Genomic DNA, 72,089 nt, shown 5'->3' with positions numbered 1-72,089 from the left:
CAATCATATAAAACTAGAAATAAATATATAAAAATTTAAAATATATAAAAATTTAGAAAAAATATAAATTATAAAAAAGTAAAATGAAAAAGGAATTATGTAAAAGTTGTAAAAAAATAGGGTAATTATGTAATTTTGAAAATTAAGGGTATTAATCGTAAAGTGAATTGAAACTGAAATATGTGCTAATGAATGGATAATTTTATATTTTAGATCAAGAGCCCATAAATAATCGTGAAAAGGGAAATTAACGAATGGTCCATGAACTACTACCAATCTTACAATTTAACCTAGGTAAGTTCATATGGTTAAAGTTTAATGATTATATTGAGTTGATGAATGATGTTATGTATTTAATATATTGTTGAAAAATGGAGTGTTGTTAAATTTATTATGTATTTAGCATATTGTTGAAAAATGAAATATTGTTAAATTATGAATTGAAATGAATATCCGGTTGAAGTGGAACACGGGATTGATTACCATTGTTGTGTGGTGAATAGCAAAGGATGAATTGACGAAAATTTACCCAAGTAAACCGAGGTTCAACATTTGTTGCAAAATTTCATGTTTACTTTTCATTTAGCTCACGCGAGCTTCTATTGACTCATAAGTTTCCATTCAACCCTAATGGGTTTCCATTCAGCTCCTATGAGCTTCCGTTCAGCTCTTATGAGCTTCCTTTCAACCCTTACGGGTTTCTATTTAGCACTTATGTGCTTTTGTACAGCCTTCAGGTTTTCGAATACGATATATTCATATTTGTAAGTCGTTCTCCTATTCGGTAAAGATTGGTAAGTGAAATTGTGAAATTGATATTGGAAGAATTATTGTTATTGTTGGTATTGATCTGAACTAAGTGTATTCATCGATTAAAGTTGTGATTGACAGGGAAAGTACATTGAATGAATTTATTTTAGTTGATGTGTTATAGTAGGTTAGGTAAGATTTATATTTAAAGCCATCAGACTTACTAAGCTTTCTTAAGCTTACTTCTGTTGTTTAATGTTCTTGTAGATTAACGTGAGGCCGAAAGATAAAATCAACACATCAAGCCACACTATCCAACTAAATCTGGTAGCTTTTGCAATGAATACTTTGGTTTATATGGCATGTATAGAGTTGGTTCGGAAATGAAGTACTTAGAAATATGGTTATGAATGATATATGCTTGTATGTATGTAAATAGTAGTAGATGTTGATAAATCAATGAGATGGATTAAATAGGTAAGTTTAAGTAATTGAGTATTTGTGATATGATATCATGATTAAAACATGATTTTGGCTTGTGTTGATTACTTGTTTGGGATGTATTGTTGTACTGAAATTTTGTGTATAGGTTGGTATCAAAATGGGTGAGAAAAGTGGCCTTAAAATGGCCTATTTTCGTCCACACGGGCAGAGACACGGACGTGTGTCTCAGCAGTATGTGACACATGGCCTGACACATGGCCGTATGGTCCGGCCGTGTGCCCTCTGTATCTTAAAATTTGGAAATAGAATGCCCAAGTTTTTGCACACTGCCTAGCACACGGATGTGTGGATTGGCCATGTGACCGAAGTTACAAAGTTACACAGGTATGGACACAAGCTGAGACACGGTCGTGTGCCTCACATCGAATGCCCACACGGCCTAAGACACGAGCGTGTGTCCCTTGCACCTAAGGAAAATTTTAAAATTTTGGGAAAAATTCTCTAAGTTTCCTGATTAGTCCCGATTTATTTCTAATGCATATTTTGGGCCTTGAGGGCTCATATAAGGGACAATATGAGTGATTTATGATTGGTTTCTGATATGTATATTAAATTATATGAAATGCTCGTATTTGTTCTAAAAGGTTTGGTAAAGCTCCGTAACCCTGTTTGTAACACCCCTAACCCTAAATCGCCAGAATAGGGTTACGAGGCATTACCAAACATATCAGATAATTTATGATTAAATTCAAAAATAAATAATATACATATTATAATTAAATGATTTAGTCCCTTTCATGGACCTTCGAAGCCCAGATTACATATTAAAAGTGGATTGGGACTTTTTCGAGTGTTTCGAAATTTTTAAAAAAAAAACTTCAATATAAACCTTTTATAATTATCTAACCTTCCCTGCAATTTCAAACCACAACCAATTTGCAACTAATAAAACAATTCATACAATTTCGTGTTCAAATAACCTAAACATATCTTTTTATAACTTAACGTTTCATTTATCATTTAAACATGAGAGACCAATTTTTTACAACCAAAACTTTCAAGACTCTTTAATAAGACCGATGTACATGCCACATTTACCAAAGGAAAAATACATCACTGAAGTTATGCTGAAGTTGGGATTGATCTGGATGCTGAACCGGGACCTTTAACTTCTATCAACCTACACACGGAAACAACTGTACGCTGAGTATTTCATACTCAGTGGTATTGCCATAATTCAAATTATAACAATAATAAACATATAATGCATAAATCATACATACAAATTTAAACTCAAATTTCATATTTCAACAATAACAATTCATCAATTAATATCATATATCCACAATTTGAATTTGGACACATCATGAACCTTAGGTTCATTCCTCAATCTCATATCACATTTCAATTCACAATTCAACTTTTTCATCTCATTTCAGTAGCTCTATTGATCAACTCATTTGGTTTATCATTTCATTATTTACCTCTATTAACAAAACTCGGACTTTGACAGATACACGGATCCAGCCAAACACTCTAGTATGGCACCCAGTGCCTCATCGGATAGTTCGAAGCAATAGTTGACACCCAGTGTCTCATCGGCAAAGCCGAAGAAAGTTAGTACCCAGTACCCTATCGAATCTATCCAAAGAAATATACTGACACCCAGTGTCTCATCGACTTAAGGTCGAAGTGTCCCTGAACTTTTCCAATCCTATGGCATGCCAATTATATCCGACTTAGCCTGACTAGTTAATAGGGTATCCAAATTCACATTTCAATTCAATTCCACTTTTTCACTTTCAATCACAATTCAATTCAAAATTTACTTTTCCATTTTCCAAGTAAATATTCAACTTAATTCCACACATATGTTCATCATTCGATTGAATTTCTTTCAACTTAATAATAATACTTACCTTATATTTCACTTACCATACATATAAATTTAAATATAGCATTTAATAATAAGTTATTTGAATTATAGTAATACAAACCGTAAATCTCCCGTTTTAGTCCTCGATAGGTTTCTCCTTTCTTTTCGATGTCGATGCCTAGGGTTTTTTGTTAGCTACTAAAATAATAATAATTTACATTATTAATTACAACACTAATTATAATAAATAATTGAATTTCTAATTGATTCCTACCTTATTCTCAATTTAATCCTAACTAAGTTTACTTACTTTTCTAATTCAATTCACACTCTATTTCTATTCAAATTTCATCCAAACTCAAATTTAACTATTAAATTTTCAGCATATTTTCCCAATTTCAAATTTTCCTCAATTTTAGTCCCTAAAACATAAAATTTATAGCTTACTTTACAATTTAATCCTTTTATCAATTCTAAATTGAAATTCATTCAATTAAATCCTAATTCATCTTTTTTGTTCAACATAAACTATACTTGAAAACCTATGAACTCTTATAATATCAACTTAATTTCAATAAAACCTTGTTTTAAAGCTTTTAAAACATCAAATTTAAGAGAAAAGGACGTAATTTAACTTACTAATTAAACTTGAAGCTTCCAAATCCCAATTCTCCTTTTTCTTTTCTTTCCCTTTCCTTTCTTTCTTTTTGGTCTGTTCTCTGTTTCTTCTTTCTCTTTTGTTTCCTTTTATTTTTATGCTTTATTTGTTTAATAATAATATAATAACTTAGTAAATATCTATTTAATAATCACTATATTTATTACAAGTATAACATTATTTATATTTATTCATGTACTATATCATCATCATACATTTGTCATGTTTTAATTTATTTATCACATAAAGATTTTATAATATAATTATTTAATTAATAAATATCTTTTACTTAATAAATAATAAATATCTATTTACTTAAATCATAAGTAATTTAAATCTATGAATTACAATTGTATGCTCATTTTATTACACATGTATATTTTATTGCCATATATTTGACTTTAATTTATATATATTTCATTAATTTAATAAGATAATATCAATTAAATAATAATTTATACTATTGTATTCTAAAATTAATTAATAATAACTTAAATCATTAAAATCTTTAGATTTTTCTCATTGTTTTGCCGCCTCAACTATGACTTAATGACATATTTGCCATTGGTCATTTATATTTTCTTTTAATCTATAATTTAACTTTTACCCCTTATTCAATCTAGTCCTTCTTCCTGTTTTCTCTTAATTAAGCTAAATTCACCTAATTAAAACTTAATTAAACACACTACTAGACTCATAAATATTTCTAGTAATTATTTACGAACTTGGTTTACTAAGATAGAGGCCCGATATTGTACTTTTTTGATGCCGTGAATTTTGGGTTATTACACTATTCCGACGACAGTTAAGGGTTAGGGGTGTTACACGTAAAAAGCTCAAAAAATTTTAAAAAAACAATTAAGCGTTTGTTTCTTTTTTCCACTTAATTGGATACTTAAATTGTCTAATTATTAAAACCAATAATAAATATTAAAAATATATAATAAATTTTGACAGTTCAAATATCCAATCGAATGTAAAAATAAAAATAGAGGCTTAATTGTTTTTTTTTTTAAGTTTGAGAGCTTTTTACACCCTTAAGCATTTTTTTAAGGTATGATAGGATAGATGATTAACAATAACATTAAGGTAGTGTTTGGAAAGCCAACAAAAAATTGGATTTGGATCTAATTGCTTGTAATAACACAATAATGACATGTTTGGATAACCATTGTAATTAGTGAGTCTCACTAAATTGGGTGTGATTGGAGCACTGCAATTACACTTTTCAATCCTTAAGAAGAGGGGAAGAAAGTAATTAGGTGGGTAATTACACCTAAATCCAATTACACTATGACTTTTCAAACACTCGTATATGATTTAACTCTAAGAAAGTATTTTTTATACAAGTTATAAAAGTTATATTATAAGCATGAACACATACAAGTACTTGGGATGATTATGGTAAAAAAAATGAAACACCCCTAACCCGTTTTCGTCGTCAGATTGGGGTCATAAAATATTATGATAACATTTCAAACATTTAATATTACTTTAAAAAAATATTCAATATAATGATAATAAATCAAATCACATACCAATCATAAGTGAACGCACGCAAACGGACCTTAAAACGAGTTTATGAGGCCCTAAAATAAATTGCAAACACTCTAGGGTCAATTCGAAACAAAATGGAAAATGTTGGGAAAATTAAAAATTTTGGAAATAGAGGACACACGACTATGTGGCCAGGCCGTGTGTCACGACCCAGACCGTGTGGATATTTGAAGTCCAGACACACAACCATGTCCCAGCCTGTGTGGGAATCGATGTTGGGTCACGCAGCCGTGTCGCTGGCTGTGTCTCAGACCATGTAACTCACTGTTTTAAGACACACGGTTGTGTGCTAGGTCATGTGAATCATGCTCCTAAAACTAATAAGACACACATCCGTGGGAATAGACTTTGTGAGTCATACGGTCGTGTGGTAACCTGTGTCCTAGGCCGTATGAACCTAAATGTACCTTAAAACTCAAGTTTACCAAATTGTGATTAATTGGACACTAAGCAACAAATTCATCAACCATTTAACCTATTCAAAACACAATTAAACATGTTCAAAACATGCCAAAACAACCATCTTAAGTGCCTAACTAATGTGCCATCATTGACACCACATTTAGATCATCAAACACAAACCAACAATTCAATCATTCATCACCTAACCAATATGCCTTTCAAGGCACCTCAAACAAATTTCAATCATTTCATAACCAAATTAAAAACATATGATATAACCCACTCATTAATACTCAATAAGTCATGCCATACATTTATCAAAACAACCAATTTCATTGAAATTTATAGCATTCAACAAATACACAAGCAATTTCAACCATTACAAAACATATTCCATAAACACATATCCACCTTATCTATATATGTATACTTACCTATAAACACATGTTTAAAAGACTCATCTTCTAGGCCATATTACACCCATTCATAACTATACACTAAAAATTTAAGACCCCAAAATATCATTCTAGATACATGCCAAAATGTAAAAGAGAGTATCATTAACACTGAGTCCGAGATTTGATCGTTGGATGCTGAATCGGCAAACACAAAAATAGTACCTAACCTACATATGAGGAAACAATCTTATATTAAATAATCTCATTATCTCAAGTACTTCAACTAAATTTGAGGATTCACATTTTCATAATCCATAGCATATAATTTAAATTTATGGAATTTACCACTCAATTCAACTACATCTTCTATAGCAGCTTTTATACACCAACCTTCTACGATGGATTAATAATACCTTGTCGATATAAAATGTTCAATGAGTGGCACTTAGTGAGCTAACGGTTAAATCGTAACTAAACTTTATGCCCAGCGTTAGTCGGATAAACCGACAAATATAAAGAGTGTGCCCAGCACTAGTCAGATAAACTGACCGAAGTTGCACCCAGTGCTAGTCGAATGAACTGACAATTATAGTAATGTACCTAGCACTAGTTGAATGAATCGACGATGTTTTGTGCCCAATGCTAGTCAGATGCACCAAAGAATACCATAATGTGCCCAGCACAAGTCAAATGAATTGATGATGTCAGTTACTTATTTGCAAGTCTATAATATTACTTTTCATAACTCAATATCACATTATATATATACATATACATCTATAAACCTCCATTCAATTGAATTAATAAATACATTAATGATATAATAAGACATTAAGTAGTATTTAGATTAATTAAAACAATTTATAAAGTTCGAGTTCAGGGAATACAAACTTACCAAATTGTGATGGCTATTAAGGTCGAGAATGATTACTCGACATGTAACAACCCGATTCTGGGTCTAGTCGGAATAGTAGTTTTGGGACCACAAATCCGAAGAGAGAAAATATGATTATTATTATATTTTCATGGTCTACAGTTTTACTGAAAAATTTCGTAAAAATTTCGTTCGAAAATTTCGACGTTTGGGCACTCAATTTGGTCAAAAGGACTAAATTGTAAAAAGTGCAAAAGTTGAGTTCTACATGTTAGAAGTGTCTAATTGTTATGAAATTATAAATTGGGGATCCTTATATGGTAATTAGATCATTAGTTAATTGATGGACAAAAATAGACATAAGAAATGGGTGAAATAGATTTTTTTAAATGGGGGCATTTTAGTCATTTAGTAATAAAAAGAATTAAAAAGGGAAAAAGATGGCAAAATGTGCTCATCTTCTTCATGGTGAACGAAATCAGCAAGGTGGAAGCCATAGTTAGGGTTTTTAAGCTTCCAAGCTCAATAGTAAGTGATTCCAAACCCCCGTTTTTAATGTTCTTTACGTTTTTTGAGTCCTGGTAACTTAATTTAGCTTATTCTATCAATAATTCGTGTTAGGGTTCATATTTGGAAAAATACCCATAGGCGAAATGTGTTTATTTTGCTGTTTTATGGTGAAATATGAAGCTAGAAATTATGTTAAACAACTTTTGCTAAGCGATTTTAAACGAAAACGGGTAAATTGACATAATCGTTAAAAATAGTTAATGTTCAAAAGTATGTGTTAGAGTGAGGATTTAATGTTGCCATAGAAGGGAAAAATGTTCAGCATGTCATAAAACCTAAGAATAAGTGATGAAGTTTAATTTCCGAGCTTAGGGACAAAAGTGTAAATATGTAAAAGTTTGGGGGCAAAATTGTAAATTTTCAAAAATTTGGGTGGAGGATTATTTTAATAAATGTGAACATTAAACGAGTTAAATTTGCTATTATAGATCAAGAGAGATGGGAAGATTATCTCAAACGAGGAAAAGAAAAGATAGTGGAGTGAATTGCAAAATTACGATATTTTGCACCGAGGTAAGTAAACATGTGACTTAATGTATTATTTTGATATTATTTGATTTGTGTTGAGATTTATTTGAATATAAAATAAATGTTTGGCAAGATTCCAAAAATGTTGTTAAATTGGGAAAGGTGGTAAGGGGTTGCAAAACACGGTTTTTGGTTGAACACTCGGAATAGGTCGAAGCATATTGCATATAAAGGGGTTGCTGTGTGCTGATTCCCCGATTCATTGGTGGTTGCTAAGTGCTGATTCCACCGTATTTTAAATATGAAAGGGGGTTGCTAAGTGCTGGTTCCCCGATTCATTGGTGGTTGCTAAGTGCTGATTCCACCGTATTTTAAATATGAAAGGGGGTTGCTAAGTGCTGATTCCCCCGAGGGGTTGCTAAGTGTTGATTCCCCGATTCATTGGTGGTTGCTAAGTGTTGATTCCACCACATCTGAAATGTGAAGGGGGTTGCTAAGTGCTGATTCCCCCCAAGGGGTTGCTGTGTGCTGATTCCCCGATTCATTGGTGTTTGCTAAGTGCGGAATCCACCGATAATGGTTAACATTCCGAGTGTTCAACGAGTAAATTGGGAAGGTGAATATTCATATATGTGGTGGACAAGTTTATGGGAGGGATATTGGGTTTGATACTTAATCAACCCATGTATAAGATGGGAGGAAAATAAAAAATACAAAAAGAGACAATTTGAATGCAAAACTGTTTTGAATGGCAGCAGTTGGGCAACTATGAAAAATCACCATAAATGGTGGAAAATGAATTAGAGGTTATATAATATATGAAATTGAAGGTGAATGAGTCTATTTTCATATGAAAGAAATAGAGCAAGCAAAATAGTTCTATTTTTGGAGATATTTGAATTTTACTGAGACAAGGCTGGATTGATTTCGAAATACACTGTTCCAACTTTGGAAAATCACCAAAAATTATAAAAAAATAATTATGGCTTGAAATATATATGCCTGGATTCCTTTTTGAGTCTATTTTTAATAGAAACAAACGATAACATTTTTTGAAACTTTTACAGAGAGTTATGTGAATTTTTGTAAGGGGAGGTCAGGACTGTCGGGTAGTGAAACAGGGGAAGATTTAAAGAATAAAATGTACTAATTGGCTCGACCAAAAATTCTTAAAATCTTATTACAGAAATATATATGGGTCTAGTTTCATGAAAAATTTACGGAATTCAATTTGGATCCCTGTAGCTCCAGATAAAAATAAATTAGTGGTCATGATGCAGAAAACCAGCTTGCTGGAAATTACACAAACAATGAAATTTATTTGTGAATAAATTTATACTATGGTGTAGTCATGTGAGAAATTTATTTATTTGTCATATGTTTACTTACTAAGCTATATGCTTACTCGTTTTTATTTTTCCCTGGATTATAGTGATTTTCATCAACTCGGAATTGGGACGGAGTCAGACAATCATCTACACTATCATCCACGTTTGGGTATTTTGCTACTAGTATTCCGGAAATTATGGCATGTATAGACGACTTATGTAATGGGGCGTCACCATGTAAATATATGTTATGGTTCGATTTAAAATGTAGTGTTTATTAATGGTTAAAGTGTGTATGTTTATACAACTGAACTTGGTTGGAATATTGAATTGTGTTTGAAAACTTGCAGGAGGTTTAAGCAAAAATAAGCAGAAATGCTGTCGAAATTTTTTAAAAATTTAGTAATACCTCATACTCTGTTCGGATCAGGAATGCGGGTAAGGGGTGTTACACGACAATCTTCTCTTTTCCATGATTACCAACCGATCCTTTTATTTCTCAATCTAAATTTATTCACATAATTAATTTAATTAATAATCACTAAGAAACATTTATTCAAACCATTAACCTTTTAACCAAATTTCACATTTTTGCACTCAACATTAACTTTCAATTCAATTTAATCCTTAATTCTAAAACATGTTATTTAATTAAAATCAAGAAGGTCCTTTGACAAATAATTTTCCATAATGTCCGAAACAACTCATACCTTCAATTAAATCACCATCTAATCCTTGAATTTATCATTCTCATAATTTAATCCATGAACCTTAATATCATCAAGAATCATTTAGCAATTACTTCTGTTAGTAGAAATCTCTAGTGAGGAAAATTTCGAACAAACGAATGGAACTCGAATAGAAAAAGAATAAATAGGACAAGGCTCCAAGGCGTGTATCAACCCACTATCTTTAAGGTTATATTCGCCCCCACCTATCTTCAGTGTGCAAATGAGTTCCAAGCAAATTAATCTTGAGGATACAATGAAGCCAATGACTATTTGCGTTTTGCACTGATGAGAATAGTCCACTATACACTGAGCAATGTATAATAAGAAACTCAATTTCTATACAAAGGATTTCTGCAGTAATACTTTATAGAATATTACAATAATATTAGAAAATGAAGGAAGGAAAGAAAGAATATTAGAATTTGTTGGTGTGATTTCCAAATGAAATCTCATTCCTATTTATAGGAATTTTCATGTCTCTTCATATAGACATCTTTCAATAGGTATCTTTGTGAATAATAATGTCTTTAAAATAAACATAATTATTTGTTTACTATTATAACTATTCAAATAATATTATTGAAATAGTTATAATTCTTTTCAAAAATTAAATAATATAACTTTTGATTAATTACACCCATTCATTTATAGTTATTGGAACACTATAAATATTTAAAATGTTCCAACAATTTCTATTTATCTACCAAATTTAATATCTAACATAATAACACCAAGAACTCAAATTCCATGCAATGGCAACTTCCGCAAACTTCACTAAATTTAAAATTTTCAACATGGATAAATTAGTTCAAGACCTTAAAGTTTTAAAAATACCAAATTTATGCTAAAACGAAAAGAATCAAAGAATACCAACCAATTGAGCTTCTAAAATGGAAAAGAGGCCGAAAGTCTCCCCTCAACCTTCAACAATTAGACATGCAAGAGAAGAAAGAGAAATGCTTTTTCTTTCTATTTTCCACTTTCCTTTTGTTTCTTTTATTTTTATTTCTTCATTTTATATTTACATTATTATTACATTTTCCTTTTCATTTTATTATTTCATTAATTAACTAACCTATTTATAATTATCATATTTCATCACTTATAACACTAATGGTATATTTATTTAATAAGCCCCTTACACTACTTTCACCATTTAATTTGATATTAACTACTACTTTTACCACATACTTAATTTAGTCCTTGTACTTAATTTAAACACTAATAATTAAAATTATTTAACTATCATTCAATTCCTAGGACAACTCTATGATTATTTAATAAAAACATTTATGCACCCGATTTACGAAAACGGAGTTCCGAAAGTACGTTCCCTAACACCCCTGACTTTCGGATCGTTACAATTTTTTTTAAATTATATTATAAATCTTTAAAAAATATTATAAAAATAATTTATGTGTATTTTATAAATTTATAACAAAAATTTATATTATTTAAATCTTAAAATTTTTTCTAAAGTTATGGTTAAAAATATATTATAAATTTTTTACGTGTTATAGTGTACTTATTTATAAAAAGTTCGACAAAAAGTATGGACAAAACTTATATACGTGTTTGTACCATATATTATATTTATTTATTAAAAATATTATAACTTTTACCTATTTATAAAAAAATAACTTTAAGGAGTTATAAAAAATTATAATTATTTATAAGAAGTGTTATGAAAGTTATTGGATACTTTATAAAACCTATTTTACAAAGGTTATATATATTATAAACTTTATTTTATTTTTATTTTATTTACGTATTATAAAAAGATTATAGTCTAGTATTTTTGTCTAAATTATGTTTATATAAAATTTTATAATTAAGGTTACATATTATTTGCGCTGTGAACCAAAATATTATGTGATAGATGCTAGTTTTGCTAATACAAAAGTTTTTTTGCACCATATCGTAGGATAGGATATCATTTGAAAGAATGAAGTTAGACATAAGCACCAGAAACGGCTAGTAAAATCTTTAATTTGGGACATTCAAGTCTTTGAGATGTAGTTGAATGGACCTTTGCTATTCTAAAAAAAAATGATTTGTTACAGAATTGAGTGTAATTGAAGCACCCCAATTATTATCATGTTGCATACTTCATAATTTCATCTATAGGTGGAATTTGAATTACCCATACTTTAAATAGTAAATCGAAGAACAATATTTTGATTGATGATAAAAACTTAGTTAAAGACCAGCAAATGATAATAAATATTATATGTTGAATGTTAAAGAGGAAATAACTTAACAAATACGGAATATTAGAGCAATTAGATAAATTTGCATATGATGTCAAATAAAAGGCAGATAATTACACAATTAATTAAGAAAAAATATTATTAATCATTTGAAAATGCCTTACACATTAAACTAATTGAAAAGCAAGTGAAAGCCTTTATAGTTAACAACCTTTATGAAAGGAAAAAATATAGATTAATAATATGTAACATATTTTTATAAAAATATAAAATATTTACTGATAATTAAAATAATCTCAGCTTTAAAGAAAACATTTAGAATCAATAGAGGAAGAAAAATTTTAGATTTTAGATTGTTTTTTGAATATTTTATATGTTTAATTTTTTCATATATATAAATATTAAGAGTTTATATTTTTATAATTTCTATTTATTTTTATATTTTAAATAAAACTGAAAATTTTCAAATAACTTTTACAAATTATTAAATATTATATATATATATATTTAAAATATTAATTATTTTTACAATTTTTTATATTTTACAATTTTTTACATTTTTCTATAATGATATTATTAATTTCAATTCAGTTCTTTTTATTTATAAATTTTTTGTAATTTTTATATATTATATTTTTCTAGATTATAATATGTTTTTCTAAATTTTATGTATTTTCTAATGTTTATATACATTTTCTAAAATAAAATACTTACTTAAAAAAAAAAGCCATGTGGAGCCGCCACTTTTTATTATTATTAAAATAAACTAAAATATATAACAAAGGCAAATTTTAAGTATCAAATTGGGAAGCAAGTGTATTTTAGGTACTAAATTGTGCGAAAAGATAATAGGTACCAAAAGTTGGTTGCATAGTCAATTGAGTCCTAGCTTTATTAACACCGATATTATTACTAATACAAGAAGACATGAATTTGAGCTTGAAGTGCGTTTATCCTGTAATTTAAGAATTAGGTAGAAGTTATGCTAGTTGTAGGCTTTGTATAAAAAAATTAGTTACCTTATATTTTTAATATAAAAAATAGGAGAGATCCACTTTCATGGTGAAAAATTTGATTGTCTTATATTTTTAATATAAAAGTAGTTTTACTCCTTCAGTATATTTTGTTGTGATTTATATTTTAACAATTTAACTGTTGAATTTACTTAATATAATTGTACTTATCATGCATGTAAAATTGTGAACTAATCGATATCACTAACATATTAATCTAAGATATTGTATATATTAATATTTATTGAACAGTTGAAAGTTTTTATATAAAAAAATAGTTAGAAGTTTTAAATTTATGTCAAATTTAACATGCATGATCTATATGAATGAAATATGACACTCATTCCTTCTTTTAATTGGTAACTTGTGCAATTCACATTCTTCAACTCTACTCATAAATTTTCCAGTAATAGATCTTTCACAACAAGATCTATCTTATATAATAACGGTATGTAAGGGTGAAGATTAATTGGGCAGTTGACCTTGTTACTCCATTCTTTGCAAGAGTCCAAGTACAATTTTTTTTTCCTTTTTAAATAAGATTTTTCCTGCTTAATGGATAAGCATTTGCTACCAATGGTTAATTTTTTCTCATCTTAAATTCCAAGATTGGATTTGCACCAATGAAAACCATAAATTTCATACACAATAAAAGGATATGATAGATTTATCTTTTTTAGATAGTGAATGCACAAACCTCATTCTATTCATTTGTATGAATCGTTGATACTGAAAAAATTATTATTTTTCTCAACCCATGATCTAAACAAGTCGCACATACACCCTAGTACATGTTCCTTGGTGCTAATGACATCCCCCAAGGGTAGGGGATTGTGTGACGTTTCTAATTGGTTGTCTTGCATTTCTAATAAGTTGTTTAATAGTTGGCATATTTAATCATATACATAATAGACTGGTTTAGATCGATCCTAACCAAATGATTCTAAATTACTTATTTTTCTATTTAATAGATTAATAAAATATTAACCCCATAGGCTTATGTTAAAAAGGAAAGGAAGAAGAGGGATCAAATCAATTTTAATTAAATTGTGGATTTGTGTTAAATTGTTGCTATTGCTATTTGTTATTTAACTTATTTAACCATACAAGATCCACAATTCCATGAGCTTGGGCTTCTGTTGTTGACATAAAAACATCTATTTCCATGTCTTTGGATACAACCCATAGGGCTTGCTCGTTCTTTGTACTTAAACCCTTGAGTTTTTCAAGATGTTTCAGTAGTCCTTCCGCTTCCAAGATATATTCTCTTGTTTGTGCCTTATAAAAAGAACTAGTAAGTTAATGAATCATTACCTTGATGATATAACATAATAAAAGGTTCTTCTAACTCACATAATGAGGCAAGAAGAATAGCTAAAAATAATAAGAAAAAAGAGATAGAATTGAACAATTGTAGATACATTTTTGTGCATCGCATACGACTTTACAATAGAATTTTCTTTTTCTTTCATCAAAAAAAAAAAAAAAGAAAAATATAGAGATTGTCTATTAGACTTAGATCACTAAATAATCCAATTATCACCCTTTTCTTTTTTTTTTAGAAAAGTTCAAAATTACTATGATGGCTCTATTGCTTTATATATTTATTTTGTCTTAAATTCAACAATCCCAAAGTTTTTTTTGAAAAAAGGAAGAAAAAGTAGTTTTTTTTGTACTCTTTTATTTTATAACATAAATATTTTTATAAATATTGTTAATAGCATCTAGTTTGAAAAGAAAAAAATTGTGACGTTGAGATGAGCCCACGACAATTAAGATAAAATTAGAAATATCCTTTCTCTCACACTACTTTTTTGATATATAATCTAATATTTTGGAAAAAAAATAAATAAAATTTTTTATATCAAATTCAAAGTGCCATGCTATTATTACTTACTAATTCATATTTCATATGGCAAAGACATGGTCTTCAAACTCATTGGCGCGAGCGTGAGGAGTGCAGGACATTTGGTAATTTCTCCTTCAACCAGGAGAATAGATCCCATATCATTAAAATATTAATTGTATTGAAATATGCGAAAATTTGTAATTTTATACTGGTGTAAGTGGATCTCTCCCTTAAAAAATGTAAGGTAAATTGCACCATTAGTCATTAAACTATATGTAAGTTTTTGTTTTGGTCATTTAATTAAAAAAAGTTACAATTTGATTACTGAATTATTCGAAAGTTCTCATTTAAGTCACAAAATTATTTAAAAGTTTTTTTTATTTAAGTCATTAGATTGTTAAGTTTTTTTTTTCTAAAAAATAGTTCCACCAGCGAGCTCCAAGCGATAATTCAAAGATTGATATGGTAGATCAATATCCATAAATGAGTAGAACATATCTTAAATTCAAGTCAATCTGATGCTCAGTGTCGGAAATTAGAGAAAAAACTATGTAAATTTTGGTTTGCAGATTCGTAAAATCCAAAGTTGTTTCAAGAAAAAAAACTAAATTGTAAAAGAGAGTTTTTGATTGGTTTAGGCTATGCGGATGGAGAAAGCCATATAGCAGCATCCTAATAATTTAAATGAAAACTTTTAAATAATTTAATGACCAAATTGTAACTTTTTTTAATTAAGTGACTAAAACAAAAATTTACACATAATTTAGTGATTGATGATCTAATTTACCCTAAAATAATTCGATTTAACAGACCTATTAAGATGGTTAACTCGGTGGTTAGTCGATAAAATACTTTTGCATCCAGCCCAATCAGGTAGGCCTTTTTCTCTCAATTCCGTTGTTGTTATTTTCCCCCATTCCTCTCTCCTCTCGTCACTCGGAGAACTGCATTGTTTTCACTAATAAGTTTTGTTTCTATTTACGCTTTTCAGTCCGTCATACTGATATATAGGTTGATTGCGCATAGAATCTGTTTGCTAAAATGCTTAAGGGAAAATTTTCTCCTTTTTTCCAAAACGGTCTTCTTTTTACCGATGTGGTCAGCTATTTTGTTTGGTGACGTGGGGTCATCACAATAAAAATGAAAAATACATCTTGGGTCCTTTCGTTTCCTTGCTTTGAAACAATGCTATCAACACTTCAACCCCCGCGTTATCTTTCTCGTCTCCCACTCCGGGGCCGCACCAAATCCCGCCCCTTTCACATCCTTTCTTCCGCACAGCCCGTCACCAAGACCTCCTTCGCAGCAGACCAATCACAAATCCTCTCCATTCGTGACTCGCTGCTCAACCGTCACCTCAGTGCTGTGGAACTGACACATTCCTACCTGGACCGTCTCAAACAAACAGAGCCCCATATCAACTGTTTCCTTCACGTCTCCGACCCTGACAAGGTCCTGAAACAAGCGCAGGATATTGACGACAAGATAAAAAGGAATGAAGAAGTGGGTCCCCTTGCTGGCGTCCTCGTCGCTATCAAAGACAACATTTGTACGGCTGATATGCCTTCCACTGGTGGCTCTTACATCCTGGAAGGCTACCGTCCTCCGTTCGATGCCACTGCCGTGAAGAGGTTGAAGGACTTGGGTGCCATTGTTGTTGGAAAGACCAACTTGGATGAGTTTGGTATGGGGAGTACTACTGAAGCTTCTGCTTTTAAGGTTTGGTTAAATTCCCATTCAGATTATTTAGGGCTAGTCTAGTGTTTGTGTAGAGAAAGCATAGTTTAGAAAATAGCTTGAATCCAAAAAATTGTGGTGAAAAAAATATGGTTTTGAAAATCTAGAAGCATTTGATGTTGCTGAAATTGAAATGCAAGGAAGATATACATTTTAAATAATAAAATAGAGATAAGAGGATAATAAAGTTATTTTATCCAAAACTCAACTTCCAAAAGCTAAAAACATCATTTTTCCAAGTTTTTGGGTTTGGTTTGTTAAATCATGATGTTAACAACAGAAGCCAAGATATGTACTTGCTTTTGCTATGAAAAATAGCTTTTGAGGTCAAAAGCTGTGCCAACAACAATGCTAATTAGAGCCTTAACTCTGTTTGATAACTGCTTTTGCTTCAGTTGATTGTTAGTAATGCATTTATTAGTTTGAATAGGTGACAGCGAACCCATGGGACCTTTCTCGGGTGCCAGGGGGATCTTCGGGTGGCTCTGCTGCATCTGTATCAGCCAGGCAATGTGTTGTGTCACTTGGGAGTGACACTGGTGGAAGTGTGAGGCAACCGGCATCATTTTGTGGTGTAGTTGGTTTGAAGCCAACTTATGGACGTGTTTCGAGATTTGGACTTATGGCATATGCGTCATCCCTTGATGTTATTGGATGTTTTGGTTCCTCCGTTGCTGACACCGGGATTCTTCTTCATGCAATTTCTGGTCATGATTCACTTGATGCTACTAGCAGTAAACGAGTTAAGTGCTCTTTCAATTTAAAACTAGCAGTGATATTTTCTTTGTTTAGGTGCTGATAATACAAAGAATATCTTATTAACCATATACCTTTGTTTGGAAGATTGTGACAGTGATATACATATCCAAGAATAAATTGTTATGCCTCATGCATATGTTCTTTATTTGTCAAGCTGCTTAGAAAATGAGTCTATATTGAGTACTACCACCTATAGCTAAAGCAGTTGTGCCTTTTAATCACCTTACTGAAGTGAAATTTCTTATGATATGATTCATCATTGGTGTGATCATTTTTGAATGAGAAGGTTCCTTTATTTATGTGACTTTCCTGTTTTCCTTTTTGCTACCCTGATTTAAGAGCTCCATTTTTCTCTTTACCTTCTTGCTTACTTTTCTAACCTATTCTGCATTCAGTTCCTATATGTTCTCTTCTCCTTGGCTTTTAGTCGCATCAATGATTGTACCATGCAATAGAATCTTAGACTTTGATTACTGCAACTTCTACTTTGGCTCTTTCCGTCTACTTTGAGTTGAAGACATTTTAGCATTATTTATTTTTAGCCTTATTGCTTTAATATATGGTCTAATTGTGTAAGAATATTGCTTTTCAGGAGGTGCCTGATTTCACTTCTCAATTCACTTCTGCAAGTTCTTTGAAATCCAGACCATTAGAGGGGTTAAGGGTCGGTCTTATCCGTGAAACTGTTGATGCTGGTGTTGATTCTGGAGTTAAATCAGCAATAGAGGGTGCTGCAACTCATCTGGAACAATTAGGATGTGTTTTGAAAGAGGTGTAATTTAAAAGTGCCACGGGCTTCTTCTTTTTTTTTTTTTTTCTTGTGTGTGTGTGTGTGGAATCCAACGCATATTGGTTTTACAGTCATTATTCTTTTGAAACTATTGCAGGTTTCATTGCCATCATTCTCTCTTGGTTTACCAGCTTACTATATTCTTGCATCATCAGAATCATCTTCAAACTTATCAAGATATGATGGTGTCAGGTGACATGCTATGGAATGTTTTTCCATTTTCAAGCATGCATTATGCAGATGGATAAATGCTAGTTTGGAACTAATTACTATTCCATGGTTTTCTTTGATTTTCAACAAATCCAGATATGGGAATCAAGCTTCTTCTGATGAGCTAAATGCCCTTTATGAAGAATCGAGGGCTAAAGGATTTGGATCAGAGGTCTGTCTATGAGTTCACTGTTGAGAAATTTAGTGTTATATTAGTTATAGCAATCTGGAATTTTGACATGAATGCATTTCAATTTTGCAGGTCAAAATGAGAATATTAATGGGAACATATGCGCTTTCAGCTGGATATTATGATGCATATTACAAGCGTGCTCAACAGGTGTTATTCCTATTACAGTAAATACATCTTTACTTTGATTATCTTATGGGTCTGTAGATACTCGTCCTTGGTTGTTAACGCTTCTATCAATAGTAGTGTCAGGAAATATTCTTCCTTTCAGACCACTCCTTGTTGAGAAGACTGTGGAGCTAAGCTTAAGAAGGTTGGCAGAATTCTTAGGTTTGCTCCACTGTAAGGATGCCTTGGAGAGCATGACTTGGACGCTTTAGATACATATATTGTTAAGAATTCTACTTCTTAACCTTTCTTTGGGGTGCAAGTTTTTTTTTTTCTCTCCCTCTCCTCGTTGATCAAAGTGTGCATTTGCACTTAAGTTTGCAAGTAGCTCTCTCCTTGGTAAAATGAGTTACGTAAGAGTAACTTCCACTAAACTACCATTATATCCACTATTTTCATAACTTCTCTCCCATTGCTCACTACAAGCAACATGAACGTGATGTCATTCACTCTCGGTACCCAATAATTCATTACACGTTCTTGTGAATTAACTCACATCTCTCCCATGTTCAATAAAATATTTCACTTGTTTCATAACCGTTATTTGGGGTAACTACTTTGGAACTATAAATAGAAAATCCTAAGTTTCATTTAGGGGAATTTTGATCTTTTGGCGAACTGAAGCACTCTAAAACTCTCCTTGCAACTCGCTATTATTTTTTACAACCACCGTAACTCTCACTTTTCTCAGCCCCTGTTGCTTCCATCACCACTGTATTTGTTTTTTAGAGTCTACTCCGATCTTCTTCTCTTCCATCTCTCTACGACACTCCATTTTACTGATTTGTAACGTTTCCTCACTTAACCAAAAGAATCCTTTACAGGGTCCTAATCTGAAGATGCATAATTGGCTAGCAATATACCTGTAGTTGCCTTCTCATAAAATCTAATGTGTCACCTTAAAGTCAAAATGTCCAGCTGCTGAAATTCTTAATAGCTGTTATAGATGCACAAAACAACTTTTTGATGTTTAAATTAAATTTTTTATTCAAGTAATTATTTGCTTTCAGCAATTAAAGTATTGATATTTTAGATCACAAAGTTAATTTATAGTCTCTAACAATCTCTTGGTTTTCCATTGGTATTCCTGTGTAAGTGATTTTTTGGTCACGCAATTTATTTATAAGGGTTAATTACATATCTGGTACCCAACTATGGTCAAATGTTCTATTTGGTACCTTAAGTCTAAAATGTGCAATATGTTACTCAAACTTTGTTTCTCAATACCAGATTATACATTCTACTAACTGAGTTCTGGAAAATGTGATGTGTCCTTAATATCAGAGCCATGTGATGACATATGTTACACATTTTTCAGCTAATATAGTTAGTTGTATGTCCAATCTGGTAAACAGACTCAAAATTTGAGTCCATTGTTGGATATTTTGAACTTAAGGTGCCCAATTTAACATTTTACTGTAGTAAGGGTACCAAATATGTAATTAACCTTATATATAATTTTGAATGTGTATGTTAATTTTACCATTTTACTTGTCATATGCTGAAACACGTGATTCTTTTAGGAGCATTGCTATTAAAGAAAAACATTCATGATTATATAAGTGTTTTAGGTAAGGACCATAATTCGGAAAAGCTTCAAGGCAGCATTGGATGAAAATGACATCCTGATTTCACCTGCAGCTCCGTCCGCTGCATATAAGATTGGTATGCTAGTTGAATTGCTGTTTTTCTTATTTTACTTGTTTGTCTAATCTATTTTCTGTTCCTTCTTTGCATGATAGTGCGAGGGGTGTTATGACTCATGTATGGATGGTCATTAACGGTAAACAGTGAATTACAAAGTTGATTATGATGTTTGCAGGTGAGAAGAAGAATGACCCATTGGCAATGTATGCCGGAGATATTATGACGGTAAGAACATTTAGGTGCTGCAATTATCTTATATAAGTCATTGCTTCACAGCTTTGAACTAGTATCATGAATGTTTGGCTGGTTAAGAATATATATAGTTAAGGTTGTGGCTTTCCCTGCATTGTTCTGGCCTCACTTATTTGTTGTGTCATTTTTTGTCTTCTTTATTGCAAGTAATTCCATTTAACTGCTTCAAAGGTGGTAGAATAGTTGAAATAATATATTTGCCCTTGTCCCATTTTGAGATTCCATATCCATATACAGGTGAATGTTAACTTGGCGGGCTTACCTGCATTGGTTTTGCCATGCGGATTTGTTGAAGGGGGAGCTGTTGGCCTTCCTGTTGGCCTTCAAATCATTGGTGCGGCATTTGATGAGGTATGCTGCTCATTTTTTAATTAACTTGTTATTCTTCATTTTGCAAATTTCCCCTAAACTATTTAGTGGTGCAAATTGCCGGCGAAGTTTGCCAAGCACAAATGCTTATGAAATGGCTTCTTCGAGCGTAATCTATAATTTGGAGACATGGATCACTTGGTGCGAGCTAATCAATGTTGGGTAGCTAGAATTGTTGCAATTTCAGTGAGAATATTTATTTTAGGAAAAGAGCTTGTGGCATGTGTTAGAGGAAACACCAAAATATACACAAGCAAGCATGCAACTTAACGTATATTTGTTTGACAGTTAAGAGTCAACTTCTATCATCGTCATCATCATTATTATTATTACTGCTTTCTATACTAGCATTCGAAAACTGGAATAGTCGAAATCTGCTGATAATCAGAGGCATCACTTTTTCCCATGACCTTGTTGCTGCAGGAAAAGTTGGTAAAAGTGGGTCACATCTTTGAGCAGACTCTTGAAGGTTACAATTTTGTCCCTCCGCTCATCACGGATGTGGGTGGTGCTTCGGCCTGAACTTTGATTATCCATGCTTTTTCAAGGACATTAGTAAGTAGCCAATGAATGAATCTTAAAATTGAAAACCATTTTGGTGAGTGGATCCTCTACATCAGACGTTGTGCTGTTAATACATAGGACTGACCTTTGAGGCATGCTGATGGCCAATGTGCTTTAGAGACCCCAATGATTATCCGCAACAACAGCAGCAGCATTGAACTACAATGTTGTTCCTACAAATAATTGCTAAGATGCCCCTCAAGTTTGTCAATCTGTCCAAAATATTTCAATGTGATACGTTATATTTATTGTATAACATAAAAGTTTTTTGGGTGCTTATTTTCGTTTAGGTGATGGTGTTGAGTGAGACAAGTTTAAGGAAACACTCTTGTTATTCAATGAATAAATCTTTGTTTAGTTCCTTTGAGCTTTTATTTACTTAAGAAGTGGTACTGTATCCTCAATTCCTATGCTGCCATCAAGCTCATGAACTTTATAAAAAAGTTATTTTAGTTGTTTATTTAAATTTTTCAACCTGACTATGGTGAAGGTGCCGGATATTGGAATTAACTCTATAATTTTCAAATGGTTCTGAATGTGAATTGTACCATGCATTTTATTTATAATTTTGAAATTAAGATGTCTAATTGAAGCAGGAATTAACTTTATTTATAGTTGAGATTGAACTCACTTCAGCTTCATATTTACATAATTAATTTTCGTAACTTCTTTTATATTATTGTATTCAAAACTTCATATAATTATATTTGTCAAATAAACAAGTGCAGTAGAAAAGCATGTAGCATGAAGTCAAATTGGTGGCTTCAAAAGTTTCATTATATATGGGGTAAAACAATAGTTTAAATAACTAATTAACATTGCAGAAATAATTCAAATAATTATTAATTTTCATAATTCAAATTCAATAAATCACAACATAGTACTAAAATCAAATTTTACAAACTCAAATATATCATAGATGAATCACAAAGTAATAGTGAGTTCAAATAATATAAACTCAAACAAATTTTAAACAAAACAGCACTTAAATCAAAACACACTTAAAACTTGAACATCCTTCATCGAAGAAGTAGGAATGAAATGTCAAATCCTTTGCGAACTCTTTGGATCGGATAAAACCTCTAGTGCTTTCCATTTGAGCAAAACACATCCATGAAGACAATTAAAACTAATGTTAATAATGAAAACAAAATCATGAAATAAAAAAAATTAATTGCATTGATGATTTAAAAGAAAACAATAGCTCTTTAATCATCTAAAGTACTTACCATAAAGCTTTAATGGTATAAACCCGGACATTTGCAATGGACAATATAGTCGCATGTAGACTCTTTACATTTGAAAATTTCTTCTTGGCAAAACTTTCCACAACGAGAGCATTCAGGGAAGCCCTCGACCTTCCTAAAAAATTTAAGATTGTGATGATGATTGTGATAATAAGAAGAAGCTGTGACCCCATCTTTGAGAAATGGAAAATTTCCAAGAACACATTTGGGATGAGCAGAAGTATCACAAATTGAACAAGAATAATACCAAAAGCTTGGATCTCTATATTGCTCACAAATATCACAATAACTTTGCTCCTTATCATCATGATAAGTAAGCTTTAGCTTGTGTTCATCAATTTTGTGAAGAGCTGAATGTGGTAATGTTAAGCATCCAAAATCCAAAGCAAATCTGCACTTTCCACATCTGAATGCACCATACTGACACCTTTCGCCACAACCATTACATTTCTCCTTGCATTTGAAATCAAAAAAGAGAAAGTGTTGGTGTCCTTCACATTCAATGATATCAGCAACTTCAGCACACCTTGTGCACATGTCCATATATCCTCTAATTCTATAGAAGAAACCACTAGAATATTGACTGCAAAAGTAACATTTCTTGAAGCTGTCGGAATTGAGGTAGGCATTGCTTTGATGAAACCAATGTTGCTTGATTATTGGCAATTCAGCACAGGTTTTATGAAGAAAAAAAGGGCATTCTGAACAATAATAGAAAATATTTGAGATAGGTAGCATGCACCGATCACATTTTCTATCAATTTCCTCCTCCAACTTGTCTGCTAACACCAAGCAATGTCGATGACTAAAATGCTCAATCTTTGTAGCTTCCCCAGCTTCATTCACCTCAATAATACGAATGATGGAAGACTGCATAGATTTTTCTTCAAGCTCCTCACATTGCTTTTCGTCCTCAATTACCTTGTACAACCTTGCATCCTCTAAGACACAATTCACATGGACAACGTAATTGCAACCTGGCCTCCTACAAGAGTAACTCCCACGATCTAGTTTTACTTCATTGAAACAAATCTTGCAATCTTTCCTTGTAAGCTCTCGTGTTTGAAGAAAATGTTTGTGAAAAATGCAGTGATCATGTCGAGAAAATTTGATAATGCGTGGGAGTGAAATGCATTTCTTATGGACTATGGTGCAACATGTAGAACATATGTAAGAAATGTAATTTCCTTCAGTGCCATATGCATCACAAATGAATGAGTCTTGTCTCCAAAATAAGGTGAGTGGGTGCTGATGACGGCTTTTGTCTTCAACAATGGACCTCAGCAAAGCACATTCAAGATTGATGTTAAAATGACAAAGAGAACAGCCATAAAAAGCTCCAGAATGTTCCTTTTGGCATAGGTTGCAAAAATGGTTGCGATCACTAGAATGAAGGAAAAGAGGGTGTATGTGGTGGGAAGGGTGATTGATTTCAGTGGGTAACTCATCAAGGCATTTCTTGTGAATGATGAATGATGGACAAGTAGAACAAAAATATGTAGCATCTGTCAATGGTTCATGACACCAGGAGCAACTGAATCTTTTGAATACATCTATGGCCATGGGACTTTCTATGAAGGTCAATGGATGTTCGTGGATGTCATGTTTGGACAGTTGGCTAAACTTAAATGAAGAAGATAATTGAGCACATTTGATGTCAATGGAAAAATAACACTCCCGACATAGATAAAAAAACATGTTACATTTTTCCTTGCATAATGCACAACCATATACCTTGAGATCCCTAGGATATGGCCCTCGTCGAAGAAAAAGACCTGCACCTGAGTGCTTGGAATGGAGAGGGTGATTATGGAGGTAAAGGGGTGCCTCTGCACATTGCTTGTGAAGGTGATAATTGCAATGAATACAAGTGAAGCATGGAGCTGAAAGCAGTTCCCCACATCCATCGCAGTGGGCTTTGAGACCTTCATTGCTTTGCTCTGCCACTAACACCAAGGGATGTTGCCCGATGAAAAGGATGCTGAATCTGTTGCACCGACTTGTCGTGACTTGCACTCTCATTCTGGTTCTTCATCTCGATTAATTAGTGTGGTTGTGAGAAATGAAAAAGATGAAGGAGATGATAGGAATGAAAGAAAGGCGGAGGATGAAGAAAAGAAAGAAGAAAGGAAAGAGTGAAAAAGAGATGGGTACAAAGAAAAGAATGGTGTAGAAGGTTGAAGGCATTGCAATTCATATTTGGTTAATTGAAAGTTATGGTAAAATGGAATAGAAAAGATGCCAACTATCTTCTCTTTCATATCAATCATTTTTTAATATTCTAACAAACTATTTTACTTTTGCTAATTAAGAAATAGTTACCACTCATGATTTCTTCAAATTTCAATTTTGTTTATAATATTTTGTAAATTTATTTCAAAAAGTTTCTACAGTAATCATCAATATTAACTATTTGGACTAAGCATTATTAAAAACAGTACCAAATTATTATAGAAATTCAAGTAATTTTAGGCCTAGTAGAGGACTAAAAGCAATATTTGTCCAATTTTCTGTAAAATGCAAAAAGACTGAACATGTGTCAAGTAGAGGGACCAAAAGTGATATTTGACCAATATTACATTAAAAAAATGAGACTGAACACGTTATTAATTTGTAATGTATTTTTGTATTGCACAAAACGAATACAGAAGATACAAAGAAAATGACAATTAAAGAAATTAATAAAAACATATTGATAAATTATTTATATATTTTAATAACAATTATAATGTAAGCACATATTAATTTTTATATTTATTTTAAACAATAAATTAATTGTTATATAAATTTTGTATTACATTCAATAAAAAAGATTTTACAATATAAAAAAACTAAAAACTTCAAAGGTTTTAAATGAAAAATAGCTTTATAAAATGAAAAAGTATATTATTTTTATATTTATTTAAAATTTAAAATTAATTACTTGATATATAAATTTTAATACATTCAATATAAAATAAAATATATTTTGATGTTGAAAGCGGCGCAAAAAAGTATAAAACTAAATTGATTTTCTTTAGAAAAATTTAGCGGCTTTAGTCTTAATTTTTATCTCATAGTTAATTTTTTCAACATATGATATACTTAAAGAGTTTGATTCGAAAACATAACCACCAAAGACATAAGTTGTGTACCAACTGCTTGCAAGAAAGCAAAAACATCAACATTAATCTTCATTGGAACATCAAAGTATCCCCATGAAGCTCCAAATCTCATTATAAAATTATCATATTCCATAAACATATTTTTATTTATGAATTAGTCCTCCAACATATTTTATTAAAAATAAGGAATATTACCATAAATTCTAGCAAGTAAGGTATATGTAAGAGTGACTTCAAAGCTTCCAATGTTAGGGTTGTCACTTTTCTAGAACAAAATTAAAGTAATCACTTTGCTTTGTCTACTTTAAGGGAAGACTACTTTATAAATAGATTTTATGTATAGGAATGATAATTATATAATCAGTCATCCAATTATTAGTATATTTTATTTTGATTATTAATTAATTTTTAAAAATGTTAAAACGAATGTTATTCATATAATATAATAAAATAAATTTAAATAGACATAAGTGATTGCAAATACCTTATTGGATATTTTGAAATTAACTTTATTTATAATTTTGTTCCTACAAGTAATTGCTAAGATGCCCCTCAAGTTTGTCAATCTGTCCAAAATATTTGAATGTGATACGTTATAACATAAAAGTTTTTTGGGTGCTTATTTTCGTTAAGGTGATGGTGTTGAGTGAATAAATCTTTGCTTAGTTCCTTTGAACTTTTATTCACTTAATAAGTGGTACTGCATCCTCAATTCCTATGCTGCCATCAAGCTCATGAAAATAAACAAAACTTGACATTATGAACTTTATAAAAAGGTTATTTTAGTTGTTTATTTAATTTCTTCTTCTTCTAACTCTTCAACCAGACTATGGTGAAGGTACCAAATATTGGAATTAACTCTATTTATAATTTTCAAATTGTTCCATGCATTTTATTTATAATTTTGCATTTGAGATCAAAAAAGAGAAAGTCCTGCTGTCCTTCACATTCAATGATATCAGCAACTTTAGCACGCCTTATGCAAAATTGATGTTCTCCAATTCTATAAAAGAAGCCACTAGAATGTTGACTACAAAGGCCACATTCCAGGAAGCCTTCGAAATCGAGGATGGCGTTACACTTGATTTTTGGTAATTCAGCACAAGTTTTATGAAGAAAAAAAGGGCATTCCGAACGATAATAAAAGAGAGTTGAGATAGATAGCCTACACCCATCACATTTTCTATCAATTTCCTTCTCCATCTTGTCTGCTAACACCAAGCAATGTTGATGACTAAAATGTTCAATCTTTGTAGCTTCCCCAGCTTCATTCACCTCAATAACAGAAATGATGGAAGACTGCATAGATTTTTTGTAAAGCTCCTCCCATTGCTTTTCGTCCTCAATTACCTCGTACATAACATCATACTCTAAGACACAATTCACATGGACAATGTAATTGCAACCTTGTTTCACACAAGAGTAACTTCCACGCTCTAATCTCACTTCTTTGAAACAAATCTTGCAATCTTGCTTTGTGAGCTCTTGTGTTTGAAGAAAATATTTGTGAAAAATACAGTGAGCATGTCGAGAAAATTTGATAATGCGTGGGAGCGAAATGCATTTCTTATGAACTACAATGTAACATTTCAAACATATATAAGAAATATAATTTCCCTCGGTATTATATGCATCACAAATGAATGAACCTTGTTTCCAAAGCAAGGAGAATGGATGTTGATTTCTTCTTTTATCTTCAATAATGGACCTCAACAAAGCACATTCAAGGTTGATGTTAAAATGGCAAAAAGAACAACGATAAAAGGGTCCAGAATGTTCCTCTTGGCATAGGTTGCAAAAATGGTTGCGATAACTATAATTAAGGAAAAGAGGGTGTATGTGATGGGAAGGGTGATTAATTTTAGTGGGTAACTCATCAAGACATTTCTTGTGAATGATGAATGATGGACAATCGAAACCAAAAAAATATAGCATCTGTCAATGGTTCATGACAGCAGCAGCAGTTCAATCTTTTGAGTACATCTATGGCCATGGGACTTTCTATGAAGGTCAATGGATGTTTGTGGATGTCATGTTTGGACAGTTGGCTAAACTTAAATGAAGAAGATAATTGAGCACATTTGATGTCAATGGAAAATCGACAATTTCGACATTCATAAAAAAACATGTTACGTTTTTCCTTGCAAAATGCACAACCATATACCAGGTCATCATCAAAGTATGGTTTTTGTCAAAGAAAAAAAACCAAAGGTTGGGTGTTGGGGATGGAGAGGGTGATTAGGAATTTCAAGGGGTGCATCTGCACATTGCTTGTGAAGGTGATAATTGCAATGAATACAAGTGAAGCATGAAGCTGAAAGCAGTTCCCCACATCCATGGCAGTGAGCTTTGAGACCTTCATTGCTTTGCTCTGCTACTAACACCAAGGGATGTTGCTCATGAAAAAGATGCTGAATCTGTTGCACCAACTTGCCGTGACTCTCATTCTCATTCTCGTTCTTCATCTCCATTAATTAGTGTGGTTGTGAGAAATGAAAAAGATGAAGGAGATGATAGCAATGAATGAAAGGCAGAGGATCAATAAAACAAAGAAGAAAGGAATGAGTGAAAAAGAGTTGGCTACAAAGTCGTAGCAAGTAAAGAAAGAAAAGAATGGTTAAGATGGTTTGAAACATCAACCAGAAGCCATTGAAAGTAGAAAGAAGATGAGATATGTAAAATTGAGTTGGTAATAAAAAAGATGCCAACTATCTTCTCTTTCATATCAATCATTTTTTAATATTGTAAGCACAAACTATTTTACTTTTGCTAATTAAGAAATAGTTATCACTCATGATTTCTTCTTCTTCTTTTCAAATTTCAATTTTGTTTTTACATCTAAATATTACTCTTTTAATCCAAATTAAACAATTATCCACATAGTAAGTTAAATGTAAATCCAATCATTCTATAGAATTCATAATTTCAATTCAACAAATCACAAAGTAATATTGAATTCAAATCTTACAAACTCAAACAAATTATAGATTAATCCCAAACTAATATTGGAATCAAACCATACAAACCCAAATAAATATTAAACAAAGTAACATTGAAATCAAATCACACTTAGAATTTGAGCATCCTTTTATCGTAGAAGTAGGAATGAAATATCAAATCCTTGCGAACTTCTTTGACCAAATAAATCTTTTGGTGCTTTCCATTTGAGAAAAACATGTCCACAACCATGAAGAAAATTAGAACTTAGTTAATAATGAAAATAAAATCATGAAATAATAACAACATTGATGATTTTTAAAAAAATAAGTCTTTAATTATTCAGAGTACTTACCACAAAACTTTTGACTTGGTAATCCCGACATTTGCAATGGATAATATAGTTGCATGTAGACTCTTCACACTTGAGAATTTCTTCTTGGCAAAGCTTACCACAACGAGAGCATTCAGGATAGCCCTCAGCCTTTCTAAAAAATTTAAGATGATGAGTATGCGAGTGATCAGCATAAGCCCATGTGATCCCATCCTTGAGAAATGGAAATTGTCCAAGAACACATTTAGGATGAGCAGAAGTATCACAAATTGAACAAGAATAATACCAAAGAGTTGGATCTCTTTCTTGTTCACAAACATCACAATAACTTTGCTCTTTATCATCATCATAAGTAAGGTTTAGCATGTGTTCATCAATTTTGTGAAGAGCTGAATGTGGTAATGCTAAGCATGCAAAATCCAAAACAAATCTGCACTTTCCACATTTGAATGCACCATGCCAACACCTGATGCCACAACCATTACATTTCTCTTTGCATTTGAAATAAAAAAAGAGAAAGTGTTGCTGTCCTTTACATTCAATGATATCAGTAATTTTAGCACACATTAAGCACATGCGCAAATATTCTTCAATATCGTAGAAAAAACCACTACAAGGTCGACAGCAAAAGTTACATTCCAGGAAGCCTTTGAAATTGAGGATGGCATTGCTTTGACGAAACCAATGTTGCTTGATTCGTGGCAATTCGACACAAGTCTTATGAAGAAAAAAGGGGCATTCTGAACAATAATAGAAGAAAGTTGAGATAGATAGCATGCACCCATCACATTTTCTATCAATTTCCTCCTCCATCTTGTCTGCTAACACCAAGCAATGTTGATGACTGAAATGTTTAATCTTTGTAGCTTCTCCAGATTCAGTCACCTCAATAACACGAATGATGGAAGACTACATAGATTTTTCTTCAAGCTCCTTACATTGCTTTTCTTCCTCAATTACCTCGTACAACCTTTCATCCTCTAAGACACAATTCACATGGACAACGTAATTGCAACCTGGCTTCTTACAAAAGTAACTCCCACTATCTAGTTTTACTTCATTGAAACAAATTTTGCAATGTTGCATTGTAAGATCTTCAAGAAATATTTGTGAAAAATGCAGTGATTATGTCGAGAAAATTTGATAATACGTGGGAGTGAAGTGCATTTCTTATGGACCATGACGTTGCATGTGGAACATATATAAGAAATAGAATTTCCCTCAATGCCACATGCCTCACAAATGAATGAACCTCGCCTTCGGAATAATGTGAATGGGTGTTGATGGCGGCTTTTACCTTCAGCAATGGACATTGGAAGAACACATCCAATATTGATGTTAAAATGGCAAAGAGTACAACCATAAAAAGGTCCAGAATGCTGCTTTTCGCATAGGTTGCAAAAATAACCACTATAACTATGGTTAAGAAAAATAGGGTGTATGTGATAGGAAGGGTGATTAATTTTAGTAGGTAACTCATCAAGACATTTCTTATGAAGGATAAATAAAATTGGACACTCGGAACAAAAAGAAACAAAATTTGTCAATGGTTCATGACACCATGAGCAGCTGAATTTTTTGAATACATCTATGGCCATGGGACTTTCTATGAAGGTCAATGGATGTTGGTGGATGTCATGTTTGGACAGTTGGCTAAACTTAAATGAAGAGGATAATTGAGCACATTTGATGTCAATGGAAAAATTACACCACCAATTACGACAGTGATAAAAAAACATGTTACGTTTTTCCTTGCATAATGCACAACCATATACCCGGTCATCACTAGGATGTGGCCTTTCTCGAAGAAAAAGACCATCATCTATTAAGTGCTTGGGATGGAGAGGGTGATCAGCAATCTCAAGGGGTGCCTCTGCACATTGCTTGTGAAGGTGATAATTGCAATGAATACAAGTGAAGCATGAAGCTGAAAGCAGTTCCCCACATCCATCGCAGTGAGCTTTGAGACCTTCATTGCTTTGCTCTGCCACTAACACCAAGGGATGTTGTCGATGAAAAGGATGCTGAATCTGTTGCACCGACTTGTCGTGACTCTCATTCTCATTCTCATTCTCGCTCACACTCTCATTCTCGCTTTCACTCTCTTTCTCACACTCTCATTCTCACTTTCACTCTCACTCACACTCTCATTCTCAATCTCATTCTCACTCTCGTTCTTATTCTCACTCACACTTTCACTCTCATTCTCATTCTCACTCACACTTGCACTCTCATTCTCGTTCTTCATCTCGATTAATTAGTGTGGTTGTGAGAAATGAAAAAGATGAAGGAGATGATAGGAATGAATGAAAGGTAGAGGATGAAGAAAAGAAAGAAGAAAGGAAAGAGTGAAAAAGAGATGGGTAGAAAGTGGTAGGAAGTAAAGAAAGAAAAGAAGGGTGTAGATGGTTGAAGGCATTGCAATTCATATTTAATAAAGCCTTGTGGTTTGGTTAATTGAAAGTCTCTTTCATATCAATCATTTTTTAATATTGTAACAAACTATTAAGAAATAGTTACCACTCATGATTTCTTCTTCTTCTTTTTCAAATTTCAATTGCTAAAAAGTTGAGTAATTTAAAAAATATTAATATATGGGTGACCAAAATAGAATTAAAAGCGTAGTTGTATGACTATTTTTATAGTTTACTTAAAAATATTAATAATTTCAAAATTTTAAAGTTTAATAAAATGCACGTCTAGAATGAACTTAAACAAATTGTTGTCTAGATTCAAATGAATTAGAAGAAATAGATGTCTAGATTCATTTTGAATTACTACAAAACTATAAAAATATTATTATATATGTAATGTCATCTAAGGAACTATTGAGAGAAAAAATTAAATTAAAGGGTAAACTATAGAATTAGTCATTCACATATTTTGGTCACCAAATTATAAAAAAGTTCAATTTCATCTCTAACGTTTTAGATCTTTTCTTGTTTAATCATTTTCATTAAATGATTAATCCAAGTAATGAGGTGGCCATTTTTAATTGGTATAATAACACATTTAGTCCTCAATACTAACAAACTATTTTACTTTTGCTAATTAAGAAATAGTTACCACTCATGATTTCTTCAAATTTCAATTTTGTTTATAATATTTTGTAAATTTATTTCAAAAAGTTTCTAGAGTAATCATTAATATTAACTATTTGGACTAAGCATTATTAAAAACAGTACCAAAATTATTGTAGAAATTCAAGTAATTTTAGGCCTAGTAGAGGTACTAAAAGCAATATTTGTCCAATTTTCTGTAAAATGCAAAAAGACTGAACATGTGTCAAGTAGAGGGACCAAAAGTGATATTTGACCAATATTACATAAAAAAATGAGACTGAACACGTTATTAATTTGTAATGTATTTTGTATTGCACAAAACGAATACAGAAGATACAAAGAAAATGACAATTAAAGAAATTAATAAAAACATATTGATAAATTATTTATATATTTTAATAACAATTATAATGTAAGCACATATTAATTTTTATATTTATTTTAAACAACAAATTAATTGTTATATAAATTTTGTATTACATTCAATAAAAAAGATTTTACAATAAAAAATAAAAACTTAAAAGGAAGCCTACTTTATAAATAGATTTTATGTACAGGAATGATAATTATATAATCAGTCACCCAATTATTAGTATATTTTATTTTGATTATTAAATTATAAAAATTTTCAATTTTATCACTCATTTTGATTTGGTCACTTGCCCTCTCACTAGTTAAAAATTTAATGGAAATGGTGGGGTGAGCTTTTTTTACTTGGTATAATAATATATTTAGTCCTTAACACTTATACATTCTATCAAATAAGCTCTAATTCTAAGCAGCAAATTTAATCTAAATTCTATCAATTTAATACTCCAACAATACTATTAATTTGAGGAATGACTGAGAAATGGCAGTTTGAGTTTTTTTTCCTGCTTATAATTGACTATGTATGTAACAACTTGTCAAATAAAATGACAAAAAAAAAAAAAGAAATAAAATATACGTAATAGGCCAATTAACCCAAGCCTAGACTAAACCCAAATGAGCCCAAACAGTAGCCCGAAACCAATAGCAGAGGAAGGATCGGGAAACCCTAGTAGCAGTTTCGCGCGTGTGCCAGTGGCTGTCACTTTCCACGCACGTCGTGCACGTCTCCTCCAGTGTCCCTGAAACGGATCACAAACTGCAGCAAAAGCAAGGAAAATGGGGTAACAGAAGATAAAAGGGGAAAATTACAACAAATGCAAGGGGGTTTTTGGAGAGTTCTTTTTGGTCTGTTATTTTGGGGGAATAAAAGGTCGATTTTCAATCGGTAAAAGGGGGAGAAAATGGATACAAAATTGGTGTGAGGAATATTGTGTCGAAAACTATTGAAAAAAAAGAGAGAGATAGCAATTTAAGGGTGATTTGCTTTTACTTTTTTCGAATTTTCTTCATTTTTTTTCTGATCTTTGTTTCATATATATATATATTAAAATATAAAGAAAGAAAGGGCGTTTACCTGGTTTCGAGCGCCGTACGCGGTGGCTCCGTGGTTGGCACGGCGACGGCGGCAAGAAGGTGCTAGGGTTGAAACCCTAGCAAAGAACCCCCCTTTCTGCTTCCTTTTTTTTACAAAAAAAAAAAAAAAGAAAGAAATGAAGTAGAAGTGTTTTAGGAAACTTTTTGTTTCTAATGACATAAGCAAAATGGCACCGTTTGGACTTTATGTCAAGGCTCAATGGCTTATTTGCACGATTGGTCCTCCGCCTTTGTAACATGCTTAAATTGATTCTTTCATATTTCTTAAATGCGGCATTTTTATCATCGTTTATTTCAATTTTTCCCATGCTCGGAGCGCTACGTTTTGGAGGGTTTGGAATATTTCCTAATTGGCCCTCCATGTTACGCGAATTTTTCAAATTCGCCCTTTGTTTTAATTTATTTTCTTTTTTTTTCAATTCTGTTTTGATTATAATTTAATCCTTTGTATTTGTTTTAGTAATCAAGTTTACTATTAGTTTGTTAATATTATTATTGTTATTGTATTATATTACTGTTATTTTTAGTATTATAGATTACTATCATATTCGTTTATATTTCCATTTATTGTTCATATATATATATATATATATAATTATTTTAAAATTACTTTGTGTATAGTTTTATTTCAAGTTGTTTTATATAATAATTATTTTAAAATCATTCTATACTATTTACTTTAAATCAATTTATATTAGTTATTTAAAGCTCATTTTCAGTATAATATTTTTTTAAATCATTTTCATTTTCATTATATTCATATTATTATACTATTATATAAATATTAAATTCTCCATTTTATATATGCCATTTATTTGAATAATATACTATGTTCTATCATTTATTCGTAATTTTCTTCATCTTTGATTTATTTCAAATTATCCTACTTACCGTTTGTTTTAAATATTTCATATTGTTGATGATTTGAAATTTCCGCTCTCATGAATTGTTTTTAAGCTCGTTATATTATATTTATGATAATTTGTTTAGCTTTTCTTTCAAAATTGATTTTAATTTATTAGCTTTTGAGGGTTGGTTTTAGTATTCACACAATATATGATGTGGGATTATTATTCTTATGTATATTGTATTGTTTGCTCGTATTTATCGATGCTTTGTCATTCATTAGTGCATATTTTAGTTCACGAATTCTCACTTCGCGTTCTACATTATTATCTCATCATATTTTGTTTGTTTAAAAATTGCATTTTATTAAAATATCGAAATCGTTTTTTATAATTTTTCAAAAATACTTGAAGTTTCAAATTCTCGAAAGGATTGTACCCTAACTTATTGGGCTTCAATTTTCCTCTTTGAATTTGGGTAAGCGAGTACCCTTTTTCAATTCAAACATAAGAATTTCAAATCAAAACTTATTTCGAGAATTCAAAACGTTATGTTCTAACTCATTGGATATGACACTTTGTTATCTTGAGACAAAGTTTTTAATAAAGGCAAACTCACGTATTGTCATCAGAACTTCAAAGAATCGTACCCTAACTTATTGGGTTTTGATTTCCTTATTGAAGCAAGATGACAAAATTTTATGGTTTTCGAAATGATAAATTTCAATAAAGATTTTTTAAAAAAGGAGAATCGCTTTTAATCTTTTTTCCGACATTCGACTTAAAGACATCAAAATCGATTGGGTACCAATTTTTTGGTGTTATGAGGGTGTTAATTCTTCCTCGTGCGTAACCGACTCCCGAGCCTGTTTTCTCGAATTTTGTAGACCAAAATCATTTTCAAGGTGATCCGATCACACCTCAATAAAAGATCGGTGGCAACTCCAATTTTTGTTTTTAAGTCGAGACTAAATTTTTGTTTTAACAAGTGGTTTTGACAATATATACGTGGGAAAAGTTACCGAATGTTAACTTATTGATCTGATATCCATGTGAAAGTCCACGTGTATGTCATATAAGTAATTAATTAATTTTTTAAAATATTAAAACCGAATGTTATTCATATAATATAATGAAATAAATTTAAATAGACATAAGTGACTGCAATTTGCAAATACCTTATTGGATATTTTGAAATTAAGTTTATTTATAAATTTCAATGGTTGTGTATGTTAATTGGACCATGCATTTTATTTATAATTTTGAAATTAAGATTTCACTCTAGCAAGGGACCAAATATTGGAATTAACTTTATGTATAGTTGAAATTTAAACTCATATTTCCGTGACTCTTTTATATCAAATTCTATCTGTTTATCATGTTTTATTTCATATAAATATTTATACTTAAACTTGTCAAATAAATATATGCAAAGCAAACAAGTGCAATAGAAAAGCATTTAGCATTAAAGAAAATAGGTGGCTTCCAAAAATTTCATTCATATACACCCTGTACAAGCCCAAATTGTCCGGCCCACTAAAAAACCAAATTAACAGCCCAATTGACCCAATACACTACCCAATAACCAAATCAGCCCAAAACTAAAAAACAAAAACCCTAAAACCTTCAGCAGAACTCCTAGCGCCGCAGCCTAGCAACTCTAGCCGCCGTGCGACTCGGGGCCACAATCCTCCCTCCGCGCGATTTGCGCCTCCACATACATACGCCCTCTTCGCCACCGAACCTGCAAAAAAGGAGGCACACAAACGCAACAAATATTGTTGGGGAAATAGATTTTTTTATTTTTTATTTTCTTTCGGCTATAAAAGGACCGTTATCAAATCTGTAAAGGGGGGATATTGAGGGTAAAAGAGGAACGAAAATACGGAGAAGAGAAAAATCAAAAAAATAAAAAGGGTGATTTTTTCGTTTTACTCGGTGTTCATCATTCAAAGTTTTTTTATATATCTGTTTTTTTTGTTTTATTTTTATTTATTTCGCTTAAAATATAAAAGAGGGGAAAGGAAACTTACCTCTTCCGCCGGATTCATCGTCGTGGTGTCCCCCCTCCGTCGCAATCGGAGGCCGGGACGTCGTTGGAGGCCAAAGGACTGCCTAACGGCGGCGGCGGTAATAGGAAGAGCAAGAACCCTAGCAGAGAAGGCTAGGGTCAGTTTGGTTTTTTTTTAAAATTGACAAAAAGCAAAATAAATTTTTAAGGGGAATTTTGGATTTTAAAACATCTGCAAAACGGCGCAGTTTAGGGGATCAGATCCGCGCGTCGACCCGACCCGCAGGCAGGGTCCGCGCGTCCCGACCTTAGATGGTCTATTTTCGCTATTAGTCCCTCCTTTTTGCGATGCGCTCCAATCAAATCCATTTTGTTTTTTAAAATTAGCCGCGAATTCCAATTCTGTTTCAACTTGGTCCCTTGCTACGCAGCGTTTTGGAGGGTAGGATTAATCTCCATTTTAGTCCCCTATAGCTGTTCGCGTGGTCAAGTTCGTCCTTTTTTATTTATTTTCGAATCTACCCAATTTTTTGTTTTTAAGTTCAATTTAGTCCCTTTTTAGCTATTTTTTTCCTTTTTTTTATATACCATTATTTATTATTATACTATTTACTATTACTGTTATTATCATTATTTCTATCTTCATACACGCATTATTATTATTATTATTATTATTTTATATATGCTTTTTTAATCGCATAGTTTTTATAATATATACATATAATGCATTTTATGTAATATATGTATACTTGCATGCATTTTATATATTTTTTTCATTTTATGTCTTAATTTCTATATACATATATATACGTTTTCATCATTTCTTAATAATTTTTTTCATTTTATAAACATATATATATATATATATGTTTTATATTCTATACTTATCACAAACATTTTTGATTGTTCTATATTCCTTATTTTATACATATTATACATATATATATGTATTTGAATATATACGTATGCTAATCTTCATGATTTACTGTGTATATATATACTTATACATTTTATTTTGTAAATGCATGTACATATATATTTTAAATTAAGGTATTTGTTTCATGTTGTACATTAACCTTTTAACACGCCTTTTAGAAAGCACATATTTTGGTTCTCAAAGTATTTAAATCATCTTATTTCATAAATTCCCAAATATTTGGCATTCATGATTCTCGAGAAAATAATTGTATCCTAACTTACTGGATTGCGATTATTTTTTGATGAATTTAGAGAGCCCAGTATTTGTTTTGCAATAAATTCGCAAATTTTAAATAAAAAGCTTATTCTCGGGAATTCAAAATGTTGGGTCCTAACTTACTGGTCATGACATTTTCTTCTCGAAATAAGAATTTTCAAAAGCAAAAGGCAATATTCGGGTATTTTGAAGATTTAAAAACATTGTGCCCTAACTTACTGGGTGTGGTGTTTTATTTCTTTGAAATAAGGATTGTCTTATTATTTTAATCCATTCATAAAATAAAAAATTTCCTTTTAAAATCTTTTCAAATTTTCGACACCAAGGCATTTAAAAAATCAATTTGGTACCAATTTTGGGCGTTACGAGGGTGCTAATCCTTCCTCGTACGTAACTGACTCCCGAACCTGTTTTCTCAAATTTCGCAGACCAAAATTATTTTTAAGGTGGGCCGATCACACTTTAAAAAAGGATCGGTGGTGACTCCAGTTTTGTTTTTAAGTCGATAACTAAAATTTTTGTTTTCAAAAAAGCGGTTTCGACACACCCTAAAACAATAATTTAAATAATTAATTAGTACTGCGGAAATGATTTAAATAGCAAATAATTTAGATTAGAAATAATTCAAAAAATTATTAATTTTCTGACCCAAAATAATATTGAAAATTAAATCTTACAAACTCGTACAAATCATAGATGAATCCCCAAGTAATAGTGAATCTAAATCATACAAACCCAAACAGATCTTAAACAAAGCAACACTTAAACCAAATCACACTTAGAATTTGAGCATCCTTCATTGAAGAAGTACGAATGAAATGCCAAATGCTGCGTGAACTCCTTGGATCGGATAAAACTTCTAGTGCTTTCCATTTGAGCAAAACACATCTGCAGCCATGAAGACAATTAGAACTAATGTTAAAAATAAAATCATGAAATGAGAACAATTAATTGCATTGATGATTTTTTTAAAAATAATAGCTATTTAATCATCCAAAGTACTAACCACAAAGCTCTAAGCTTGGTAATTCAGACATTTGCAATGAATAATATAGTTGCATGAATAATTCAGACATGTTTTGGAAAAATGCTCATCGTGCTCATCCTCAGTCTTAGAGTAAACCAGAATATCGTCAATAAAGACCACGACAAATTGATCCAGATACAGCTGAAACACTCTGTTCATCAAATCCATAAATGCAGCCGGAGCATTCGTCAAACCAAAAGGCATAACTAGGAACTCGTAGTGCCCATAACGAGTCCTAATGTCATCTTATGAACATCCACTTCCTTAACTCTAAGTTGATGATACCCAGATCGATGATCTATTTTTAAAAACACTAAAGTCTCTCAAAACTGATCAAACAAGTCATCGATCCTCGAAAGTGGATACTTATTCTTCACAGTTAGTTTATTCAACTGTCGGTAGTTGATACACATCCTCATGGTACTATACTTTTTATTTACAAACAAAACCGGTGCCCCCCACGGAGACACACTAGGACGGATGAAACCACGGTCCAGAAGCTCTTGAAGTTGAGCCTTAAGCTCTATACGCTCCTTCGGTGACATTCGGTAGGGAGCGATAGACACCGGAACTGTACCTAGTAGAAGCTCAATGCCGAACTTAACTTTTCGATTCGAAGGTAAACCCGGTAGCTCCTCAAGAAAGACATCTAGAAATTCCCTCACTGTACTAATATGCTTGACAGAAGAGTCCCCAGAAACTGAAACACTGACTTAGGCCAAATACGCCTCACACCCTTTTCGAACCAATTTCTCAGCCACTAGAATTCTTAATAGCTGTTATAGATGCACAAAACAACTTTTTGATGTTTAAATTAAATTTTTTATTCAAGTAATTATTTGCTTTCAGCAATTAAAGTATTGATATTTTAGATCACAAAGTTAATTTATAGTCTCTAACAATCTCTTGGTTTTCCATTGGTATTCCTGTGTAAGTGATTTTTTTGGTCACACAATTTATTTATAAGGGTTAATCACATATCTGGTACCCAACTATGGTCAAATGTTCTATTTGGTACCTTAAGTCTAAAATGTGCAATATGTTACTCAAACTTTGTTTCTTATTACCAGATTATACATTCTACTAACTGAGTTCTGGAAAATGTGATGTGTCCTTAATATCAGAGCCATGTGATAACATATGTTACACATTTTTCAGCTAATATAGTTAGTTGTATGTCCAATCTGGTAAACAGACTCAAAATTGGAGTCCATTGTTGGATATTTTGAACTTAAGGTGCCCAATTTAACATTTGACTGTAGTAAGGGTACCAAATATGTAATTAACCTTATATATAATTTTGAATGTGTATGTTAATTTTACCATTTTACTTGTCATATGCTGAAACACGTGATTCTTTTAGGAGCATTGCTATTAAAGAAAAACATTCATGATTATATAAGTGTTTTAGGTAAGGACCATAATTCGGAAAGGCTTTAAGGCAGCATTGGATGAAAATGACATCCTGATTTCACCTGCAGCTCCGTCCGCTGCATATAAGATTGGTATGCTAGTTGAATTGCTGTTTTTCTTATTTTACTTGTTTGTCTAATCTATTTTCTGTTCCTTCTTTGCATGATAGTGCGAGGGGTGTTATGACTCATGTATGGATGGTCATTAACGGTAAACATTGAATTACAAAGTTGATTATGATGTTTGCAAGTGAGAAGAAAAATGACCCATCGGCAATGTATGCCGGAGATATTATGACGGTAAGAACATTTAGGTGCTGCAATTATCTTATTTAAGTCATTGCTCCACTGCTTTGATCTAGTATCGTGAATGTTTGGCCGGTTAAGAATATATATAGTTAAGGTTGTGGCTTTCCCTGCATTGTTCTGGCCTCACTTATTTGTTGTGTCATTTTTTTTTTCCTTCTTTATTGCAAGCAATTCCATTTAACTTCTTCAAAGGTGGTAGAATAGTTGAAATAATATATTTGCCCTTGTCCCATTTTGAGATTCCATATCCATATACAGGTGAATGTTAACTTGGCGGGCTTACCTGCTTTGGTTTTGCCATGTGGATTTGTTGAAGGGGGAGCTGTTGGCCTTCCTGTTGGCCTTCCTGGTGCGGCATTTGATGAGGTATGCTGCTCATTTTTTAATTAACTTGTTATTCTTCATTTTGCAAATTTCCCCTAAACTATTTAGTGGTGCAAATTGCCGGCGAAGTTTGCCAAGCACAAATACTTATGAAATGGCTTCTTCGAGCGTAATCTATAATTTGGAGACATGGATCACTTGGTGCGAGCTAATCAATGTTGGGTAGCTAGAATTGTTGCAATTTCAGTGAGAAAATATTTAATTTAGGAAAAGAGCTTGTAGCATTGTGTTAGAGGAAACACCAAAATATACACAGGCAAGCATGCACCTTAACATTTGTTTAGTTTACAGTCAACTTCTATCATTGTCGTCATCATTATTATTATTATTATTACTGCTTTCTATCCTAGCATTTGAAAACTGGAATAGTCGAAATCTGCTGAAAATCAAAGGCATCACTTTTTCCCATGACCTTGTTGTTGCAGGAAAAGTTGGTAAAAGTGGGTCACATCTTTGAGCAGACTCTCGAAGGTTACAATTTTGTCCCTCCGCTCATCACGGATGTGGGTGGTGCTTCGCCTGAACTTTGATTATCCATGCGTTTTCAAGGACATTAGTAAGTAGCCTATGAAATTGAAAACCATTTTGGTGAGTGGATCCGCTACATCAGACGTTGTACTGTTAATACATAGGACTGACTTTTGAGGCATGTTGATGGCCAATGCGCTTTACAGACCCCGATGATTATCCGCAACAACAGCAGCAGCATTGAACTACAATGTTGTTCCTACAAATAATTGCTAAGATGCCCCTCAAGTTTGTCAATCTGTCCAAAATATTTCAATGTGATACGTTATATTTATGGTATAACATAAAAGTTTTTTGGGTGCTTATTTTGGTTAAGGTGATGGTGTTGAGTGAGACAAGTTCAATGAATAAATCTTTGTTTAGTTCCTTTGAACTTTTATTTACTTAATAAGTGGTACTGTATCCTCAATTCCTATGCTGCCATCAACCTCATGAACTTTATAAAAAAGTTATTTTAGTTGTTTATTTAAAATTTTCAACCTGACTATGGTGAAGGTACCAGATATTGGAATTAACTCTATAATTTTCAAATGGTTCGAATGTGCATTTTATTTATAATTTTGAAATTAAGATGTCTAATTGAAGCAGAATTAACTTTATTTATAGTTGAAATTGAACTCAATTCACTTCATATTTACATAATTAATTTCCGTAACTTCTTTTTATATTATTGTACTCAAAACTTCATATAATTATATTTGTCAAATAAACAAGTGCAGAGAAAAGCATCTAGCATGAAGCGAAATTGGTGGCTTCCAAAGGTTTCATTATATATGGGGTAAAACAATAGGTTAAATAATTAATTAACATTCCGAAATAATTCAAATAATTATTAATTTTCATAATTCAAATCCAATAAATCACAACATCATACTGAAATCAAATTTTACAAACTCAAATATATCATAGATGAATCACAAAATAATAGTGAGTTCAAATCATACAAATCCGAACAAATTTTAAACAAACCAACACTTAAATCAAAACACACTTAAAATTTGAGCATCCTTCATCGAAGAAGTAGGAATGAAATGTCAAATCCTTTGTGAACTCTTTGGATCGGATAAAACCTCTAGTGCTTTCCATTTGAGCAAAGCACATCTGCAGCCATGAAAACAATTAAAATCGATGTTAATAATGAAAACAAAATCATGAAATAAGAACAATTAATTGCATTGATGATTTAAAAGAAAACAATAGCTCTTCAATCATCTAAAGTACTTACCACAAAGCTTTAAACTTAGCCATCCGGAACGCCATGGACAATATAATTGCATATAGACTCTTCACATTTGGTAATTTCTTCTTGGCAAAACTTACCACACTCAGAACATTCAGGGAAGCCCTCAACCTTCCTAAAAAATTGAAGATCGTGATCATGAGTGTGTTCATAATTAGGAAGTGTGCTCCCATCCTTGAGAAATGGAAAATTTCCAAGAACGCATTTGGGATGAGCAGAAGTATCACAAATTGAACAAGAATAATACCAAAGGCTTGGATCTCTATATTGCTCACAAATATCACAATAACTTTGCTCCTTATCATCATGATAAGTAAGCTTTAGCTTGTGTTCATCAATTTTGTGAAAAGCTGAATGTGGTAATGTTAAGCATCCAAATTCCAAAGCAAATCTGCACTTTCCACATCTGAATGCACCTTCGAATGCACCTTCGTCGATATCAGCGCCACAACCATTACATTTCTGCCTGTATTTGAAATAAAAAAGAGGAAGTGTTGGTGTCCTTCACATTCAATGATATCAGCAACTTTAGCACACCTTAAGCACATGTCCTTATATCCTTCAATTTTGTAGAAGAAACCACTACAACGTCGACAGCAAAAGTCACATTGGAGAAAGCTGTCGAAATTGAGGGTGGCATTGCTTTGACGAAACCAATGTTGCTTGATTCTTGGCAATTCAGCACAGGTTTTATGAAGAAAAAAGGGGCATTCTGAACAATAATAGAAAATATTTGAGATAGGTAGCATGCACCCATCACATTTTCTATCAATTTCCTCCTCCATCTTGTCTGCTAACACCAAGCAATGTTGATGAATGAAATGTTGAATCTTTGTAGTTTCCCCGGCTTCATTCACCTCAATAACGCGAATGATGGAAGACTGCATAGATTTTTCATAAAGCTCCTCACATTGCTTTTCGTCCTCAATTACCTCGTACAACTTATCATCCTCTAAGACACAATTCACATGGACAACGTAATTGCAACCTAGCTTCCCACAAGAGTAACTCCTATGCTCTAGTCTCACTTCTTTGAAACAAATCTTGCAATCTTGCCTTGTAAGATCTTCAAGAAAATATTTGTGAAAAATGCAGTGATCATGTCGAGAAAATTTGATAATACGAGGGAATGAAGTGCATTTCTTATGGACAATGACGTTGCATGTGGAACATATATAAGAAATATAATTTCCCTCAATGCCACATGCATCACAAATGAATGAACCTCGTCTTCGAAATAATGTGAATGGGTGTTGATGGCGGCTTTTACCTTCAACAATGGACATTGGAAGAGCACATCCAATATTGATGTTAAAATGGCAAAGAGTACAACCATAAAAAGGTCCAGAATGTTGCTTTTGGCATAGGTTGCAAAAACAACCACTATCACTATGATTAAGAAAAATAGGGTGTATGTGATAGGAAGGGTGATTAATTTTAGTAGGTAACTCATCAAGACATTTCTTATGAAGGATAAATAATATTGGACACTCGGAACAAAAAGAAACAAAATTTGTCAATGGTTCATGACACCAGGAGCAGCTGAATCTTTTGATGAAGGTCAATGGATGTTGGTGGATGTCATGTTTGTACAGTTGGCTAAACTTAAATGAAGAAGATAATTGAGCACATTTGATGTCAATGGAAAAGTAACACCAATAACATTCATAAAAAAACATGTTACGTTTTTCCATGCATAATGCACAACCATATACCCAGTAACCACTAGGATTTGGCCTTTGTCGAAGTAAAAGACCTGCGCCTGAGTGCTTGGGATGGAGAGGGTGATTAGGAAGTTCAAGGGGTGCCTCTGCACATTGCTTGTGAAGGTGATAATTGCAATGAATACAAGTGAAGCATGGAGCTGAAAGTAGTTCCCCACATCCATCGCAGTGAGCTTTGAGAACTTCATTGCTTTGCTCTGCCACTAACACCAAGGGATGTTGCTGATGAAAGCGATGGGTAATCTGTTGGATCGGCTTGTCGTGACTCTCATTCTCATTCTCGTTCTTCATCTCCATTAATTAGTGTGGATGTGAGAAATGAAAAAGATGAAGGAGATGATAGGAATGAAAGAAAGGCAGAGGATGAAGGAAGGAAAGAGTGAAAAAGAGATGGGTAGAAAGAGGTAGGAAGTAAAGAAAGAAAAGAAGGGTGAAGATGGATGAAGGCATTGCAATTCATATTTAATAAAAAAGAAAAGATGCCAACTATCTTCTCTTTCATATCATTCCTTTTTTAATTTTATTGTAACAAACTATTTTACTTTTGCTAATTAAGAAGGAAGCAACTTAAATAGTTACGATCGATGATTTTTCAAAATTCAATTTTGTTTATTACTCTAAATATTACTCTTTTAATCCAAAACAAATAATTAGTATAAAACGAACTTGAAAATTAGTATAAAATATGTCATTATTTATAATAATAACTTAATTATTTTATTAAATATTTTATGCTTTATATAATATTTTGTAAATTTTATTAACAATTTTAATAATTTTCTATATTTTTAAATATTTTAAAGTTCAATAGCTCGATTGAATGCAAATATATATATATATATATATATAAGGGTTTAATTGGTTTTTTTGGAAAAACTTCAGGACTTTAAGAACTCTTTAGCCTTAATTTTTACGTCATAGTTAAAAATTACAATGCATTTGTTATACTCAAAGAATTTGATCCGAAAACATAAATTTTCTTAAAAGAAAAGGCAATTAAATTAAAAGTAAAGTTTATATGTCATAAAAATTCGAACAAAGTAAAGCATTTCTACAAAAATAATTCTTTGCTTTCTTTATTAAAGTAAATTTTGTTTTTTCTTGCAAATTAGTCAATTACTTTGGATGGGTCTTCATCATGCCATGAATACATGGACAACAGTCCACAATCATACCAAATTGTTATCTATATATTCTTATATATCTAATTGGTCCATCAATTTAGTTTAACGATTAATGTGATTAAAGAAGAAAATATTTAATAAAAATATTTAATTGATTTTTTGTAACAAAACCAATTAAATCGATAAGCCAAAAATAATTGCACATTGCATTGATAATACACATTGCATTCTTAAGCGAACCTAGAACATGAATAATAAAACAAACTTGAAAAATAGTAAAAAAAATGTGTCATTATTTATGATACTAACTTAATTATTTTAAATATTTTATTAACAATTTTATGCTTTTATAATATTTTGTATATTTTTTATATTTTTAAATTTTTTCATAATTTTAAAATTTTATTTTTGTAATTTACATCTACTAATAATTATTAAATTTTTGGCAATTTTTTTATAATTTATATACTTTATTTCATTTATAATATGTTTTATATTATTTTTTGTACTTTTATATCATAGTTAAAAAATTTAATGCATCAAGGGTACAATATACTTAAAGAATTTGATCCGAAACATATCAATTAAAAAACACAGAATTTCATGAAAGAAAAGACAATTAAATAAAAGTAAAATTATTCTTTTCTTTTATTTGTAAAATAGATTGTTGATGGGTTTAAGATTACATAATGATGCATTCATGGCAAAAGGAATTTTGATGCTCATATGTTATAAATGTAGGAAGTAAGGTATATGCCAAAGTGACTTATTTGAGATGTTGATGTATCCAAAGCTTATCACTTTAATAATAAAATTAAAATTAAAATTAAAGTATTGTGTAAGCACAAAGATTGTTAGTTTTGGTAATTAAAGGGACGACTACCAAACTTAATTACATAATCATTAATCTTCAAAGAGTAAGAAATGATTTTATAATTTAAAGACATACATGTCATTTTGTAATTTTCTAATATCAAATTTCATAATTTATTTATTAATAAATTAAATCTCTATTGATTATATGATTAATATATGGATTTAGTAAGTTAAAAAAATATAAATCGAATATTTCAAACTTAAATATGTTTCTTAAAATTAATATATATTGAACTCTTAAATAAAGAACGAGGTTTAAACATTGAAGACGACATTCTTGAAAAGATAGTCATGAACTCAAAAATAAATAATAAAACAAATAAAAAATGTCATTGTTTATAATAATAACTTAATTATTTTAAAATACTTAAATTTTGAAATAATCCAAATATTCATTTCAAGTTTTCCAAGAAAATATGTATATAGGTTTATAAGTTTTGGAAAACACTCAAAACCATATTTATTAATCCAATATTAACTATACTTAAAATTATTATTCTATAACTCTTAAATTAATAAGAACAATGATAGAATGTGCTATACATCAGTGATCATCAACCTGAGTTCTAGATAAAACCCAAGCCACCTACCCGTGACCCAAATAGGTCTCACCAAATGATTGAAAGCAAGGCAAACCACGAGAGGGTTGTAGGGGAGTTCGCAAATCTAGCTTGCAAGGTGAGCTCGCGGATCCAACTTGCATGAACCGAGTAAGGGTTGCGACGCCAATTCGCATATACCCAAGATGCTAGCTGAAGGCCCAAGGTGTTCACAAAAGGAAAATGACATGTTCTGCACGCGGCCCAGAGTGAAACGTGTCTTGTGAGCCTAAAGCCCGCTCAGAATATTAACCCCAGGATTAAAGATGACCGCGTACACTACAAGCAAATCTAGGACAAAACACATGTTCAACAAGTCTGAAGCCCGCACAGAATGTCAATTATAGAAACGATGGAGTCAAGACAAAATAGTGGAGTCAAGTCATGAAGCTGTGATTAACCGACCGGTTAACCGACCCGAAATTACTATAACCGAATTAACCGACCTTCCAAAAATTTTAACCGTTAACCGAAATTTTTTCGGTTAATAAGGTCGGTTAACCGAATTAACCGAAAATTATGTATTTTTTATTTTTGCTTAAAAATTACCCGAATTACCCGAATTAACCGAATTAATCGAATTAACCGAATTACCGAAAATACCCGAATTACCCGAATTTTTTTATTTTTTATTTTTAAAATTTAAAAAATTTATAAATTATTAATGTAAATTGGGTTTTAGACTTTAGTAAATTGGGTTGGTAAATTGGGTAGTCTTTTAGTTTTAATTTTATTGGATTGAGTAATTGGGTAAACTTTAGTTTTAGTTTTATTGGGTTGGGTAATTGGGTTTGGGCTGGGTTGGGTTGGATAATTTTATTTATTAATTTTTTCGGTTAACCGACCGGTTTCGAACCGAATTAACCGTTAACCGAAAAATCATAAAAAAATTAACCGACCCCCGACCGAAAAATTTCGGTTAACCGACCGATTAACCGAATTCGGTCGGTTAACTGAAATTTTTCGGTTTTACCCAAATTATGCACACCCCTAGCTGTGATAGTATAAATACCAAAATGCTCCTATTGACGAGATACGAAAAAAGAGTTACTTAAAAGAATGTAAGCTTTATGTTTTGAAGCCTAATTATTTTAAAATTTGTTAAAATTTTCCACAATTTGGTCTTTACTCGTTTGAAATTTTCTTTTAAAAAAAAAATTAAGTGTCCATCACTAACAGCATAACAGTGATTAATTCTCTTATCACAAATATTTTTCAAATAGGTAAACGGTTGGCCATAAGATATACTCTATTCCCATAAATAAGGATCAAACCCTCAACTAAGTTCATATTTTTTTATTATAAAATAAAACAAAACATAATTTCAAAATTATATTTTAATTAGACTTCCGTGCTCTTAAATCCTCGACTAAGTAACTCTTAAATTAATATTATTAGCAAAAAGAATATTAATTAATTCATAACACATAACTCTTAAATCCTCTTAGACCATCCATTACTTTCTTTCATTTTCCCACCTAACTTGCTCTACAATTTTCGAAAATATTAATATTTGTAATCAATTAGAAGTTTCAAATCCTCTTGAGATAAACAAAGATATAGCAGTAATTGTTTGCAGTAAAGAATGACAGAACTATAAGTCACAGTTTGCATATATCATAATCCAACCATTCAATAAATTTTTTTTTGTCCAAGCCTGATTTCAACACTATATTCTTATCTAAATCTTCACACTACCCTTTAGGTCCAACCAGGTGGCTCAATCCATGATAAGTCTAATTGTTATACAAAGAATGATATGACTTAAAAAGCAATAAACAGCACGTATTCTCAACCAAGCAATTCGAAACCTAAAAGAATACCCAGATTCTATTCAACGCCATAATATAAACTATTTCTATACTGAAATTAAAAAAAGGAAAGTTAAAACCTTACATTTCATCAACCAAATCCTATGTATCAAACACAAAAATTTAGACTAAATTTGACCCAACCCAGCACACAGAACATGCACTTTACACCAACTTTTACCCGAACCCGAACCCTTTTCTTGCAATCCTTGCGGAGTCTATATAATTTGAGTGACTAAACACTTTGGGTTATGTAATAGTGAACTTACTCTGTTTCAAGGGCTGCAATTTCATATCTCACTTCTTCTAAATGTTCATTAATGGCAGTTACAGCATCTTGCACTCCTCTAATGGCTTCCTTGAGAGCATTATCATACTCGGCATTTGCTTCTGCTTCTTCGGTTCCGGCAGCTTCTGTTATCTCCTGGAGATGCACACATTCATGCTCCATTGGCTTCTTAAATGAGCAATTCTCATGGTTCATCAGACGCTCTGATGGACGACCTGCCTTCTTCAAGACCTGAATCGTGGCAGTCTATGTATAGAATATATATAATACCTCATCAGCAGAGAATGCAGGATTTTACAATAAGGCACACATTAAATATAGCCATACAGGTAAGAAGGTTGATGACAAACAATATGTATCATAGATATTTAATATAATAACAAATTTGAGTTTTATATACCCACACGTGAAACTCATCTCCGATAACATAGAATGACAACATTAAATTATAATTCCATTGTTCAACATAATAATCTTAGCAGCAATAGTACAAGAATGACTAGAGACATACCAAATGTAATTTCTGCTTTTCCTGTGTTTGAATGGCTCTGAGCAGCTCAGCTAGATCAACTCGGCAGTAATCAGGGTTTAAAAACAGAGATTCCATCTCAAGGACCTGCACTCAAGCCAATGATGTAGTAAGAACATACGGTCTCAAAAAAATGAATTCAAAGTTTATGATGTGATCAGGTGTTGAACTCAGAACTTGTTTCGAGCAATCATTGAACTCTACCGTGATCTCACTGCAAAGCTGCTGGTAGGCTAATTCCCCTCCCGATTTCATATACTCCGAAAAACCCCTGATTAGGTTAATGCCAAAACTAATGTTCAAAATTCTCTCTAAAAAAACATAGTAAACATGACAAAAGCATAACATATAGTACATTCAGTCGAAGCCTTTTGAAGCATTATATTTATACCAGGCAAAGAACACACAATACAAGCAAACGAAAGAAAAACAACTAAAAACATGGTACAAAAAATAATACGAACATGAATAGTTATCTTTAGATCATTTTTTTATTAGTTTCTATTGGGTTGGTACTGTTGCAGATTTCTGCTTCTTTTGGATGATAAAAATCAGATTTATCCAAATAATAATACGAACAAGACAAGAATATACGAATGTATCAAAATGTACATAACATGAATAACTGAGTGCAGAGAGTTTATAAGTATATAACACCTTAAACATTATGACAATAAATAACATGAATACAACATAACACAAAGATCACCAGGTCTAAAGAACACGATATGGGACTTACTCAAAGTACATTCTCATCACTTAAGGACACAATTTATTCCATGAAAATGGTTCATTAAGCATCAAAGAAACCTTTTACAAACAATTTCCTACTCTTGCACCACGAAAACTACACAAATACATGACTTTCCAAATTTAAGGAATTCAATATCATACATGTTCAAAGTACATTCTTATCACTCTAACACGAAAACAACATGAATATATGAATTATCAGCCGTAAGAAACATTTTATAAACAATTTCCTATTTTTACTCTTTTCATTTCAAGATAAAGCTTAAGAAAGCGTTAGTATAAGTACATGCATTTCATACTGAAAAACCCAGGTTCTAATTAGGCGCATGGATACACTTATTTACCCCCAAAATATATATAAATAAGAAAAAAATTAAACCCCAAGGGAGGGATTTCAAGAACTACTAGACGCATGGATTCACTATTTATTGATATTTTCCCTGATTTTTAGCAATTTAAAACTAGTATTGATTAGCGAACCCCCCAAGAAATAGTTATAAATAAGACAAAAAATTGAAATAAAAGAATGGATTTAAACAAATCCAAACAAACCATCAAATCCAAATCCAAATTAGGGGTTCTTTTTGGGGAGCAAAAAGAAATGAAGAAAACAAAGAAGAAATGAAAGAGCGAAAAATAGTAGAGAAGAAGGTTTGAAACATCAACCCGAAGGCGTTGGTAATAAAAATGAATTAAAAGATGATTATATAATTTAAAGATGATAATAGATCATGATTAATGTGATTAAAGAAGAAAATAATTAATGAAAATATCAGTTTTATAAAAATACAGAATTTAAGGAAAGAAAAGACAATTAAATAAAAAGTAAAATTGTTCTTTTCTTTTATAAAAAATATTTTTATACGGTAATTTTAAAAGATTTAATACATTTTACTATTATAAAAAACTCAAAAATATTTATATAAATAAATCTAAATAAAAAATATTAAATTGATTATTAAAATTTTAATTTAGAGGGCGAGATAGATGTCACAATATAATGAATAAAATTTGAAAAAGTCTAGCTTATTATGCCACTAAAGTTTGCAAAATCGGACTAATGATCCAACTGATCAAATCACCAATTCTTGATCTGGTCAATTCGACTGATTCATTTAGTTTCATTAAATAAGTGATTAAAAATTTATAAAAAATAATATATATAAAAATTTTCAATTCAATCTAATCACGAATCCGAAACATGCACAATAAAAAGAACATAAAAAAATTAAAAATTATCATTATTTATAATTATAATTTAATTATTTAAGATATTTAAGTTTCAAATGGTCCAAAATTCATTTCAAAATTTCTAAGAAAATACCTAACTACTTTATAAGTTTTCCAAAACAATCAAAACCATATTTATTAATCCAATATTAGCCATACTTAAAATCATTATTCAGATTAATACAAAAATAATAGAATGTAGGCTTTATGTTTTGAGAAACTAATTATTTAAAAAATTAGAAATTTTCATATTTGTTAAAATTACTTAAAGAAATTAAGATATCCATCATGAGCGTAACAACAGCGATTAATCATCTTGCTACGAGTATTCTCTAAAATGATAGACAATTGATCACAGAATCTAATAAACTCCCTACCACATTCATGTAATTTTCTATTAAATGATAAATCTATCCCAAAACATTACAACTCTACATTACATTCCAAGCTAAAAAGTAGGAAGTCTATTCCAAAAATTAGTGACTTCTAAAACCCATAAATCAATACTGTTGCGAATAATTAAATTAATTTAAATAAGAAATAATTCAAATATTACAAATCCGAACAAATCATAAATGAATCCCAAAGTAATATTGAAATCAAATCATACAAACCAAAATCGATATTAAACAAAGTAACAATGAAACCAAATCACCCTTAAAATTCGAACATCCTTTCATCAAAGAAGTAGGAATGAAATGCCAAATCCTTTGTGAACTCCTTTTATCAAATAAATCCTTTGTTGCTTTTCATTTGAATAAATCACATCTACAACCATGAACACAATTAGAACTGATGTTGATAATGAAAACAAAATTATGAAATAATAGCAATCAACAACATTGATGATTGAAAATTAATTTTTTACTCATTTAGAGTACTTACCACAAAGCTTTAGGCTTAGTGACCTCAATGACATTTGCAGTTGATAATATAGCTGCATGTAGACTTTTCACACTTAAAAATTTCTTCTTGGCAAAACTTTCCACAACGAGAGGAATCAAGGAAGCCCTCGACCTTCCTAGAAAATTTAAGATCATGATAATGATTGTGATAATATTGAGAAGGAAATGTGACCCCATTTTTGAGAAATGAAAATTGTCCAAGAACACATTTGATATGAGCAGAAGTATCATAGATTGAACAAGAATAATACCAAAGGCTTGGATCTCTATATTGCTCACAAATATCACAATAACTTTGCCCCTTATCATCATGATAAGTAAGCTTTAGCTTGTGTTCATCAATTTTGTGAAGAGCTGAATGTGGTAATGTTAAGCATTCAAAATCCAAAGCAAATCTGCACTTTCCACATCTGAATACATCTTTGATGATATTATCGCCACAACCATTACATTTCTCCATGCATTTGAAATCAAAAAAGAGAAAGTGTTGGTGTCCTTCACATTCAATGATATTAGCAACTTTAGCACACCTTAAGCACATGTCCGGATGGTCAGTTTTGTAGAAGAAACCACTACTAAATCGATTGCAAAAGTTACAACACTTGAAGCTGTAGAATTTGAGGGTGGCATTGCTTTGACGAAACTAATGTTGCTTGATTCTTGGAAATTCAACACAGGTTTTATGAAGAAAAAGGGGGCATTCTGAACAATAATAGAAAATATTTGAGATAGGTAGCATGCACCCATCACATTTTCTGTCAATTTCCTCCTCCATCTTGTCTGCTAACACCAAGCTATGTTGATGACTGAAATGTTGAATCTTTGTAGCTTCCCCAGCTTCATTCACCTCAATAACATGAATGATGGAAGACTGCATAGATTTTTCTTCAAGCTCCTCACATTGCTTTTCTTCCTCAATTACCTTGTACAACCTTCGATGCTCTAAGACACAATTTACATGGACAACGTAATTGCAACCTTGTTTTACACAAGAGTAACTCCCACGCTCTAGTCTCACTTCTTTGAAACAAATCTTGCAATCTTGCCTTGTAATACCTTTAAGAAAATATTTGTGAAAAACGCAGTGATGATGCCGAGAAAATTTGATGATGCGTGGGAGTGAAGTGCAATCCTATGGACCATGAGGCTGCATGTTGAACATATATATGAAATATAATTTCCTTTAGTGCCACATGCATCACAGATGAATGAGTCTTGTCTCCAAAATAAGGTGAATGGGTGCTGATGATGACTTTTATCTTCAATAATGGACCTCGGCCAAGCACATCCAACGTCAATGTTGAAATGGCAAAGAGAACAGCCATAAAAAGCTCCAGAATGTTCCTTTTGGCATAGGTTGCAAAAATGGTTGCGATTATTATAATTAAGGAAAAGAGGGTGTATGTGGTGGGAAGGGTGATCAATTTTAGTGGGTAACTCATCAAGGCATTTCTTGTGAATGATGAATGATGGACAATCGAAACAAAAAAATATAGCATCTGTCAATGGTTCATGACACCAGCAGCAGTTCAATCTTTTAAGTACATCTATGGCCATGGGACTTTCTATGAAGGTCAATGGATGTTGGTGGATGTCATGTTTGGATAGTTGGCTAAACTTAAATGAAGAAAATAATTAAGCACATTTGATGTCAATGGAAAAATAACACCAATTACATTGATAAAAAAACATGTTACGTTTTTCCTTGCTTAATGCACAACCATATACCAGGTCATCATCAAAGTTTGGCCTTTGTCGAAGAAAAAAAACTGTGTCTGAATGCGTGGGATGGAGAGGGTGATTAGGAATTTCAAGGAGTGCCTCTGCACATTGCTTGTGAAGGTGATAATTGCAACGAATACAAGTGAAGCATGGAGTTGAAAGCAGTTCCCCACATCCATGGCAGTGAGCTTTGAGACCTTCATTGCTTTGCTCTGCCACTAACACCAAGGGATGTTGCTCATGAAAATGATGCTGAATCTGTTGCACCGACTTGTCGTGACTCTCATTCTCATTCTCATTCTTCATCTCCAATAATTAGTGTGGTTGTGAGAAATGAAAAATATGAAGGAGATGATAGCAATGAAAGAAAGGCAGAGGATGAAGAAAACAAAGAAGAAAGGAAAGAGTGAAAAATAGTAAAGAAAGAAAAGAATGTTAAAGAAGGTTTGAAAAATCAACCTGAAGGCATTGAAAGTAGAAAGAAGATTAAAATGAAAAAGAGTTGGTAATAAAAAAGATGCCAACTATCTTCTCTTTCATATCAATCATTTTTTAATATTGTAAGCACAAACTATTTTACTTTTGCTAATTAAGAAGGAAGCATGCCTTATTCTTCACAACTTCAATAGTTACGATGATGATTTTTCAAATTTCAATTTTGTTCATTACATCTAAATGTTCCAAAATAAATAATTATCCACATAGTAAGTTAAATAATTCTGTATAATTACAATTAATAGTCTAAGTATATCATACTAATAAGTGTTGCATGCAAGGATAAGGTACATTGCACTCTTAAGCGAAGAACATAAATTTGAACCTTGAAGATAACATTATTAATAGAGATAGTCATAAACCCGAACAAACGATAAAACGAACTTGAAAATTATTATAGAAAATATGTCATTATTTATAATAATAACTTAATTATTTTATTAAATGTTTTATGCTTTATATAAATTTTGTAAATTTTATTTTATTAATAAGAACGTAAGCTTGAACCTTGAAGACAATATTATTGAGAGAGAGGCAATACGAACCTAGAACATTAATAATAAAACAAACTTGAAAAATAGTAAAAAAAAGTGTCATTATTTATGATACTAACTTAATTATTTTAAATATTTTATTAACAATTTTAATAATTTTCTATATTTTTAAATTTTTCATAATTTTAAAATTTTTATTTTTTAATTTACATATTCTTTTTGTTATTTTAATAATTATATATTTTTGGAGCTTTTAATAATTTATATATTTTATTTTATTTATAATATGTTTTTATATTATTTTTTGTACTTTTATATCATAATTAAAAAATTTAATGCATCAAGAGTACAATATACTTAAAGAATTTGATCCGAATTTCATGAAAGAAAAGACAATTAAATAAAAGTAAAATTCTTCTTTTCTTTTATTTTTCTTTCTTTTTTCTCCCTGTTTCTCCTCTGTTTCTTTTGAAATTTTATTCTGTTTCTTTCTTTTACTTTGTTTCTTTAGTTATATAATATAATATAATATAATATAATATAATATAATCTTATTTATTAAGTAAACATATATACATATTAATCATAAAAATCTTTGATTTTTTTATACGTATACCGCCTCAATTATAAAGAATGGCATAATTGCCTTTTAATCCTTTTTATTTTCTATTAATCTATAATTCAACTTTTACCCCTAATTCAATTTAGTCCTTTTTCCTAATTTCTCTTAATTAAACTAAATTCATCTAATTAAAACTTAATTAGACACATTACTAGACTCATAATTACTCCTAATAATTATTTACTAACTCGGTTTACTAAGACGGAGGCCCGATACTATACTTTTTCAGTACCCACAGATTTTGGATCGTTACAGCTACCAACTCCTAGCTATGCCCCAGGTTTTCTCTAAATTTGTTATGAATAGTAATTAAATATCTAGTTTCAAAGGTTATTGGAATCTATAGTTTTCCTATGTTGTCATAGAGTCAAACCAAGCTTCTTAAAAAAAAAAGTATAGAATTACAATTATTAGTTTAAGTATATCATACTAATAAAATGTTGGGTGCAATGATAAGATACATTACACTCTTAAACAAAGAACGTAAGTTTGAACATTGAAGACGACATTCTTGACAAAGATAGTCATGAACTTAGAAAATAAATAATAAAACAAAAGTAAAAACAAATAAAAAATGTCATTGTTTATAATAATAACTTAATTATTCTAAAATACTTAAGTTTTGAAAATAATCCAAAATTCATTTCAAGTTTTCCAAGAAAATATGTATATGGTGTATAAGTTTTGGAAAACACTCAAAACTATATTTATTAATCCAATATTAACCATACTTAAAATTATTATTCTATAACTCTTAAATTAATAAGAACAATAATAGGATGTGTTATACATCAGTGATCATCAACCCGAGTTCTAGATAAAATTCGAGTCACCTACTCGTGATCCGAATAGGTCCCACCAAATGATTGAATGCAAGGTGAACCACGAGAGGGCAGCAGGGGAGTTCTCAGATCTGTAAGCTTTGTGTTTTGAAGCTTAATTGTTTTAAAATTTGTTAAAATTTTCCACTATTTGGTCTTTACTCATTTGAAATTTTCCCTTTTTTTTAAAAAAAATTTATGGTATCCACCACTAACAACATAATAGTGATTAATTCTCTTATCACAAATATTTATCAAACAGGTAAACAGTTGGCCATAAAATATACTCTATTCCCATAAATAAGGATCAAACCCTCAACCAAGTTCATATTTTTTTTATTATAAAATAAAACCAAACATAATTTCAAAATTATATTTTAATTAGAATTTCGTGCAATATCAAATTTGCATTGGCGGTTTGAAAAAAATAAAATCGTAATAGCCATTTGTTAGACAAAACACACGTTAGTGAAACAAAATAGATAATAAATAAATAAATATTTATATAAATAAAATGTAAATGGAACAATTTATAATTAAATTGTGAAATATGAAAATTAAACAAAACCGAAATATAAAGTTGAAATAAAGAAGAAAGAATAGTGTTATTATGAAACATAGTTTTCTTAAGACAGATTCGGTTGTTCCTACGGTACTTGGAATAACGTTGGTCGAATGTCTCCAAAAGATACAACAACAGCATTGATCAAAGCCAACATTACATTTGGCTAAAATAGCCTAACGTTTCAGGTCGCCCACGTCATGCAAGTGTGCACCCCAACCTCGTCAGATTTAAAACTTAAACCCCCTTACACCCAAGCCAAGGTTACAAGCTTAATCATTCAATTATTTTTTAAGAGAGTTCACATATATTAGCACATCTCACACTTGGTATTTAACCAATGTGGTATCTAAGTCTTCACTTTTCCTCAACAATATTTCCAAGTAGCTTACTTTGAGCATTAATTTCTCATTCATCACAACCATTTTGAGCATATGGTATACCGTTGTAAAGGTCTCATGGAGTAGAATATGAAATCATAATTTTATGATTCAACTCTCCACATTTATCTATTGAGAATATGCCTCAAAGTTCCCATAAAAGTAATTTTTCCAACACTATTTATGTGTAACGATAAAAAGTGGTACGAAAAACCGAAAACAAATCAAAATCAACCTATGCTTGAGACCTTCACCTTAGCACAATGTTTTTAAACTAAGCTAAAAAGCCTTTTTCTTTATCATATAAACCTTTCAAAACTTACGACAACTTAATTTACTCATTTGTCTATTTCATGTTTCTTCTTTGCATACTAGTGTGAGAGGTGTTAAGTTGACAAATATTGACGAAATTTCCCAACTAATATTGGATTAGAAATTTTATATTGAAAAAGTAAGAAAATTGAAATTTTAACCCTTTAAGTATAGGGATTAAATCTCAAATTCTGAAAAAATATAAGGATTAAAGCATATTTTAACCTCTCAGATTAATTGTGTGTAATATTTTCCATAAAAAATATGTATTTTTAATTTTCTTAAAGTATATATGTTTGACGATATTCGACATGAACGCATATGGATATGATTCTCTAATGACCAATCAAATACTTGTAAAATTCGAAAATCTCAACATGCCCATTTTAATCCTAGACCCCAATCCAACACTCAAATTTGAGTTTCAGAAACTTAGCACTTTTCGATAACCCAAAATATGTCTAACAAACTTCTTTCTTATGGGAAAAACGCCGCTATTGCTTTACTTTTTGCCGTTTATAGGAAAATTGCCGCTAAGGCTGCTCTCATTCGATGTACTTTTGTGGCTCATAGCATAAAACGCCGCTAAATATGTACTATTTGCGGCGCTATTTCCACAAACGTCACTATATAATGACTTAGAGTGGCTTTTTGGTTAGCGCCACTAATGGTATTTATTTATGCATTTTGGTCCAAATGCCACTAAAACGCCGCTAAAACCTTAATTTGTTGTAGTGCTTATACTTTTGACATCATAAACGCTTACGATTAAAGCTAAAGGTGTTCATGGGTCGGATCAGATCGAATTTGGGTTAGGCTTAAGTATGATATTATTATACTTTATGTTTGTCCATGCCCTACATGACCCAAAATCTGGGACTAAAATTTTGCCCAAACCTGCTCATATTTGCAAAAAACTAACCCAAATCCATTTTAGATCTATCCATATTATTTTTTAAATTTTAAAAAATCTATATTTATATTGTTTTATTTTAATATTTAATAAGTTTATATATTTATTATTTATTAAAAAAATTTTATATAGTCATCTTAATATATTTTTTAATATTTACATTAGAATAGTATTATATATTTAGTATACATTTATTTTTTTAATGTGTTTTAAATTACATAATATATAAAAGTAACATAATATAAAGTATTATAAACTTAAAATGGGTCGTGCTTGGGCGTTGAATGTTCAAGCCCGAGTTTGACCCATATTTTAAACGGGCTTAATTTTTTTGTCCAAGCCTATTTTTCGGGATCAATATTCTTTCCCAAACTCTTCTGAATTTTAGATGGGCTTTCGAGCCTAGATAGGTAACCTGGCCATGAACATGTCTAATTAAAACTCTACTTTTAAATGCTAGGTAAAAATATGGATGGGTTATCCAATTTTTGAGGTCAATTAAAAAGTTATCTTAGGAACCACAAAAAAATATGATTGGTTCGATCAATGGATTAACTTGCTCAAGTAATAAGAGATGTTCCTTCTTGAAGAATGACGATACATTGAGAATACATATTTGTAATCCTCTCACAGGAGAAATTATGGAGCTTCCGCATTGTTATGATGATTTTCTTGTCGGCATTGGCTTTGGGTTTTGTCATAAATTCAATGACTATGAAGTGGTACGGGTTAGCTACAGACTGCTTCGCTTCATCAAAGGTTTAGGTTCAAGTTTATTGTTTAAACATGAATTCTTGGAAATAGATGAAAATGGTTAATTTAGGGTGGGATTTGTTGTCTTCATATCGAGGCTAAGGGAGTTTCGATGGTGCTTTTCATTAGCGTGGACTAAATTTATGAAAATTATCCAAACCATCGTATCATTTCAATTTGATGAGGAGATCTTTCGAGAGATTGATTTTTCGAATGATCCATACTTCCACAATGATGTTAACTTTTTTTATTACAGAACATCGGAACTTCCTCTCCTTAATTTTCAAACAACGCCAACAAAATGTGAATGTTTATAAGGTATAGGCGATGAAAGAATATGGCGTATTGGATATGTGGATTAAACAACTCAACATTAAGTACCATCTCACAAGATCTACTAATACTTACTTCACTTATTAACTTTGAATATGATGAAAAGCTTATTCTCTTTCAACATAGCCATCACACATTTGTTTGATATGTTAAAGAAGAAAGGAAAGAGTGAAAAATAGTAAAGAAAGAAAAGAATGTTAAAGAAGGTTTGAAAAATCAACCTGAAGGCATTGAAAGTAGAAAGAAGATTAAAATGAAAATGAGTTGGTAATAAAAAGATGCCAACTATCTTCTCTTTCATATCAATCATTTTTAATATTGTAAGCACAAACTATTTTACTTTTGCTAATTAAGAAGGAAGCACTTTAAATAGTTACTAGTCATGATTTCTTCAAAATTCAATTGTTAAAAAGTTGAGTAATTTAAAATATATATATATATGGGTGACCAAATTCAATACGTTTATAAATAGTTAAAAAAATCACCTTTAGCCTTTCAATTACAAATAATTTTTTATTCTTAAATACTTGTCACCATACAAGATAGCTATCACATATAAGTATGTAAATTATTTGGACTAATTATTACAATTGTAAAAGTAAAAGGACCAAATAATGTAAATTTGAAATATAAAGATTAAATATCACATGCAAGCATAGCAGAGAAATCGTCGTAATTTTACCATTTTCTTATAATGACTAAAAAGGAAAAAAAACATACCATTAGTTAGTCCAAATAATTACTACAAGAAATAATTTTGATAGATGATGTGGATTTAAAAAAACCTTATTCCAAATCATCATGCCAAAAAGAATTTTATTGTTAGAATAGTGTTTTGTTTAAAAATTTTATTTCAAAAAGTTTTTAGAGTAATCATCAATATTAACTATTTGGACTAAACATTATTAAAAAACTGAACCAAATTATTGTAGAAATTCAAGTAATTTTAGGCCTAGTAGAGGACCAAAAGCAATATTTGTCCAATTTTCTGTAAATTGCAAAAAGACTGAACATGTGTCAAGTAGAGGGACCATGTAACACCCCCTACCCATATTCGACACCGGAATATGGTATGAGGCATTACCAAAACACATACACTTGTAAACGTATTGAACCGAGTTATAAAATTCCATTAATTATTAAAACTTTCAAATTATTAACATGCTTTTATAATTCTTCACAATATAAATAATGCAACATTTCCTATCAACCACAATCGAGCTTCCGATAATCATCTCACTGCATCTAATAATTGTACATATTACCAATAATAATTCAATTTTAATAATAAAACGCATATCTATATAATATTCATCATTAAATAGAATTCACTTTAATTAAAATTGTATAGAATATAGTTCATACGAACTTACCATGCTAAATTACGTAAATACCAAAATTTAGGGACATTTTGGTAATTTTTTATTTTCTCAATTTCCACCCAATCTTGATCTAAATTAATATTTCATTAAATTTACTGATTTAAATAATAAAACAATTCATTTCATGCAATTTGGTCACTTTTTGACATTTTTATAAATTGACCCTTAAAGTTTCACATTTGTTCAATTTAGTCCCTAAACCTAAAACATGTAAATTGGTCATTTTAATGAAAACTCATGCTAGTTGAATAATCATATATTTATTTTCCTCCTCCTCCTCTCCATTCCACATCCTTAATTTACCTAACATGCTTATAAGTAACATTATCTATAATTTCACTATTTTCTTGTAAATTTATTCAAAGCTGTCTATTTGAGTCATAGTCACTAAATCATTTATATCTTGAGCTACAGAAATCCAAATTAAGATCCGTTAATTTTCCATGAAACTAGACTCACATATATTCTTGTCATAAAATTTTCAGAATTTTTGGTTCAGCCAAATAGTACATTTTATTCTTTAAAGTTTCCCCTATTTTTCTGTCTGATAGTTCCGACCACTCTCCACTAAAAATTAATTATCTAATTGTACAGAATTTGGATGATGTTTCTGTTTATTTCATTTGAAAATAGATTCATTAAGGATTCTAATCATAAAAATTATAACTCATAATTATTTTTTTCAATTTTTATGATTTTCCAAAATCAGAACAGGGAACCTGAAACCATTCTGACATTGTCTCACAAAATTTATTATATCTCATGATTTACAATTCTTTTGCTTACACCGTTTCTTCTATGAGAAACTAGACTCAATAAGATTTAATTTCATATTTTATTAATCTTCTAATTCAATTCCCATAATTTTGGTGATTTTTCAAAGTTAACCTACTGCTGCTGTCCAAACTATTTTAGTGCAAAATATTAATTACTAAGTTTATAACACTCTTATTTTCTTTCTCTATACTATTTCTCATCACTTTCTCTTCACTAACATACCAAGAACATAAAACCTTATATAATAAAACTCTACATTAACATCAATTTCATACCTTTTCAATAATATCAAACTCAAAAATATATTGATATCTTGATGTTCTTACCTTGCTCAATTGATTTCAATCTTTAACTTGATTTTCTCTCTCCTCCAGCTTCTATTTCTTGAATCTAACTTGATATTCTAGCTCCCCATAGTCTCCTTGTTATCTTTCTCTCTTGATGGATATGGAAATTCTTTTGATTTCTAAGTGAAAATGGTGAATTTTTGATAAAAGGACCAAATTGTAAAGAAAAGAAAGTTTCTTTCTTTCTTTTCTCTTCATACGTTGGTTGCATGGGGAAGAAGATGATAATTTCTCATCTTTCCCATCTTTCCTTTCATATATATACTAAATAGAATAATAATAAATTAATAAAATATCATTTAAAAATCATATTAAAATATTTATAAACTAATATTTAATTAATTAATTAATCTAAAATATCACCAACATCATCATTGCCTTCTAGATTTCTCTCTCTTCTAATTGACCATTTTGCCCTTCATAATCTTTTAAAATTTCATCATTGAGTCACACTTAATTTGGTAAAATTATGATTTAGTCCCTCATAATTCTTATCTTATTCAATTTGGTCCCTATTCATCCATTTTCCTTAGTTTCTAGATCATTCCACCCTTAAAATATTTACACCTTTGGTCTTTCAACTTTTTCATATTTACACTTTAACCCCTCAAATTTTGAGTATTTACTCTTGGGCAACAATACTTTTCTCACTTTTGCGATTTAATCCTTCCTTGCATTAATATGTCATAATATACTTCTCAATGTTGACATAACTCAAAATTTCCCTTTCTGTGACTTTATTTCCTTATTTTACTATACCAAGGATAATATCTTACTATAGAAAATTTTAAAATATTACATTTGTGGTCCCGAAACCACTGTTTCGATTAGGCCCAAATTCAGGCTATTACAGACCAAAAGTGATATTTGACCAATGTTACATTAAAAAAATGAGACTGAACACGTTATTATTTTGTAATGTATTTTTGTATTGCACAAAACGAATAAAGAAGATACAAAGAAAATGACAATTAAAGAAATTAATAAAAAACATATTGATAAATTATTTATATATTTTAATAACAATTATAATGTAAGCAAATATCAATTTTTATATTTATTTTAAACAACAAATTAATTGTTATATAAAATTTTTACTAAATTCAATAAAAAAGATTTTACAATAAAAAATAAAAAACTTAAAAGGGAAGACTACTTTAGAAATAGATTTTATGTATAGGAATGATAATTATATAATCAGTCACCCAATTATTAGTATATTTTTATTTTGATTATTAAATTATAAAATTTTCAATTTTATCACTCATTTTGTTTTGGTCACTTGCCCTCTCACTAGTTAAAAATTTAATGGAAATGGTGGGGTGAGCTTTTTTACTTGGTATAATAATATATTTAGTCCTTAATACTTATACATTCAATCAAATAAGCTCTAATTCTAAATAATGCAGCAAATTTAATCTAAATTCTATCAATTTAATACTCCAACAATACTACTAATTTGAGGAATGACTGAGAAATGGCAGTTTGAGTTTTTTTTCCTGCTTATAATTGACTATGTATGTAACAACTTGTCAAATAAAATGACAAAAAAAAAAAAGAAATAAAATATACGTAATAGGCCAATTTTGGCCTGGCTAAAAAACTAAATAATTAACAGTCCATTACTAAACCCAATTAACCCAAGCCTAGACTAAACCCAAATGAGCCCAAACAGTAGCCCGAAACCAATAGCAGAGGAAGGATCAGGAAACCCTAGTAGCAGTTTCGCGCGTGTGTGCCAGTGGTTGCAGTTTCCACGCACGTCTCCTCCCGTGTCCCTGAAACGGATCACAAACTGCAGCAAAAGCAAGGAAAATGGGGTAACAGAAGATAAAAGGGGAAATTACAACAAATGTAAGGGGGTTTTTGGAGAGTTTTTTTTGGTCTGTTATTTTGGGGGAATAAAAGGTCGATTTTCAATCGGTAAAAGGGGGGAGAAAATGGATACAAAATTGGTGTGAGGAATATTGTGTCGAAAACTATTGAAGAACAGAGAGAGATAGCAATTTAAGGGTGATTTGCTTTTCCTTTTTTCGAATTTTCTTCATTTTTTTTCTGATCTTTGTTTCATATATTTTTAATATATATATATATAAAGAAAGAAAGGACGTTTACCTGGTTTCGAGCGCCGTACGCGGTGGCTCCGTGGTTGGCACGGCGACGGCGGCATGAAGGTGCTAGGAAACTTTTTGTTTCTAATGACATAAGCAAAATGGCACCGTTTGGACTTTATGTCAAGGCTCCATGGATTATTTGCACGATTGGTCCTCCGCCTTTGTAACATGCTTAAATTGATTCTTTCATGTTTCTTAAATGCGGCTGCATTTTTCATCATTTATTTCAATTTTTTCCATGCTCGGAGCGCTACGTTTTGGAGGGTTTGGAATATTTCCGAATTGACCCTCCATGTTACGCGCATTTTGCAAATTCGCCCTTTGTTTGAATTTAATTTCTTTTTTTTTTCAATTCTGTTTTGATTATAATTTAATCCTTTGTATTTGTTTTAGTAATCAAGTTTAATATTAGTTTGTTAATATTATTATTGTTATTGTATTATATTACTGTTATTTTTAGTATTATAGATTACCATCATATTTGTTTATATTTTCATTTATTGTTCAGATATATATATATAATTATTTTTTAAAATTACTTTGTGTATAGTTTTATTTCAAGTTGTTTTATATAATAATTATTTTAAAATCATTCTATACTATTTACTTTAAATCAATTTATATTAGTTATTTAAAGCTCATTTTCGTATAATTTTTTTAAATCATTTTTCATATCTTATTTTAGACTCTATTTCATTATATTCATTGCAACTCTATGTATATATTATTATATACTATTATATAAATATTAAATTCTCCATTTTATATATGCTATTTATTTAAATAATATACTATGTTCTATCATTTATTCGTAATTTTCTTCATCTTTGATTTATTTAAATATTTTATATTGTTGATGATTTGAAATTTCCTTTCTCTCATGGATTGTTTTTAAGCTCGTTATATTATATTTATGATAATTTGTTTAGCTTTTCTTTCAAAATTGATTTTAATTCATTAGCTTTTGAGTGTTGGTTTTAGTATTCACACAATATATGATGTGGGATTATTATTTTATGTGTATTGTATTGTTTGCTCGTATTTATCGATGCTTTGTCATTCATTAGTGTATATTTTAGTTCACGAATTCTCACTTCGCGTTGTACATTATTATCCCATCATATTTTGTTCGTTTAAAAATTGCATTTTATTAAAATATTGAAATCGTTTTTTTATAATTTTTCAAAAATACTTGGAGTTTTAAATTCTCGAAAGGATTGTGCCCTAACTTACTGGGATTCAATTTTCCTCGTTGAATTTACGTGAGCGAGTGCCCTTTTTCAATTCAAACATAAGAATTTCAAATCAAAGCTTATTTCGGGAATTCAAAGCGTTATGTCTTAACTCATTGGATATGACATTTTATTATCTTGAGACAAGGTTTTTAATAAAGGCAAACTTACGTGTTGTCATCGGAACTTCAAAGAATCGTACCTAAACTTACTGGGTTTCGATTTCCTCATTGAAGCAAGATGACAAAATTTTATAGTTTTCGAAATGATAAATTTCAATAAAGATTTTTTACAAAAGGGGAATCGCTTTTAATCTTTTTTTCGACATTCGACTTAAAGACATCAAAATCGATTGGGTACCAATTTTTGGGCGTTATGAGGGTGCTAATCCTTCCTCGTGCGTAACCGACTCCCGAGCCTGTTTTCTTGAATTTTGTAGATCAAAATCATTTTCAAGGTGATCCAATCACACCTCAATAAAATATCGGTGGCGACTCCAATTTTCGTTTTTAAGTCGAGACTAAATTTTTGTTTTAAAAAGTGGTTTCGACAATATATACGTGGGAAAAGTTAGCGAATGTTAACTTATTAATCTGACATCCGTGTCATATAAGTAATTAATTAATTTTTTTTAAAATATTAAAACCGAATGTTATTCATATAATATAATAAAATAAATTGAAATAGACATAAGTGATTGCAATTTGCAAATACCTTATTGGATATTTTGAAATTAAGTTTATTTATAATTTTAATGGTTGTGTGTTAATTGGACCATGCATTTTATTTATAATTTTGAAATTAAGATTTCACTCTAACGAGGGACCAAATATTGGAATTAACTTTATGAATAGTTGAAATTGAGCTTCATATTTGTATAATTTCCGTGACTCTTTTATATCATGTTCTTTCTTTTGATCATGTTTTATTTCATGTAAATATTTATACTTCTACTTGTCAAATAAATATATGCAAAACAAACAAGTGCAATAGAAAAGCATTTAGCATTAAAGAAAATCGGTGGCTTCCAAAATTTCATTAATATACACCCTAAAACAATAATTTAAATAATTAATTAGTACTGCAGAAATTATTTAAATAGCAAATAATTTAGATTAGAAATAATTTAAAAAATTATTAATTTTATGACCCAAAATAATATTGAAAATTAAATCTTACACACTCGTACAAATCATAGATGAACCCCCAAGTAATAGTGAATTTAAATCATACAAACCCAAACAAATCTTAAACAAAGCAACACTTAAACCAAATCACACTTAGAATTTGAGCATTCTTCATTGAAGAAGTACGAACGAAATGTCAAATGCTTCGTGAACTCCTTGGATCGGATAAAACTTCTGGTGCTTTCCATTTGAGCAAAACATCTGCAGCCATGAAGACAATTAGAACTAATGTTAATAATGAAAATAAAATCATGAAATAAGAACAATTAATTGCATTGATGATTTTAAAAAAATAATAGCTATTTAATCATCCAAAGTACTTACCACAAAGCTTTAAACTTGGTAATTTAGACATTGCAATGAAAAATATAGTTGCATGAATAATTCAGACATGTTTTGGAAAAATGCTCATCGTGGTTATCCTCAGTCTTAGAGTAAACCAGAATATCGTCAATAAAGACCACGACAAACTGCTCCAGATACGGCTGAAACACTCTGTTCATCAAATCTATGAATGCATCTGGAGCATTCGTCAAACCAAAGGGCATAACTAGGAACTCGTAGTGCCCATAACGAGCCCTAAATGTCATTTTATGAACATCCACTTCCTTAACTCTAAGTTGATAATACCCAGAACGATAATCTATTTTTGAAAATACTAAAGCCCCTTGAAACTGATCAAACAGGTTGTCGATCCTTAGAAGTGGATACTTATTCTTCACAGTCAGTTTATTCAACTGACGTAGTTGATGCACATCCTCATGGTACCATCCTTTTTATTTACAAACAAAACCGGTGCCCCCCATGAAGACACACTAGGACGAATGAAATCATGGTCTAGAAGCTCTTAAAGTTGAACCTTAAGCTTTGTAAGCTCCTTTGGTGTCATTCGGTAGGGAGCGATAGACACCAGAACTGTACCCAGTAGAAGCTCAATGTTGAACTTAACTTCTCGATCCGGAGGTAAACCCGGTAACTTCTTAGGAAAGACATCTAGAAATTCCCTCATTGTTCTAATATACTTGACAAAAGAGTCCCTAGAAACTGAAACACTGATGTAGGCCAAATACGCCTCACACCCTTTTCGAACTAATTTCTCAACCACTAGAGTGGAGATCACATTAGACAAGTAATCTCAATGCTCACCGATCACAAGCATTTCCTTATCATCCACGGTCATCAAAATAACCCTCTTAGTCGCACAATCCAAGCTAACTCAATGCTCAACCAACCCGTCCATTCCCAGAACTAAGTCGAACTCCTCAAACGGTAACTCCATTAAATTTACCAGAAATACAGCCCCTTGTACCTCTAATGGAACATTTCTATATAATCTACTAACTCGAATAGATTGCCCCAACGGACTCAGTATGGTAATCTCACTAGAAGTATTCTCAACAAAAACCCCTAAGTTTTCAAAAACAGTACTAGATACATAGGAATGTGTAGAACCTATGTCTATCAGAGCAGTATAAGGAACATAAAAATAAAGAACGTACTTGTGATCACATCAGGGGCATCTCTATCCTCTCAGCATCGAGCAGCATAAACTAATATAGGCTGTCTCGCCTCAGTCTGATTAGCACCTCTGCTTGGTGCTCTCTGTCATCTGCCCATACCATTACCACCCCTAGCCGGTCCACTGCCCCTAGGTGGCTACTGAACTACCCTCTAAGGTTGTACCGAATTCAATCTTTAAGCTTGCATCTGATTAGCACGCTGTGGACACTCTATAATCTGATGCTCCAAAGACCCACACTTCAGACAAGCCCCTAACCTCCTCCAACACTTGCCCAGATGGTGCCTTTAACAATCACCATATGGCTGAATCCCAATAGGAGCGACAGAAGCCCCCACCTTAACAGACCTATTAGGTCTGGCCCATTTCTTAGGCCTCTAAACAGAACTAAAGGGCTCTGAATCCCTCTTATTCCTACCTATCTCACGATCTCTATTCTGGCACTCGACGCGCTTAACCTTTTCGGTGATCTTCACCTTACCCACTGGAATAGCAAACTCTCGCTCTCTCTGCGGAGCAATCAGAACCCTTAAACTATCCCTCAAATCATCCTCAAATAAGACACATTTCTCATACTCAGATGCCACTATGTCTCAAGCGTAGCGGCTCAACCTCAGAAACTCAGCCTCATACTCGACTATAGATTTATCGCATTGTGTGAGATTCATGAACTCACGTCGAGCATCAACATAGCTCGCGCCCACATACTTTCCCTAGAAGGCAGTCTTAAAATAATCTCAGTTCAGACGATCCAATTGAGTACCCTCCTCAACCAATAACCACCACTGATATGCCTCGTTGCAAAGCAAATAAACTGCACATTTAAGTTTATTCTCAAGAGTATAGTCGATGTCGTTCACGATCCTCTCGGTGGCCTCCAACCAATACTCGGCCACAATAGGGGCGACTCTAGTGACACTGTAACAACCCGATTTTGACTCTAATCGGAACAGTGGTTTTGGGACCACAAATTCGAGTCCTAAAAATATTTTAATATTATTTTCTGTGTTTATTATGTTTGAATTTACTTGTGTGAAAATTTCATGATTTAATTTCGTCGTTTGAGTGTCCGACTAAAGAAAATAACTTAATTGCGTAAAATAAAAAAATTAGGGGTCAAATCTAAAAGCACCCAATTGTTGTTATCTTTCAAAAATGGGGGTTTTAAATGGCAATTAAGCCATTTAGATGATAGTGGGTGGCAATGGTCAACATTGCCCTTATATTATATGTTGTATAATTTATTTATTTAAGGTTAAATTTGTAAACTAAAATTTATGTTAATATATGTTATATTAAAACATAAAAAAAAGGGTCATTTTTCATCTTTCTTGGCCGAATATAGCAAAGAAAGAAGTCATCCATGCTTGTTAAGTCATCCATGCTTGTTAAGGTTTCGGCACAAAACTAGCTTGATTAAAGGTATGTTTTACTTCGATTTTTTATAATTTTTACGTTTTTGAGATCGTTGCTTCGTGTTCTTCAAAACCCATGTCTTAATTTTGTGAATTGTGGATGATTTTTAAATGTGCCATTGATGAATGCTTGAGCTTTATGATGTTAGTAGGTGAAATATGAAATATATTTGTTAGATTAACATGATTTGTTTTTGAATTTTTGGTGAAATTGAGTAATTAGGGTAAAATTGTGAATATAAATTTTTGAAGGACTATAATGTCAAATAAATGAAATGCATGAGCTTGTATAGACAATAGGAATATTCGGCCCTTAAGGAGTGTAGTCAAAATTTGTGTATTTTGTGTTTTGAGCAAAAAAGATTAAATTGTAAAAAGTGTGAAATGTTAGGGACAAAATTGTAATTTTCCCATTCATGTGTTTTTAGGCTAAATTGAATAGAATGGTGTTTAAATAAACTTAATTTGAATATGTTTAGATCAAGAATTAAAGAAATCGAATTTGGATCGGGGAAAGACAAAAGTGGTCGAGTAGCCGATTTAGTAGTCGACAACATCCGAGGTAAGTCTATAAGAATATAAATGTCATTAAATTTGATAATATATATATATATATGTTGCATGTTGGGTGGAATTTTTATGAATATATTTGTGTATGGCCGAATGTATATTGAGCAAATGAGCTATATTCGAGTTCGATTCGATCGAGATACATTGTCTGAAAGTCACGTACGAACCTTAGGAATAGATAGGATACATATGTCATGACATAGGATTTCCGATATGTGTTATCGTTTAAGACCACGTGTGGGACGTTGGCATCGACTTGTGTTTACGTGTAAGACCTTGTCTGGGATAGTGGCATCGATATGTGATTACATGTAAGACCACGTCTGGGACGTTGGCATTGTACGAGTTTCCGACTATCCGTGTATCCTTTTTAATTCTGAGTTATTCAACGGGCAATGTTAAGTGATGACCGAATGTGAAGTCGAATTAATAATGTTCAGGTATGTATTTATATCATGCTATGAAATTTAAGGTAAGTTGTATATTGAATTGATGATTCAAAGTTGATTGATATATGAATAATGTGTGAGCATGTTCATATTTATAAGTGATTTGGTGGTATAGGGAAATCGGCCTATTATCATAGTTTTTAATTATAAAATGCTAAGTATACAAGAATTTGAGTATTTGTGCCTTGAGTTTTTATAAAGTTCAATGTTTACTTATATTTGATTTGGTTGGCTTGGTAAAGTAGTTTGATATTAACGTAAAAATGAAAATGAATAAGGTTTGCTTATGACTTACTAAGCTTAAATAGCTTACTGTGTGTATATTGCTTTTCAAATTTTTTTTTAGATTTTGGAGGTTGGTTACGAGCTCGGGGACCGTCAACAAAGTCTATCACACTATCGACATCTTTTGGGTACTTTGATAAATTTTTAAACTCGATATTATGGCATGTATAGGCTTGCTTATGTTTTTGGTTAGTTTTAGAATATGTATAGGCTCATCTTATTTTGATCGAGTTTGGCGTTTATACATATGGTTTTAATGGTCATGAAAATGAGGTTTATAATTTTGCGTATTGAATTATGGTATAAGTTTGTGATATGATAATAAATGTGATATATATATAGTTTGGACATGTTAAATTTGATTAAGTGATTAGTATATGTACAATAATTATGCATTGGATGATGGATTGATTTGGTTATGAGTTGAACCAATTTATTACATATATGCTGTCCAATTTTGATGCATAAATGCTGCCGAATTTGTTACATAATGCTGTCCAATTTTGATGCATAAAAGCTGCCCAATTTGTTACATAATGCTGTCCAATTTTGATGCTTAAATGCTGCCCAATTTATTACATATATGCTGTCCAATTTTGATGCATAAAAGCTGCCCAATTTGTTACATAATGCTGTCCAATTTTGATGCATA

The 72,089-nt window shown here is 31.1% G+C and overlaps 4 protein-coding genes and 2 long non-coding RNA genes across 10 annotated transcripts; 1 reads left to right on the top strand and 5 right to left on the bottom strand.

Annotated features, from left to right (window-relative positions):
• The first annotated feature begins 16,010 nt into the window (after window positions 1-16,010).
• LOC105784726 (glutamyl-tRNA(Gln) amidotransferase subunit A, chloroplastic/mitochondrial) lies at window positions 16,011-42,046 on the top strand. Of its 2 annotated transcripts, none has more exons than XM_052631921.1 (10): window positions 16,011-16,847; window positions 17,296-17,607; window positions 18,217-18,396; window positions 18,512-18,606; window positions 18,721-18,796; window positions 18,887-18,964; window positions 20,554-20,647; window positions 20,805-20,854; window positions 21,119-21,232; window positions 41,571-42,046. In XM_052631921.1, exons 1-10 carry the CDS (start codon window positions 16,269-16,271, stop codon window positions 41,673-41,675), a joined length of 1,683 nt encoding a protein of 560 aa, XP_052487881.1. In that variant the 5' UTR covers window positions 16,011-16,268; the 3' UTR covers window positions 41,676-42,046. The 2 variants fall into 2 exon arrangements, with proteins under 2 accessions (XP_052487881.1, XP_012466114.1); XM_012610660.2 differs by lacking the exon at window positions 41,571-42,046 and adding an exon at window positions 21,674-22,176 and having other exon boundaries at window positions 16,018-16,847.
• Window positions 22,739-25,199, bottom strand: LOC105784714 (uncharacterized). The gene is made up of 2 exons (XM_052631920.1): window positions 23,044-25,199; window positions 22,739-22,902 (listed from the first exon to the last, which is right to left on the bottom strand). Exon 1 carries the CDS (start codon window positions 25,081-25,083, stop codon window positions 23,053-23,055), a length of 2,031 nt encoding a protein of 676 aa, XP_052487880.1. The 5' UTR covers window positions 25,084-25,199; the 3' UTR covers window positions 22,739-22,902; window positions 23,044-23,052.
• LOC105784721 (uncharacterized) lies at window positions 33,285-34,231 on the bottom strand. The gene is made up of 2 exons (XR_001130655.2): window positions 33,943-34,231; window positions 33,285-33,624 (listed from the first exon to the last, which is right to left on the bottom strand). It is a non-coding gene; the product is annotated as an uncharacterized LOC105784721 (long non-coding RNA).
• A 494-nt stretch (window positions 42,047-42,540) lies between the features above and the next one.
• LOC105784731 (uncharacterized) lies at window positions 42,541-45,047 on the bottom strand. Its single transcript, XM_052631922.1, has 2 exons — window positions 42,899-45,047; window positions 42,541-42,774 (listed from the first exon to the last, which is right to left on the bottom strand). Exon 1 carries the CDS (start codon window positions 44,932-44,934, stop codon window positions 43,279-43,281), a length of 1,656 nt encoding a protein of 551 aa, XP_052487882.1. The 5' UTR covers window positions 44,935-45,047; the 3' UTR covers window positions 42,541-42,774; window positions 42,899-43,278.
• Window positions 45,048-49,105: 4,058 nt separating this feature from the next.
• LOC128031908 (uncharacterized) lies at window positions 49,106-51,262 on the bottom strand. 4 transcript variants are annotated; one of them, XM_052631926.1, is made up of 4 exons: window positions 51,171-51,262; window positions 50,070-50,136; window positions 49,848-49,952; window positions 49,106-49,582 (listed from the first exon to the last, which is right to left on the bottom strand). In XM_052631926.1, the coding sequence occupies exons 2-4, from the start codon at window positions 50,118-50,120 to the stop codon at window positions 49,313-49,315; spliced, it is 426 nt and encodes a 141-aa protein (XP_052487886.1). In that variant the 5' UTR covers window positions 50,121-50,136; window positions 51,171-51,262; the 3' UTR covers window positions 49,106-49,312. The 4 variants fall into 4 exon arrangements, with proteins under 4 accessions (XP_052487886.1, XP_052487885.1, XP_052487883.1 ...); XM_052631925.1 differs by having other exon boundaries at window positions 50,043-50,136; window positions 51,171-51,261; XM_052631923.1 differs by having other exon boundaries at window positions 50,043-51,262.
• Window positions 51,263-64,133: 12,871 nt separating this feature from the next.
• LOC128041653 (uncharacterized) lies at window positions 64,134-64,942 on the bottom strand. The gene is made up of 2 exons (XR_008196592.1): window positions 64,782-64,942; window positions 64,134-64,461 (listed from the first exon to the last, which is right to left on the bottom strand). It is a non-coding gene; the product is annotated as an uncharacterized LOC128041653 (long non-coding RNA).
• Window positions 64,943-72,089: the final 7,147 nt, after the last annotated feature.

The sequence above is a fragment of the Gossypium raimondii genome, chromosome 6 (genome assembly GCF_025698545.1).
Source record: "Gossypium raimondii isolate GPD5lz chromosome 6, ASM2569854v1, whole genome shotgun sequence".
NCBI lineage: Eukaryota > Viridiplantae > Streptophyta > Magnoliopsida > Malvales > Malvaceae > Gossypium > Gossypium raimondii.
Note: the sequence above shows the minus strand (reverse complement) of the source record. Positions and strands in the feature narration are given on the sequence as shown.

Excerpts from the sequence above, each read along its gene's own strand:
- LOC105784726 (XM_052631921.1), top strand. The coding sequence starts at position 16,269 with ATGAAAAATACATCTTGGGTCCTTTCGTTTCCTTGCTTTGAAACAATG. Across the intron at positions 18,797-18,886 it reads CTAAAGGATTTGGATCAGAG|GTCAAAATGAGAATATTAAT; the intron begins GTCTGTCTATGA and ends TCAATTTTGCAG. Across the intron at positions 20,855-21,118 it reads ATGCCGGAGATATTATGACG|GTGAATGTTAACTTGGCGGG; the intron begins GTAAGAACATTT and ends ATCCATATACAG.
- LOC105784714 (XM_052631920.1), bottom strand. The coding sequence starts at position 25,083 with ATGAGAGTGCAAGTCACGACAAGTCGGTGCAACAGATTCAGCATCCTT.
- LOC105784731 (XM_052631922.1), bottom strand. The coding sequence starts at position 44,934 with ATGGAGATGAAGAACGAGAATGAGAATGAGAGTCACGACAAGCCGATC.
- LOC128031908 (XM_052631923.1), bottom strand. The coding sequence starts at position 50,222 with ATGTACTATATGTTATGCTTTTGTCATGTTTACTATGTTTTTTTAGAG. Across the intron at positions 49,953-50,042 it reads TCAATGATTGCTCGAAACAA|GTCCTTGAGATGGAATCTCT; the intron begins GTTCTGAGTTCA and ends GCTTGAGTGCAG. Across the intron at positions 49,583-49,847 it reads AAAAGCAGAAATTACATTTG|ACTGCCACGATTCAGGTCTT; the intron begins GTATGTCTCTAG and ends TTCTATACATAG.